The sequence below is a fragment of the Typopeltis vanoorti genome, chromosome 9, assembly GCF_054136105.1.
Source record: "Typopeltis vanoorti isolate ZY-2024b chromosome 9, IOZ_Tvanoo_1.0, whole genome shotgun sequence".
Classification (NCBI taxonomy): Eukaryota; Metazoa; Arthropoda; class Arachnida; order Uropygi; family Thelyphonidae; genus Typopeltis; species Typopeltis vanoorti.
In genome coordinates this window covers 102,853,955-102,926,043 of record NC_143557.1, presented here as the reverse complement: position 1 = coordinate 102,926,043, position 72,089 = coordinate 102,853,955, and the positions used below count along the sequence as shown (strand labels likewise).

General features: G+C 35.5%; 1 protein-coding gene and 1 long non-coding RNA gene across 2 annotated transcripts; one reads left to right on the top strand and one right to left on the bottom strand.

The window, feature by feature from the left end:
- The first annotated feature begins 15,899 nt into the window (after positions 1-15,899).
- LOC150103347 (techylectin-5A-like) lies at positions 15,900-35,303 on the top strand. Its single transcript, XM_090397371.1, has 6 exons — positions 15,900-15,929; positions 17,880-18,021; positions 24,895-25,055; positions 26,304-26,409; positions 27,528-27,692; positions 34,902-35,303. The coding sequence occupies exons 2-6, from the start codon at positions 17,880-17,882 to the stop codon at positions 35,195-35,197; spliced, it is 870 nt and encodes a 289-aa protein (XP_090253497.1). The 5' UTR covers positions 15,900-15,929; the 3' UTR covers positions 35,198-35,303.
- A 17,433-nt stretch (positions 35,304-52,736) lies between these two features.
- On the bottom strand, positions 52,737-66,058 carry LOC150103346 (uncharacterized). The gene is made up of 3 exons (XR_016548768.1): positions 66,000-66,058; positions 65,709-65,889; positions 52,737-52,830 (listed from the first exon to the last, which is right to left on the bottom strand). It is a non-coding gene; the product is annotated as an uncharacterized LOC150103346 (long non-coding RNA).
- Between the last annotated feature and the right edge of the window lie 6,031 nt (positions 66,059-72,089).

Genomic DNA, 72,089 nt, shown 5'->3' with positions numbered 1-72,089 from the left:
TTAAAGGTATCACGTAATAATAATAATAATCATCATCATCTAACGCCTTTTTTATTCCCGTATACGGGGAGTAGGCGAGGCCATTTAGCTCTATCTAACTTTTGGAGACTGAGTGAGCAGTTCAATCTCCACTGGTACCAATCAGAGATAGATGGCTGAAGGCTATCACTAATTAAGCGGTACGCAGTGAAGAGAGACGGCTCAAATGTGCCGCTATCTCGTGGTCCCTAATCCTAACACAATATATTTAATGTCTGAAATAATGTGGGTTCTACGGTCGATTTTCGTGAGTTTACGGGACGAAAAACCCGAGTTTCCAGGAGGAAATACCCGCTTGCCCGTGCAAGAGATCGACTAACTCGGGAACCGGTCGAAAAAAGGCTTAGAAAAATTTCCTCTAGTCGCCGACATGACTCGAAACGAAGTCTTCCTTCGTGCGGCCAAGCGCCGTGGTGTGTAAACGCCACATCCACTGAGCTACACAGGCTCTCCTATTTTCATATTATTATTATAATAAAACTCTCCTATAATAATAATAATAATAATAATAATAATAATAATAATAATAATAATAATAATAATAATAATAATAATAATAATAATAATAATAATAATAATAATAATAATTCTATCTGTTTCTGTATTTCTTAATCTTAGTACAAATCTGTTAAATATTGTTATGTTACTTTGAGCACGAAACATAATTCCTTTTTAGATAATAACCCCATTATTGTTCCTCCAAACATTCTCCCCTCTTTTCATGAATTAGAGACACTTCTATAATTTTTAGGTCATCTCTACTACTTTTTTTAAAGATAGGGATCCCGATTTTTTTTTTTTGCATTCTATTGGTGAGTTAGTAGCTGAATCGTCTTCTTCTGCAGCTTGTCCTATTTAAGTAGGGTCGCTGTTTGTAATGACCCACTCCACATCCTCCTGTCCTGGGCTGTAACCACATCCAAGTTAAGCATTCCGTTGATAGATGAATAGATTTTATTTAAAAATAATTTAAATAAAATCTTTCTTTGTACCTTATCCATGCATGTTTATATAATTATATAATTCTGAGCCTAACTTATCTTCTCCAGATGATTTTCCATTTCTTGATTCTTTCAGGCTGATTTCTAATTCTTCTTTGGTTATTTTGTTTTCATTTTCATTAAATGTTCAGCTGAACCTTCTTTTATTATTCGTGCCCATATCCCCTTACATTCGAATTGCCGAATTCATATTCCATTTAAGCAACTGCTGAATATTTCCTTCTAGTATATACGATCCTAATATTTGTCTCAAATGATATTAATTTCCTGCTTTGAATTAATCATATCACTTTTTATTTTTTTAATTGGAATATCCATGCACTAAGCTTCTTCCCAAGTTATTACAAGATGACTACAATCAAGGAAAATCCTTTGACATCGAATTCGTTCAATGACATACTGCTTAAAGAAGGTGTCACGCAACAGCTCAATAAAATCGGCTTATTCCTTTCCACGAGTTTTCACCGCTACCCCAGTGTCCGAAAATAAACTGATTCAAGTGACACACGAAGTATATTAAATCTATACAATAGCAATTCAGATTATAAAGGGATACAAACGGGAATTCTTACATTTTTATCATTACCGAATATCATTCATTCTTTTTCATACTAATGGACACCTTTTTCATCCGCAACAAGTAACCTAACCAAGGATTCCATAGTTCCTAAGCCGTTTGCAAAACTACAAAAGAATTTCTGCTGGTATAACTTCTCATGAAATATTATAATTTTAATAATTATAATGATATTTTCCGTACTCTAGAAATGTGTCCATCAAGCCTCAGTCCGTACCACATGATCGCGAGGAGGAGTCCCAAAGACACTCGACCGCGTTTACATTTCCAGAAACTTGGATCAACGAATTGTTATGGTAAGGCATTTAATGGTTGTCATTTCAGTTAAAAGAGTCCTCATAAAATATTTCTGTTAACAATTGAATTACCCGAGGTCGTTGATACATCCATAATACCTTGGAAACTTCCCTCTAAGCTTCCAGAAAATGTATAGCGAGGATTAGCAACTGCTATGCGATTTGGCATACATGGTAATACTTCATTGGACAACTCATGCCCTCTTTTGAACATGTGGAGATGATGCATGCCAGATTTGTATATGTAATATGTAAAGCACTAAAAATATTTGTTATAGGTGGGGGTTAGGGTGCTTCAGCTTATCCTAAAGTAACTGTACTGGAAACTCTTCGATTACGTTGGTTTGGAGACACGTTTTGGCTTGGAGATGCTTTTTACGAATATCAGAACAGCTGGGGACAAACTTGTCATTGGAATTTGGCTGCGAGAATTGCTTATGCACTCCCAGTAAAATTGGTGTAATCGCAATGGAAGTCCTTACCTTGTGATCCATTTTTTGTCAATTATATCACAGTAGTGAAATGGCAGGGGACCTCTTGTCCCAGGGCCCACCAATTCAGTGCATTTGGAGAAGGCTGCCTGAAGTGCTCAGGATCCCGTTGCTCTATTTTCTCTGAGGTGGTACAATTGCAGTTACACCCACCGGTGAGAGAAAACAAAAAATACCTAATTTTTCTCATCAGTGTTCTAAAGTAAAGCATAAGAAAAACACGTCGAAACAGCTCCTCACTGAGAATGACAATCCATCACCGATTTTGGAATTGCTTCTCTGCCTATCTCCCTCGATTCCAACATCGAGGCGGTCCTGAGTCGTTTTTGGACGGTATCTCCAGAGCCAGGCCTCCCCAATTTGTTCACTTGTCTTTATTGTTTTTATCCATTTGTTAGGTTTACAGGCTTTTATACATCGTATACTGGTTTTTATAGTATTTTTAATATTCTTTTATCTGATTACGCTTGTTAGGTTTTAGGTTTTTTCAGTCTGTATTTTTTTCATTTTTCGGGACGTTTCCTTTCATGAGTGAAAGGTCAAACGATCGTTTTAGAAGTACTCATTGGGTCAACAGTTAAAACTATTTTCCTACTCTATCACTATTTCACTCTATATTTTTATCTTCATCTCTCTCTCTCTCTCTTTCTTTTTTTTTCTCTCTCTCCCTCTCTCTTTCGTTCTCTCTCTCTGCTGAATCTCAGCGTCACTTTTATAAGGCCAGATTTGATCTGGCCTTATGATGAGAGATTTGATCTAAAAAAAAAAATCTAGTCTTTCTTTAGTTGATCGGAAGAGACTGATCAACTAAAGGGAAAAAATAAGAAAGAAACACTAAAGTAATATAAAGAGAAGGAAATTACTCAACCGGTAGAAAACTCAGCCTTTGAGGAAGAAAACGGTAAAAATGGAAGTAGCTCTATAATATGACCATTTTAAAATCTGGTACTGAAGGAGGGGACCCTTGATTTTGGGAAATCAGAAAATATCTCTGTACGACAATACCGTGGGTGAGAAAACAGACGAGATATGTTGGGAATTTAGGAGTAAACCCTCACCCAGACATGAGAGAGACAGTAAGAAATTCCACGAAAATGATGTGGATAACAATACAGAACACAGAAAACCAACCGTAAAAATTCTATCAACCCTAAGTGCATAGCAGTTAGGGTTGATGGAATTTTTGATACACGAGTTTAAAGATTCAATTCTTTAGAATCGTATTTATCTCAAAGAAACATCTTCACTTTAAATCATGGAATCAGAAATTTAAGCAAAGCAAAACCAAACTGAAATGGAAGGGGATGACAGGATTTGATTATTTAGGTAAATTCCCAATACAACAGGTTTTTTATTTGTCTACCTTAGGTAGAAAATGCCCAATAATTTCACAATATTTTGTTTATGTGTGTGATTGACAGAAATAAAAAAAAACAACCTGGGATCTTCAAGTGAACATGTTATATCTCTATTTCGTTTGTATTCTCTACCATATTTTCCGGTGTAAAATCCACAGCTTCACAGATAAAAGTCTTTATCACGTTAAGACAGGTCTTGTCGTGAGTCAAAACCAATGTTAACGAAGTCGTCTTCGAAACCGTTTCAAATACTCATTACTTTATTAGCTTCATCAAATTCCAATTAATCTCTCCGCGGTTTCAGGTAAAGATAGACATAACATAGGAAAGTTTCCATATTGCAATAAATTCATGTTCGAAACTTCAGATTTCAATACACATGTAATGGAAAAAACCTTATTTTTTATTTTTTCTTAACGATATATTTATTATTAAAAACTAAACAAAAATCCTCGTTTTTTTTATTTTATTAAAATTAATACAAATTGAAAGTGAAGACTCATTCGACATAGTAGTAAAGGCATACACACGATGTATTGAAGTTTCTAAAAATAATTTAAAAAAGTGTTGATGCCCATATTGCAATAGAAACACGAAATGTCAAGGTTGTTTATCCAATTTTCTAAACGAGTAAGCACTGAGTTATTCCATCCCTTACTCAGCTTATTGGGGGACTTGAAAAAGACAGATGTTCTTCACATCTCCTGAATTCCGTACTACAATATTTAATATTATGTAAGGATGCAATAGTAAAAAGTAAGTTACATCACAAATAATGTAAAATAACTTATAAAATTTATATAAAATATTTAGAAAAGGTTTATATAACATTTATTAAAATATTAAATTATTATTTATTTCTTTCTAATAGGTTTAAATTTTGAAATAACTTAAATATTTCATACATATTTTAATACACCAATTATTCAAATCTGTGATCTTACTTCTTAATGTTAAAAGAGAGCGCTGTTTTGACAGTGTGAATCAATCGACCGTGAGATGCGGTGATTGATTCATTCAATCCAATACCCTTGGAGGGTAATGGATAGCAATGCTGCAGCTAATGAAGCTCTAACTGAGGCTCGGCTATTGCTGTTACCCTCCTGCCATGATCAGAGCTTTAATAATAGCTCAATAACCTTATCCCTACACTGTCCGCTACAGATAACGGGGAATATGAAAAGCATTCTTGCTTCGCCCCTTTAAGCCAGTCCTTATAAGGACTGTTTTGACAGTTATGAGATTATCTCGATGTGGATAGACGTGTTTTATTTATTGTGCTTACAAACCGCATTCTTGTAGGCTGTACTACACAATTTACGGAGGTATTCCGTGAATCTTGCATTTCACTGGTTCTAACTCTGCCCGGATTCCTGTTATATCCCCCCCCCCCCGTATACGAAATGTGTATGAGGTTCAATGGCAGCGTAGGCCCCACCTGCAATTGATGACCAGTTGTGGATGTATGGTTTTAGGGAGGTAGGAAATCCGATTTGAGCCAAGCAGCCACAACAGAACACCGCTTCTCGATCTTCGCTAGTTGACTGTCCCAGTCAACAGGATTGTGCTGACAGGTCTCAGGCCTGCGGGAATGTAATTGTAGGCTCATCGTCCTACTTTATTAACAAGTCTTGCGCAGCCCTCAAATAACTCCAGGAGACGCCCTATTTGCATGGAGAGCATCAAGGAACAGATCCGGACTCTAATCAAGGAGGAGACAGTAGGTGGGCGAAAGTTCATCATGACACAGTTTGAGACTGACTGGTTGGGTTAATTAAGCCTGTACGCTCAAACAAACGATCCAGAAGGAGAGGATGAAGAATCTCAAGGGGAAATTAATTACTGTTCAGGCACCTAACTCCCCCTTTCCTGGGCCATAACAATTCACAAGGGATAATTCAAACCAACGGCGAAGAATAACAGAAGATGTTATGGAGGAGGACTCAACCACACAGGACGTTCCGAAAAATTCAGAGATGATTCCCCGCAGTCATATTATGCGATAAGGAGAAATGGAATTCTCTCGCATCAGCCCTCAAGGAGCACAACATCACATACTCGTGGAAAAAACATTCAGATGTGGGAGTCAAAATCAAGCCAGCTACTGTCACTCACTACAGGTAGATGACAAGGCTAATGGACAAAAAAATCTTCCCTACCGTACCTTCGCTTTACCAAGCGAAAAGACGCTAAAGGTGGTGATATGCGGTGTCACAGAATGAATCACCCCGCAAAAATTTCCGCTGATCTAAGCAACCAAACCTTGACCCCTTTAGTACTTTTAGAGATTGATAACACTCAGAAGATATATGAATTAACTACTATTTGTGGCCTCAAAATTACCACTGAATCTCTAAGAAAGATAGAGTCAGCAGGACCGTGACACAGATGGCAGCGGTTTGGGCATGCCCATAAACTATGCCGGGACAACTTCCGGTGCTTAAAATGCGGCGAAGGCCATCAGACAATCATATACACCAAACTAAGATTTATTATCCTGATATTGGTTTGCTACGGAGGTCGCATCCCGCCAACAATAAAGGGAGCAGGACATCCAAAGAACCATTTCTCAGCAAAACCCTCCCATCCACCACCAGGCTGTGACTGTCTGGGCAACCGTGCAGATCGCCATCCAGTCCAAACAACCTCCACTTAGACAACTCAGGAAGGAAACCGACCTGAAACTAGGAACAAAACATACGTTGAGGCTACACGAGCTAAGGATATTTTTTCCAACGAACTCACAAGCACTAACCTGATATCAGTAATAACTGCCTCACTAGCAATCATGCTTCAGGTATTCAACAAAACAAATCCTACGCCTTCCTGCACGAAAAAATTCATGCAAGGTCCCATTCAATTCTGACAGCCCTCAATCATGAATAAAAGGAAATATAAGCCCTACTCCCTCATCATCATTGCGTGGAACACAAATGGACTCAGAAACAGAAGCTTGGAACTGCGCGTTCACTCACAGATACAATTCTGATATAACCTTAGTAAATGGAGCACATCTCAGGCCAGCTAATAATCCTAAATTACAGAGCTACATGTTGTACAAAACAGACAGACTTACCACCAGTGGAGGAGGTACAGCCATATACATTAAAAACTATCTAAGCCACAATGTCCTGACCAACCTGTAAACCAAGAAACTAGAGATAACAGATTTCGAAGTTCATACAAACAATGCTGGCAGTATCAAAATCTATGCTAGATACAATCCATCCAGCAATCCATTACTGGTATTTGACTTGGACCCCGTTCTTGGCTCCACAGACTCCATCATGGCTGGAGACTTTAATGCTAAGCATACAGCTTGGTTCAGTTCCACAATCAATGACAAAGGTCGTATTCTGAACCATTACTCAACGTGAAATTCTATTTTCATAGCCAGCCCCACAGAATCCATCTATCACAGCCCAAACCCGAAGCTCAGATGTACTCGACATCGCCATTCTTAGAAACATCGGATACAAATGTCAACTGAAAACGTTAAACGAGTTATCTTCTGATCACAACCCCATTCTGTTTAAGCTCGCTACACAAGAGTAATTCTGTACTCTGCACTCCTTTATATCTTGGGACAAGCTATCAGAACTCTCTCAGATCATAGACCTATTATCTATTATCCACAATAAAGACGAAATAGATATAGCCGTAATCAACCTAACCAACCAAATCAAAAAAGCAATAACATCAGTTACCCAAACCACAGTCTTTCATCCTAGCGGTCGGATCCCTGAGGAAATCATGGACCTAATCAGATTAAAAAACAACTCTGAATAATTTAAAAGACAAGTCCGTGAAGCTCTGCAAAAACATCGAAACCGAGATTGGGAAACCAAACTGACTAATATAAACCCAGAGGACAACTCCATGTGGAAATTATTGAGAACCCCTCAGCACTAAAAGCCAACCAATACCCCGATACTAACCAAGAAAGAAACTGCTCACACAGATACAAGCTGAAGCTCTAGTTGACAGCTTGTAAATTAAATGTAACCCCCGCTTACGAAAATTCGAACATCAGTTTTTTCTACAAGATTCACCGCGGAGCCAATCAGGTCTTTAGACAAAAGGATTACTCGGGACCTATCACTCTCACTTCTCCAGCAGAAGTTACAATATAAAATATAACTCATCTGAACAACAAGGCTCCAGATCCAGACGGAATCACAAATAGAATAATCAAACTACTTCACAGAAAAGCCATTCTATGAAGTATCATTGTGCATCTAGTCAACATAATCACTGCCATCCTCAGATTCATGCAGTTTCCCCTAACTTGGAAGACGGCGTATATCACGCCAATCAAAAAGATTGAAAGAACTCTCAACTCCCCTAAAGCTACATACATATCAGTCTTCTATACAGCGTTGCAAAGGTAGCGGAAAAAGTCATCCTTACAAGGCATCAGTTAGCAACGGATAAGTTAGGAATTATTCCTGACGAGTAGTTCGGATTCAAAAAAACCCATAGCCCTGTACAACAAATACACCGACTGGTGGAATATATCACAAAAGGTTTCAACTGCGATCTCCACACAGCTGCGGTCTTTATAGATGCTGCTAAGGCTTTTGATAAGGTGTGACATCAGGGTCTTCTCTACAAACTCATTAAATTCAATACACCAATTAATCTAATAAAAATAATTGACACATACCTTAAAGATAGATACATGCAGGTCAAAATAAATGAAACTGTATCAACCTGACACAAGGTCCTAGCAGGTGTGTGTCTTACTTCTGCCCTCTGACTTCTGCCCCTCCCCCTGCTATTTTCTGTCACCATAGCTGATATCCCTCAAAACCCAAATTCAACAATCACTGCACTATATGCAGATAATAGTGCATTATTAGCAAGATCTCACAGCCCCAAACTGGCTATCAGAAGACCCCCAAAGTAGTGTTCATACACAGGAGAAGTGGCTGATGGAATGGCGGATTCAAGCAATTCCCCCCCCCCCCCCCAGAAGAGTTCAGCATACTGTTCTCCAGAAAGGAGGTCCAGACAAAGGGGGTCATACACTAGTAGGAGTCAAGTTTCCATGACAGACTAAAGTCAAATATCTCGGCATGAAGCTTGACAAAAAAACTTGAATTCACCAGTCATATAAAACATATAAGCTCCAAGACATCCAAAGTAATCGCCCAACTATACGCCATGATGAATAGAAGACTCAAACTGGATACTTGGAACAAACTATCATATACAGGATGGTAATACGTCAAGTCGTCATTTATTCATCTCCTTCATGGAGCCACACCTCGAATACAAATAGTCAAAAGCTGCCGAGAATACAGAACACATGCCGGAGGATGATTATGGATGTTCCATGGTTTATTAGAAACTTCCTGATTCACAGAGAAGTCAACATTCCATATATCACATTCCTTTTTTACGATCTATAAGAAAAGTTCTTCACCAACACAAACAAACAATCATCCAAACCCGCTGATCAAGCAAGCTTCAGACTACAAGAAACAGAATTCTACAAATACAAAAGACCGAAGTCAATTCTATGCTCAGCTGAACACAATTAATCTCACTGCCATTCCAGGGTGAGCTTAATGCTCAATAACTCTCCACTCATATATGAAAAGCATTTATGCTTCACCCATCAAATCATGGAATAAGTGGAAGCATTTTGTTTCTAAACCATGATTATACATAAGTCGTCCTCATATTATCTAAGTGCTGAATATGTATTTTATGAAATACAGGGTGTTCGGGATAAATTTGACAGTTTCGTAAGGAAAAAGAAAATCTTCTTTGTATCTATTAAATTTAATGAATTGACAAAAAAACATTACAGGCAGAGTTAATTACAATACTATCAACAAGATTTACTCAAAATAACCACCATTAGCATCGATCACAGCTTCAATTCTGCTTCGGAACCTCGAACAAGCTGATGCTACAGTCTCCCTGGGAAGGGCCGCAAAAACTGTTTTAATTTTATCCATTAACTGGGCTTTTGTATTACTGGAAGTGCGATTGGTGTCTTTTTCAACTGCGCCCCATACAAAATAATCCATGGGGTTAAGGTCTGGGGAGTTTGGAGGCCAAACATTTGGACTGGTGAAGTCGTAGAAATTTTCAGACAACCATTTTTGACTTTTCCCAGAGGTGTGGCAAGGGGCCGAATCCTGCTGCCATACATACGGCCTACCATTGGCTACCCTTGTTATCCAGGGCTTGACTACAGTTAGCAACTCCACGAACAAAGCCCGAATTCCAATGCCAGGGTTCTTCAACACCTGTTCCTGCAGGTTTGCGAGGAATTCTGCTGTACGAACGCAATCAGATCGTCTGCTAGGGATCTTTCTTCTTGCTACATCCTCGTAGTCACCATTGCAAGTCTCTAGTTCATGCCTGATTGTTTTTACTGTATTCAGGGAGCATTGGGCAGCAGTCGTAATATCCTTATTTTGATGGCGGGCACGAATCATCATGATACAAGTTATTCTCTTCCATGATTCAGGTGGGTTCCAGCTATCCATCCTTTCTGACATCTTGTATATGAATGAAGAAGGGTCCAAACTTTTAAATGAAGAGAAGTGTGTGTTAATACATGTAACTTACGGAAAAATATAATTAATTATAAATATGTCAAATTTATCCCGAACACCCTGTATATGTAGTATATGAAATTTATACTTGGGTGGTTGTTAGTTCCACTGAGAATGAACGCTGAGCAGTCTGTGTTTCTGTTATTACAGCCTTAATGGTGAAAACGGATGAATTAGCATTTGACACCAAAGAAAAGAATGAAGTACTATATACGTTGGCCCTTACAAACATACCAAACATGCAATTCAACAATTATGTTCGTAGATTTTGTAGAGGCTAATGAAACGATACATATCCAGTTCAATTTAATAGAATCCAAAGTCTCATCTTAAACTACTATTGGTTTCATATACATCAAAATCTACAATTACTTACTACTTCATATACATCATATACATACACTAAAAACTACTTCATATTCATAAACTACTTCATATACATCAAATACTACTATACATCAAAAACTCATATATTGTTGAATGACGCATGAGAGGTCACACAGCACATCGCAACACTGAGCCATTCGTCTGATTTCTCGAGATTATATTCAAAAGACGATTTATGTTTGTTCGATGTACGACAGTTAGTGTTTTAGAAATCTCTCTGTTGATACGTATTTTCTATTTTTATTTAATAAAATAAAACTCTGGTGATGGCGTTTGAACTGGATCCACCAACACGGTTTCACCGACATCATCATATTGGAGTTCAGCACGGGATGTTCTACGACAAACCTGTAGAACTGTTGATCCCATGATTACGTTTGAAAGAAACCCCAAACAACTCTCGTGCAAACACGAGGAACGTTTTCACACTGTGGCATACTTGGCAATTGCAAATTTCTGTCGCGGCTCGCCTGCGGTCTTAATGCTGAAATATCATTCTAATTACCAATAAATTAACAGTAAATAATTTAATTCAAAAGACGCAGTTTTTTTATTAACATAAGATCAATAACTAAATAAAATACAAATATATTTGTCTTTAATAAAACATTATATATTTAAAAGAGATAAAAATATTATATTTATCTCTTTATATTATAAAACTAAATTTTTAAGTATTTCTTTGCGAATTTAGAAAGCGTCTAATATTATTATTATTTTACACTTCATTATATTCATTGATATCCCACCTTCCAGACAGAAATTATCTTTAAGCCTTCCCTCCATGAATTGACATTTTGGTGAATTATAATTGGTTATGTACTTATCATTATTATTCTTTATGTTGCTCCCCGAATCCACGAAAGGTTATTTATTTGCAGACCTGAAGCAAATTTGTGAGTTAGGTCTGCAAATTGTATTTTTATTTATTTTCCCATAGTCCGCAATCCCTGCACTGAGTTTTTATGTGACTTGATCTCTCCAATTAGCGGGACGGAGTTCTCACACCGGGCGATAAAGTTCATCTCTCTCTCACCTAAAGACAATCAAACATCGATACCTGCGTGATTGATGAATGAATATATTGGCACTCCATCTTCTTATTCATAAAGGGAAAAACGTATGTGATGGTACCACTAAAAGAAATGATTTTCATTAACTGAAAATCGGTGCTTTTCTTTAATTGAAAAAAAAAAATCACGCTAGTCTGGTTGGCCGAGTGGTCAGCGTATCCGTCTTCCAGCGAAAAGGTTCGAATCTCGCCGTGGGCATGGATCTTCGTAATTATCGGTGAAAATATTAGTGATGATGGGCGGTAGATGGCGTTGGTGTAGATGATGGTGGTAGTTACAGTTCGTTGTAGTTGGTGAAGATACAGTTGTAGAGTAGGTGCCCTTCCTCGATGGGTCTTTGGACTCCCTGGAGGTGTTACGTAATAATAATAATATAAGAAATGTTTATTTATTATTAATTTATCAATATTTGTTTTCCAATTGTATCGTTACAGTATAAATATAAATATATAAATAATCTCAGGTCCATTAATATTACTATTCTAAGCTTATTTTTCTGTCCATTCCACAGATCGGCGATCTCTGGCAAATGATTTTTTATTTTTGTTTTTCAATAAGAAGCTCAGAGTTTGATCAATTACATATTAAACCCTGTTATTCAGCACATTTTAGATGAATATTCCACCTCTACAAGTAAAGACAGCTGCTTCCGTTTTGAAAAAAATAACAAAACAAAACATAAAATTCTTTTTCTGAAACATTTAATATGGCGTAAGTATCCATAAAAGGGATTTTATTAATTTATTAATGAAATATTAATAAGGTATTTTATTAATTACACGTATTTCAAAACTTTTCTGTAATGAATCAGTTTTCACATATTTCTGTCATCACACAAGGCCTCAATAATATTAAACATAACAAGAACTCAGAAAGATATACCTAAGTCTTATAGTCCTAAGTCTTAATTTATAGAATCACCACGAGATGGCGTTTGTAACAATAGCATACATGACAGGAAGCTAAACAGAGAAACTAGAATTTCAATCTGTTCTATTAACCTCGACGAATAATTATTGCGATCGAAGACCATGCAAACTCTGTGTTCCTATATTACGAAGATATATCAGAAATGGCGAAGAGTTTATTCTGATTAAAATACTGGAGTGATAAACATACGTCGAAAGCATGTTTTAAAATTTAAGACGTAAAAAGTGACAGGCAAACTGTTCTTATTCTTCTTAAGCTTCACGAACCGTTAAGGTTCTTAACTGCAAGCACCACAGTTCTCCATCCATAAACTCCTTCCAGTTTCTCAGATTTATGTCCATTTCGATGTTATCCATCTTCTGCGGTATCTTCCTCTAGGAGTCTTCCTTTTGGGTGATGTAAAAAGTTCTCCTCACGAGCCTGTTATCCTTCATTCTTTCCAGGTGACCTAACCATCTGATGCGACTAGCTCTGATTTCGTTTATCGTTAGTGGCTTCTTATAAAGTACATAGAGTTCTTTATTTGTTCGCTTTCTCCATTCATCCTGTACAGGATCTTTGATTGGGCCAAATATTTTTCTTAGGAATTTTTTTTTTTCGAAGCGTTGTAATTGATCTTCATCAGCTTTTGTTACGTTCCCTGCCTCTTCACCATAGAATATTACTGGTCTAATTAGCAATCTGTAAATATTTATTTTAGATTCACATGAGAGATTTCTAGATGAGAGCAGATGAAGTGAAAACTATGATTTATTGCCTGCTTGGATTCTCATCTTTATTTTTGTTTGGATCTTATTATCTTTAGTTATTATAAATGCTAGATAATTAAATTGTATTTCGGTTTTGAATATCATAGAATACTTTATAGCAGGTTGGACAAACACCAACAAAACTAGTTCACAAATCGAATAACTTCATTGAAGCCATATATAAATAAAAGTTATTTTTATAATGTCCTTGGTAATCTTTCGTATTATATTCAGAGAAACGATGTGCGTTCTTTAATAGAAAACTTATTACTCGGTTCCATTATTTAGACGTGATTAACAAGATCGCCTTCATTAGCAAAGTACTAAGTATATTGCGACCTTGCCATTTTGTTAAACAGTATGTCTTATTAAAAATGCACAGCTGGCTAAGCGTGGCTTCAAATGACTAATAACGACCTTGCATTTTAATTTAAAATATAATCAGTCGGGATTTTTTGTATTAATAAAGAGTTATATATAACCTTAAAATCTGAAATGCTGAAATATTGGTCGACTTTTTATAAATTCAAACCAGGAATCTATTTAGCATGACAAACTAACAATATCATAAGCTCGATCTTTCCCTTAGATTCATCATTCCTTTAGTATTATTATATTATTTCGCAATTAGCATATCGTTTTCAAGAGAATTAAATTTTTCCGCATAAACATTCGATCTCTCTCTCCCTCTTTCTCTCACTCACTCACTCACTCTCACTTCCTAGTTTATTAAGTTTATATTTATTTTTTAATATTCACACTTCTCCCCATCTTTCAAATCCGATATCTGTTCTTGTATTTTATTTCTCTTATATGAGGCTGGAATGAATAAACTGGCGATGACTGGGTCATGTTTTTGTTTATTGGAATCAACAAGTACAAGGAAAAGAAACAACTACCTTTTATTTTAAAAATATGAAGCCAGTTGTATTCCTTTTACACTAAGGCATCCTCATAGTAATATATGTTTGTTTTTAGTTTATTGAATTTATCAAGTATTAATAGTATTTATTCATGATTATATCATGATGTTGATTTTAATGATGATTTAGTGATGATATTTATTGAAGATAAATCATCAATAAAAATATTTACTGAGTGAAAATATTATGACCACATACCTCGATTCGTGCTGAGCTTTCTTTGACCGCTTGCGCACATTTTGCTTTTGACCCCACTATACCACAGACTAGAACAGAATAACGTCCTAGAGGTCATCGAGCAAGCATTTCACTCGAATAGATTGGTTGATGTTTCATAAGGAGAAATGAGTGTATTAAAGAAATGCTTGTCATAAACGGATTTAAACTCAAATTGCATTAACTCTATTCATGGTGAGTATGTTCAAGTATTTCTCAGTTTGCCACACTGTCTAAAATATTGGCAGCATTATATAAAAACAACCTATTGGACTAAACACAGCAAAACCTCATCTGGAAGTGAATCAAAAACAGAAGAACGAAGGGCAAAAAAATAAATAAATAAACGGTAAAAAAGAAATCATATTCATACAGGGTTATACATTGCATCCCCAAAATGATTCGGTTACTCATATATTCTTGAATACTGCACCTTCGTAATAACAATATTAATTACATGAAAACTTGAAATGGGTCATACTTCTGAGCTGATCTTCTTCCGGTGGATTTTTATCATAAGCTGGCTTCTTAGGCGTCAGTGAGTGTTTACGTAAAGCATAACTGCAGCATCCAACCTGAAATTAAAAATGACCGGCGTATGTCTGAAGTCGGATGTAGAAAAACCTTCAAAAATATAATAATAATAAATAACATCTAATATTATATAAAATTATAGGCGAGTGCTGTAAAACTGCTTCTTTAATCAATCCTGGTGCATTAGTGACTTCCCTAAATCAGAATTTCACAATGCCAACGTATGTAAATGTTCGTCACAGAACATAACTTTCTGAACATAACGTGAACATAAGTGTACAATTTCAGTTAGCATGTAAAGGTTGTAACATAGAAGTCAAGCATCACCCTACATAGGTTGTATTCGAAGCTTCATTTAATATAAACATGACAATATTCCTTCTCATAACTCGTAAATATGATAGCAAACTTCTCTCAGGCATCAGATAAATTTTACTGAAAGAAAGACGTAATGAGTCCATCATTTTTACAACGTGATCAGACAATATATTTACTTTCGGAATAATACGTTGTTGACTTATCAAATAGAAATATACCAAATAGCCTAGCATTGCAATTGCTTTCAAAACATACTGCAATGAATAGACAAGAATAATTATCAACACGGAAGAAAGTAACTCATATTTCCTGGAAGGAAATACGACGTACACAGGAAGTACGTATTTATTTATATCTTTATCTTCCAATATATATATATATATATATATAAGCCCTTGCGCGTTTTATAAATGACTATAAAAAATTCTTTCTGAAGCAGTTCGTGATTCTTCTACATTAAAGGTAAGTATATGTTTATTTGAGGACCTTTTCTGTTCTTTATGAATATTGATTTAATCGGGTAATGTTGTAATAATTAACTCGATGTCAAAGAGTGGTACATTTGATGATAGCGTTAAAGGGTGTTTCAGTTAAACCCGCAACAGTTCTGCCTCCGGTTGGTGACAGTAAACATACAGTATCCACTTGGGAGGTGGTTACGTTTATGAACGTTCCATTCAGAAAAGGTTACATGTTCAACTAGAAAGCAGGAAATTATGACCACCTAGGAGTATGCTGGGTTCAGCAGAATGGTATCGTTGCTAGATGGGAAGAATATCAACAGTGCATGGGAAGCATTTGTTGCATCATTTAAATACTTAAATGATGCAATATCTGAATATGTGCGAGAGGTCGCAGAATAAATATAGTAGGAGACAAATCGATGTCTTATCTTATTAAGAAAGAGATTCATAAAAAAAGATGATGCCGAAGGAATACTGTGTGCATAAGGATGATGTGGTTACAAAAATGATAAGCAGCAGGGCCCGAAAAGACATAACTGTTGTATGGAAAGCTAAGTCCGAAGATGAAAAGAAAGTGTTTCTGAAAGCTAAAGACAGTCCACAAGGAATTCTTTCGTTATGCTGCAAGTAAAAGAAAGCATGGGTATGAAAGTACCTCTACTGAATGCAAATAGTGTGAGGATGAAAGATTCAGAAAAGGTTGTTCAAGTCATGAGATCCCATTTTGCTAAAAGCTATTAACCTGTTGTACGCAACATTGAACTCACTGCTACCTCTTCACTGGATCTAAAAACACAGGTGTATGAAGGAGGTATTGGAGCTGTTGCACAAAGTGAATAAGACTTCAACAATGGGGAGTAATGGGATATCAGCACGGGTGCGAAAAGACTATTCTGCTGAACTGGCTTTGCTTTAAACAGGCTGTATAATTTGAGTCTCGGAACAGAGAAGATTTCGCAAGAGTGGAAATAATGTATGGTAATCCCATTGCACAAGGGTGTATCCATAAAGGCTGGTGTATCCAACTATCGACCAATGAATATCTCGGGACAGGTGTCGAAGATCTTGGAAAAATTTTTAGGATTCGCATTCAGAAATGGATTGACAGAAATCTATACTTTGGTATGAATAGCATGGGTTTACTAAGGGAAGATCACGTTTTAGCAAATTTAGTAAAGTGTATCATAATGTTACTATTCAGCTAGACAAGGCGGGGGGGGGATGGATACATTATGACCCTTTTGGATTTTGCTGAGGCTTTTGAGGGAATACAGCATGAACGACTGTTGCATAAACTTTAGAATATGTGATTGGATTATACGATATTAGCGTGGATAAGAGGATATCTGACTAACAGGTACCAATGTGTGGTATATGGAGGAAGGGAATCAGCATGTTGTATGATAACCAGAGGTTTATCACAAAGATCAGTCCTTGGTCCACTGTTATTCAGTCTGTATATTACTAACATTGAGAATGAGTTGACAGGCGACATGCAGCTATTTGTTGATGATGTAAAGATAGGTACGGTAATCATGAATACGGCTGAATATGTAGTACTTGCAGAATGATTTGAATAGGTTAGAATTGTGGATTTGGAAAATGGATGTCAGTAAATGTAAAGCCAGGCAATAAATTAAGCGTGATTAGATATCCAATGTCATATTATATTCATGAGATTATGCTAAAAGAAACTAATCAAACTAAGGATATTGGAGGATTAGAAGATATCAAGTTGAAGTTCAGGGGTGATGTAGCAAAGTTTGCAAATTCAATTCAAACGACAATTGCCATGCTTAAATGAACTTTCTCGTGTAAAGATGTCATTTGCATAAATAATATCTTTTAAGATGAAATAATATTACAAAGATTTCTAAAGCATTCAATTATGTCCAGTTCATTTTAATTCTATTTACAAATAAATATATAACTTTCTCGTTTTTCATAGATGGTCTTAAAACAAGAAACTTTCATCATTTCGGCTCTTTTCCTTATATGCCAAGCAGTAGCCGATTTTAAATGTGATGCTACTCGGTCAAGAGAGAAATTCGAAGAAGGTTTCTCTATACTGAAAGATATTTTGTCGAAAGGTAACTAGCATTTCGCATTCCATTTATTTTTCTTTAATAGGGAAGTTAATTATTCATTATAAAAACAATTTTCGCTGTTGCTTTTAGACTAGATTGTGCTAAAGATTAATTTGATATTGAAATCATACAATAATTTAAGAAGTATAAAAATGATAGAAATAGAAATGCTTCCAAAATTTTAAAACATCTGTAGAAACTGAGAACAAGTGCGAAAAATTAGGGAAGAGAAACGACGAAAAAGTTTTGAGAACTTAAAAGGGAATACTTAAATTATCCCTCGTAGAACATCCTGTGTGCTATAATCACATTAAAGGAGGGTATGGTACTGAAACACAGGCCTTAATAAACATTAAAGAATGAAAAATACATAAAATACATTAAGAAATGAAGACTACATAAAATACATTAAGAAATGAAGACTACATACTTAAATCCTGCTATAATTATATTCTATCTGAAATTCCTAGCTCTTCACACAAAGAGACGAAAAGTAACTCTTAAATAGAAAAATAAACTGAACAGAAATCAAGGAAAGAATATATATTTGATATCCTAATTCGTGAGCCTTCGTACCTCTCTTGGAATTGAGAATGCACTTTGTTTGAAAAGATCTGACTTCGACTCCCGTCTAGGACAAAAACGAATCTTGATAACGGGTTTTCAGATTAATGTGAGATAGCCTCTGGCTCATGCGGAGATGGCCCGTAGATTTTTCATGAAAACTTACAAGACAGCCAGATAGTTCCATGCTGTTTGCTGACATAATGAAAAATTCAGAGCCTTTGTTGAGCAGTAATTTCAAACAACACTTGTAGTCAAGATAGTCAAGTCAACCTATAATAAGACGAGTTTGTTCTGAAACGTTCTCAGCCTGGACCATAGATAGCAACACTATCGGCAAGATTGTTTCTCTAAGTTTTAACATCTGTCGTGAGCATCGATGTGAAATTGCAAGTCATTCCATGAAGAAGTTTGTTTCATACAGCTGTCTGAACAAAGGTGTTGCCTGTGGGATACAGGTAACACTTTTGAGATGGATAAAATTGAGTATCGTGCGGTTAAAAAGGCTTTGTAAAATAAGGTTTAACGCCAAAGGAAATTTATTCGAAGTTAATACACGTTTATGGGCACTCTTCTCATTCGTTTTCGACAATTAAGAAATGCGCTGCCGAGTTTAAACGTGGCCGTACCAGCCTTGAAGATGATCCACCTGAATGATGTCCAAAAAAGTGTAACAACACCAGAAATCATTGATCAAGTGCACGATATAATGGATCGATGACAGGCGAGTCAAAGCGCGAGAAATTGCTGAGACTATAGGCATTTCAAAAGTACGACGTGTAGGATATATTTTGCATGAAGAATTGCAAATGAAAAAGTTTTGCGCAAGATGGGTGCCACGCTTGCTCACAGCAGATCAAAAATGCACTCGCATGAAAATTTCTCAATCGTGCTTGGAGAGTTTAAACAAGAATAGAACTGATTTTGTGCTTCGAGTTATTACTATGGATGAGACTTAGTTCACTACTACTCGCCAGAATCGAAACAGTAATCAAAACAGTGGACTCAAGCTGGTTGTTCAGCACCAAAGAAGACAAAGTCGGTTCCATCAGCAGGAAAAGTCATGACATCGGTATTTTGGGATGCTAAAGGCATTTTATTTATTAATTCTCTTGAAAAGGGTAAAACAATAACCGGAGAATATTATTCCGATCTTTTGACCAGACTAGAAGAAAACATTCGTGAGAAAAGACCCGGTGTGAAGTAGAAAAAAGTCATATTACATCAGGACAATGCACCGACCGACAAAGGTGTTTTGGCAGTGGGAAAGTAAGGGATCTGCACTATGATTTGTTGGAACATCCATCATATTCCCTAGATTTGGCGCCTTCTGACTTCTATCTCTTCCCAAAACTAAAAATCTTCCTGGCTGGTCAGCGTATTTTTTTTTTTTTTTTTTTTTTTCGAATCAACAGGTGATTGCAGCTGTGGAAGGGAACTCTGCAGTTCTTACTGAGAACCACTGTAGGGACGGGATAACGGCGCTGGAGCATTACTGGAATAAATGTATTAGTCTTAAGGACGATTATGATCAGGCTGAGAACGTTTTAGACCACCCTCGTATCAGTTAAGATGTCAATTACATCGATAATTATTTTAATAACAGTAACTGATAATTTCTTTAAAATTAACGCAGTAATAAACTGATAAATTTTTAACATTTATGATGATGAGTTAATTTTTCTTCCTATTCTTTTTTTAACTTGATCACTTTACAATTCGTTGAATTTCAAGTTAGCAAATTCCAAAATATTTCAATATTACCATTGTTGCTGATGTTGTTATGAACACTGCATATAGGAAAATATTTTTCCAAACTGAAAAAAAATGGCAATTTTACATTTTGCCCTCCTAGATTTACTGGGGAGAGCAGTCACTCGTCTCGGCTATACACCGTAATGGAAAGAAGTCACGAACAAAATAGTGTGAGCAACAGACAACCACAGTATCCACGTTAATAAGATGTACGACTTCATTTCGCTGCAATGAACACAGAAATCTTTCTTGGAATGATTTCCAGAAGTGGGATAGCAATCAGTAGGACTTTTGAATCATTTTATCTGTACTGATGTAACAAAGTCCTGGACTCTTATGGGAAGGACGTCTGTTGATCTCACTTGACGTCAGTCGATCCTACAGATGTTCAATCGGTTGAGATCAGGGTTCTTTGGAGACCACTCAAAGGAGGTGACGTTTGTGTTCGCAAACCACCACTTACAGTAGGAGCCTTATAACAGGGTGATTTGCATTGCATTGTCTAATGTTAAGATACCTCTCGGAGTTCAATGCTCGCGGTACCATAAGTCATAGACCAAGGCCAGACTAGCACCATACCAACACTCCGCCACCTCTGAATTTCTTAGTTGTGCATTAAGCACTCTTATAAGAGACTTTCACCTTACATCCTACACAGGCGTCTATATGCTTGGTAGTAGCGTGATTCTTCGCTCCATAATAAAGTTTTTCCAGCTTCCAAATCCCGTTGTACACGCTCTTTACTAAACTGAACAAGACACTACATGTTACATCAAGTAATGTGGGGATTGCATATTGCGTCCCTACCGTGGAAACCTATGTTGTGAGCCTCGGTTGTGACTATGCTTGTGCAGATTCGTTTTCCAATCGATTCCCGGAACTTTGCATTCAACGTATCAGCCGACAAACAGTGAGTATTTTGGGTCCTTCACTGCGGGTACAATTTGCAATGGAAATCATACGCTTCCACCTCAGTATGTTATCATTGCTTATTGACCTGATATGACTCACATTGTTAACTATTTGCCGAACACACACACAGCTCTGCAACATATTATCCTATCTCACAATGCATCTTTCAAACTATGTCAGTTCCCTTCTCTCAGCCATTTCATGCAATGCAGTAGCACTGACTCGGGAGCATCATATTCCTCCAGATTATACCGACTATATATATATATATGACATCTTTCTAATGACTCCATGTACCGCCTCGCAAAATTGGACTCTTTCGATTGCATTGTTAATAACAGTAGCTAATGTTTAAGGATCTCATGCTCGAATTTCTGCACAGATATTCTACTTGAGCTGCTCAAGTGTACGCGATTTGTTCACGTACAGACACTCCTTCAGATATCCCTACAGGAAGTAATCGTGGGGCTGTAAGGTCGGGCGAACATGGGGGCCAATTAATCTGGGAATTTCTTGAAATTTGAAATTATCCGCTCGACGAACAGTTGCTTCAGGAGGTTCGTTGTGGCCCTGGCTGTACGGGGAGTTGCCCCTTCCTGCTGAAACCACATTTCAGGACGATTTTATGCTGCAGAACATAAAAAAGTGTCAATCATATCCCGAAATCTCTCACCAGTAGTTGTCAAATTGCCACCGTCTTCAGATTCGAAGACGTTCAGGCCGATAACTTCCTGTGAGGTTACCCCACACCAGATGGTGCACTTGCCGCTGATGAATTATCCTTGGATTCGCTGTACCCCAGAAACGACAGTTCTGCTTTTTGACCAAGTCATTCAAATGGAAATGAGATTCGTCAGACATGATAAGTTGTTGAATAAATTCATGGTTTCCTCTGGCTAATTCTTGAATCCCATAATTTCGGTGCTAATGGTGATCCACGGGTTTCAGTTGTTCTTGCATCAACCATATTTTATACGGAAACATCTTTAAATCGTTTCTTAAAATTTGCCTTAAGGATGTTCGGGACAACCCTAATTTCCTAGAACGTCTTCTCGTTGATGTTTATGTTTCTGCTTCAATACTGGCTCTAACTCGTTCAATATTTTCTTCATTGCGAGCTGAACGTGGTTCTGTCAGTAGGTGGAAGGTTCGTCACAGAACCCTTTACCTCTAAGCGTTATATTAGTTTCCGAATCATTATCGCTGAGGGTCAATTTCTGACTTGGAAATGACGGTGGTAAGTTCTTTGCATCAAAATAATGGACCTGTTATTTTGAAAATAAAATTGCACTACTTTTAGTTCGTTGTTCTTTAGTGAAATTCCTCATGATCAATCTCCCAAGACTCAGTCATAATATATATTTACAATAAAAGAAATTGAACTATTAATCAAAAAAAAAAAAAAAAATATATATATATATATATATATATATATATATATATATAATCGGAGGAATAGCTCTTCCCCGTTATATTAACGCAATATCTCACCTTGCGTTGAAAAAGCTTTAAAAAACGTCACTTATTAGTCGACATATTAAGCTCAGAACTTTCCAACAAAAGTGCAAAAAACGTTTTCATTATTTTCACAAAGAACTAAATGCACAGAACATCTATTAAAGTTGAGCCAGGGCAGCCGAGAAGGGGGGGGGTGACATCCGATACTTTCGTCACGGGCCCAGCATCGAAAAGGGCCCGACTATTGGGCCCCGACGTGTCACATAACTGTGTTTATAATGCATGGTTTTAATTCTCGTAATAATACTACAATGATAATGGCATATCGAGAAGGATACTGCGTTTTGTTTTAGACAGACGGCTACGGTCTTTAACTCGCCATGATTGTCCGGAAGACACTGATTCTCTCGCCGCGGATCGCTGTAGTTATAGCGGATGATGAGGTCAATAGGCGTTCGTGCAAGGTTGTTGAAGTCGGCTAGCGCTAACACTAGCTAGTAACTTTCAGCAATAAAGAGATTCAGTAGATCATCAATGCTCTAGGAAAGATTAAACGGCCTAGCTTTGCTATCAACAGAACATGATCTGGCAATGATAACTGGTTATAACGCGGTGACTAAAGATTTCGCTAACCATAAAGTGAGGAAGTGGACGAGACAGATGAGGCAATAAAAAATATCTTTTTATTTAATGTTTGTATTTTTTATAGAATGTAATATATCGAATTTTGAATTTGTTGTACACCTTTTTAAATAAATGTTTAATGTTTTATATGACTTTTTTATTAAACAAAAGCGATGCACTTTTTCAGTGGGGCCCTGATCACAGGCTTGTCACGGGTCGGTAAATTTCTCTCGGCTGCCATGAGCTGAGCTATTAACTTTCGTTGGTTATTGCGACCCCTACATACAAGAAACAAGGGTGATATGGTTTTATTTCATTACGATTTTATACTGTGTGATTCGCATTAAGAATGTACAAATATATATATCCAGTTACTTTCAACATCTTCATCTGTTCATTCACGGGCAATTGATAATAAATAGAACGTTAGTAAATTCTTTCCTCTTATTATCATTAGCATTAATATTATTGCTGTATTCGCACAATTGAAACATAATCTAAACAAGAAATCATTCTAGCAACAATTTAACTGATGATATTGTGCTATTCAGATTCTACCCAAGAATCTAAGAATAGTTTGTTAGGTAGCTTCGTAAAATATGCACTGTTCTAACTAATGCCGTATTTTGTAGATCATAAGTGGTCATTTCGTTCATGTTTAGTTCTTGTAAATAGCTGTATAGCGTCTTTGAAATTGCGCCAAGTGCACGGATAACAATAGGGATGACTTTGCTGTATTTCAGCCGCAGCCGGCCAACTTTGATTGCCAGATTTCGATATTTAGTAATTTTTTCCAGTTCTTTGCTGTTAATGTTTTTATCACTGGGTACAGCAATGTCAATAATCCAAACCTGCCAATGTTCAATGATGGTGATGTCAAGTCAATTGTGTTCCAACGGCCGATCAGATTGTATTTTGAATTCTCCGAAAATTTTTCAGTTTCATTTTCGAACATGTCTCTATTTTATGGTGCACTAGTTATAAGAAATAAGAAAACATCTTTTTTTTTGCATAAATGCCGATTCATTCATTTGCCTTTTTGATCAAGGCGATATGTAAGCAATCAATTTTGGCAATCTTACTCAGGCACTAATCAAATGTTTTGCAATCTCATCTTTCTGATGGCAAAATCTTATGTTCTCAATTTTTGCTTGTGCATTAGTTCGTAACATCTGTTGTTAAGGTGTTACAGTGAATATATTTGTTTCTTTTTTTTTAATATAGGGTATTGTAGCTATGGCCAGCATAGCACTCAAAATCCCTGAAGAAGACAAGTCCCCCTCACAGGAACAAGGCCGTGTTGATTGGAGGACGGAGAGAATGTCATTATTATTATTATTATTATTATTATTATTATTATTATTATTATTATTACTATTTAGAATTACAAATGATAAAGTATTTATTTATTATTATTCTTTTAAATATACAATTATAAAATTCATTGATTTAGTTGCAAATATTTATGTATTATATATATATATATATATATATATATATATATATATATATATATATATATATTTTTTTTTTTTTTTTAAATTTAAATTAACTTCTTTACAGTGGACTCTGAATGGTGCAGTTTCAGACCAGTGGACTGTGCCGAGGTTCTTCAGGGTGGATTCAACAAGAGTGGAATTTATAAAATTTGGCCCCGAAGTCGATTACTTAAGGAAAACTTCGAAGTATACTGTGATATGACTACAGATGGCGGTGGATGGACCGTTAGTATTATTACCCTTAATTCATATATAATAGAGATAATTATAAGAACTCGAGTGTCTAATTTTCAATTGTTGGTTTTAACAATAATGTTATATAGGTAGTATTTAAATCATTCGTTTTGTTTAGTAAAGACAAAGCAAAATTTAGTCTTTGTGACCAAATAGCCCTGAAAAGTGTATGTACATTTCTTATCGTAGAGTGAAGGACATACGTTAAGTATGCTATATGCATAGTTATTTGGAATCTTATCAAATCGGCTCTGTAATAATAATCAATAGATATTAACCCCAATCATTAAAATAATAATAAATACTTTGTGTCTCGCTGATAGATCAATGCTTATGCTTTTCACATGGGTTAATTAAAGGTTAGTTCAATTGAAGGAATAACTCAAGAATAATTCAACCACCACTTCATGAGACTTGATAACTAGTGGTATTGTACCAGACGGGATTCGAACTCACGTCTTTCCAAACAAAGGACAAATGTCGTTCGATTCTTGTGATGAATCAACCAAACAAACATGCTTATTGAAGTTATTGCTCTTTCTATAGCGTCTTATAATCGACCTTTCTTGAATTTGAAATGTTTCTTCTATGATGTAGATATTCTCGAATGACAGTTTGTTTACTACATCACTGATGAAATTCTCCAAAAAGCAAAGGAAGTAAAAAGACATTTCAGGCAGCTTGTGTTTAAACAGAAGTAACATTGGTTATTTATTTAGTTCTGTTGCGAATCGATAATACTATCATTAGTATTCACTTTCATGAAAATGTTCAAAAAAACTGGTACGTTTCTGGATTTAACTTACTAGACTCTGACGCTTTCAGAGCAGAAACCTAACGATTGACACTAAAATGGAACCAGATTTTAAATCAGTTATAGGATCATTCTTAGCTAATTTGTTTTAGTTTAAAATTATTTAGCAATGAAAAGTACTGAAATTGAAATGTCTGCATTTTGCTACATTAACTATCTTATTACAATGGCAAGTCTACTGGAATCCATTGATCTTATTAAATGAATTTTATGCATATTCGAAAGTAACTTTAAAAACCTGGCCTTTACACTTAGTGTAATATCTCGTGACAGAGAGACTATAGAGTAAGCTGTCGTATGTTCAGTATTTCAGGAAACTAAATCATGCGCTATTTGTGGTTTCTCCTGCGTTCCAAGTTTGAATGGTTATAAAATATATCTACCGAATGTTTTCAATAGAATTACATAAACTTCTATATTTTCAGGTTATCCAAAGACGAGGAGACTTTGGTAGATCTGTGAGCTTTTTCTACAAAGAGTGGGAAGAATACAAGAATGGTTTTGGCGATAATGAAAAGGAATTCTGGTTAGGTAAAAAATATAATTTATTTATTTCTCATAATTGTTTGTTATTTTTATTAAAATGAAATTTAAACAGCATATTGGATTAAATTCGTATCTATTTAGACCTCAAGATGGCAACTCATTAGCATTTACCAAAGTCTTCATTTAATTTATAGGAACAGAAATGGAAACCAATGCAATGTCAACTGTTCTGTTAATTTTTCCGGTTTAAGTCACACAATTCATTTATGTAAATTATATTCTACCCTAAGCAGAGAGGTCAATGGAACTTTAATTTAAATTACGAAAGCTGTTGGCTGAGCAAAAATGTAGTTGTCATTTTTTGTAATTATTTTTTTATTACAGTGTAGAACATTGCCTTGAATTTCTCTAATAGATTCCAAATTCATTTTCCTTTATTTAGTGAGGCATGGATTCAAACAACGGTCAAATAACTTTAGTAAATTAATAGGTTCTAGTGTAAGTTAATTCGTTACCGACTAGAGGAACTTTTTTTAGTTCCTCGAAGACATTTTAGCTTTTTAACCAGAACATTAACAAAGGTAAGTTGGAAGTTTTCTACAGGAAAAACACAAGTTAGAAAAATCAACCGCAGAATTCACACTGATTGTATTTAGGATAATGAACATGAGATGGTGCAGCTGGTTGTCGTGTTTTGTTAATTTCATCTTTCATCTAGAAAATGACTCATCTTCCGGAAAAGAAGCATCCCCAGCCACAAGACATCCAAGTAAACAATACAACCTGCTGGCTTTGAGATATAAAAATAAAAACTTATTTTATTATTTATTTACATGCAGCAAGTATTTTTTCTATGTTCTTGAAAATTGCTGATAACAAAGGAGGGTATTCTGTTCTCATGGGTGGCGATCACAATTAATATTATAGATAAACTTACAAAAATCCCCAGAAGAAAACAAATTATAACTTTGATTTCGGCGCTCATTAACAGAAACTATTAATAAGGATTTATAGGGGGTTACGGTACCACTGATTCTGGTAATGAATAATGAATAACGATTTTTTTTTTGCAGTTAATAATAATAATAACAATCACAACAAAAATCATATTTATATGTTAATACTCTTAAAATTTAAACATTTCACGTGACTTTTCTTTTCAGGTAACGATAAGATCCATGTGATTTCGCAACTCAGAGAGAATTCCATTCGATTTGATCTTGAAGATCTGGAAGGAAACTCCCGATACGCCTTGTATGATCACTTTTGGATTGAAGGCGAAGAATCGAACTACACTCTACGTGTTAGCGACTACAGTGGAAATGCTGGTAACTGATATCGATTTAATATTTTGATTTTTAGGGTTTATTACGCTCCATTTTATATTTGTTATCTATTTCATCGTCCATTTCGATCATTTTCGTTCTTGATTTTATTATCAATTTCATCATCATCATCATCATGAATATCAAAGATTTAGGCCTAGCATGGCCTGTTCGGGCATTAAAAATCAACGTTGAATTGTTTAAGTGGACGTCCTGGTTTTCTTTTTCTTAATGGCTTGTACTTTAAGGCTTGTTTTGGTAATCTTTCTGTTTTCATTCTTTGAACGTGTTCTATCCATTAATTATTATTATTGTTGTTCCAGGCAACTCCAAGGAGTCGACAGACTCATCGAGGGAGGCCCTAACATCATGTCAAGAACAACTATTCGACATTCACACAGTATCTACCATATCTTGCCTTGAACTGATTCACGGTCATAGCACCCACAGCAGACTCTGGAAGCTTATTCCACTCACTGACTACTCTCCAAGTAAAAAACCTAGCTCTAACACCCTTGTCAACCACGCTCTTGCCCAGCTTCCATTCATGGCCCCTAGTTCTCCCACCACCAATCATATTTTCAAATATATCTTCTGGATCAATCTTATAGAAATCCTTCAGTAATTTGAATGTCTCAATCATATCACCCCTCCTTCGCCTATCGACCAATTTCTGCAACCCACAAATCTTCAACCTATTCTCATAAGGTTCATTCCACAGACCCGCTATCATCTTGGTCACTCGTCTCTGGATCCTCTCCACTTCCTCCCCATCACGAAGAAACCCTGGTGCCCATAACTGGGCACAGTAGTCCAGATGGGGTCTTATCAAGGCTTGATACAGAGGAACAACAACTTGTTTGTCTCTGCATGTTAAAGTATTTTTCAGAAGCCAAGTGATTTGGTGAGCTGTTTTAGTCACTTTTGCAATGTGCCCCCTAAACTTCAATTCCCTATCCACCAACACTCCCAAATCCCTGGCCTCATCAATATCCTGGAGTACAGTTCCACCAATGCGATATACTGCTGCTATTCTTTTCATCCCAAAGTGCATAACCTTACACTTTGGCACATTAAATCGACATCCATTTTTCCTAGCCCAGTCCTCCAAACTATCCAAATCATTCTGTAAAATTTTGACATCTCCTGTACACTCATAATTGCTCTACCCAACTTTGCATCATCAGCAAACAAGTGAACACTTCCTCTCAAATTCTTTCCTATATCATTGATGAACAAATTGAAAAGCAGTGGTCCAAGAACAGAGCCCTATGGCACTCCACTAGTCACAAGCCGTCTTTTAGACTCCACTCCTGAATAAACCACTGTCTGGTATCTCTCCTTCAACCACCCTCCTATCCATCTCACCAACCCTATATCTATCCCCATCTGCTCCAGTTTACTGATTAGGGTTCTATATGGTATCCTATCAAAAGCCTTGGCAAGGTCCAGTAGTATTACTGTAAACCCATCACCCCTATCCAGTTCAGCCGTCACTCTGTTATAAAACGTGAGCAAGTTACTGAGGCATGATCTACCCTTCACAGAACCATGTTGTCCCCCATACAATATCCCATTTTCATCTATCCAATCCTGTATTCTTTTCTTGACTAATTTCTCTAAGACCTTGACAATGATTCCTGATATGCTAATCGGTCGGTAATTTACAACAGCAGTCTTGGAACCACCTTTATGCAGTGGAACTATTTCCCCTCTTTCCACCACCTCGGGACTAACCCAGATCCGAGACTCAAATTAAACAAAATGGTCAAGTGTACTGTCAATTCTTTAGCTGCTTCTCGTACAACACGAGCTGGTATACCATCCAATCCCACAGATGTATTGACATTGAGGTTATGCAATAGACTACTCACCTCCACTTCATTCACCACAATTTCCGTATAATCTACTGGTACATTCGTTTCTGCAATGTCACCACCTGGATGATATATTCTTGCAAAGTGCTCATTCAGTAACTCAACTATATCAACTGATTCAGTTACCTCCCTACCATCGGCATTATTTAAAATCATTCTGCCATGTACATTTTTCCTTTTACTTGCTACATATCTAAAAATCTGTTTAGGATTCTCTTTAGCCTGCATGGCCAATGTTCTTTCGTAATCCTTTTTTTCTTTTCTTGCCACACTCGTTACCCTTCTGGCCTGCGCTTTATACCATTCGTGTGCCTGCCGGTCACCTTTCTCCTTAAATTCTCTCCATAGTTGTTTCTTTTTTTGCAGCTCAAGCTTAATGGTGTTATTCATCCATTTAACCCCTAGTTAATTTATTATTCGGACTCTAGTTATACAGTCAGCCATTGCTTCATGCAAACACTTCTTAACTACCTCCCATGCACTATCGACTTCTAGTCCTTGCAGTTGTACATGCCATGGTACTGAACCAATCAAACTCCTAAGCTTGTCATACTTTCCAGCCCGATAATTCCACACGTACCCTGTCTTAATTGAAAATTCTACACCTTTAGCCACCTCCCAAGTCAAGACCCTATGATCACTCTCACCGATTGGCGGCAATGTGGTCATATTTGTTACAGCCAAATCCTCAGATGTAATTACTAGGTCAAGCACTCTCTGACCCCTAGTATTTTCCATTACATGCTGTCGCAGGTAGTTCTACCTTAATTACCGCATAAAATCCAATTCCTTCCTCCCGTGTGTCCTCTCCTCACTCCAATCAATTCGACCATAGTTGAAATCTCCCATAATAATCACCCTCCTTCCACTCATTTCTTCTATTTGCTTGTGCATACTGTCACCACCATCTTTTCCATCACTTGGTCTATAGCAGCACCCAATTGTATATTTAGTTCTGCTAGCCACAATGTCACACCAAATGGCCTCAAATGTGCTCTTTTCTCTATCCTGCAATTCAACTTCTATTCTCCTTGGTTGCAGCTCATCAGTTATCATCAACAATACCCCTCCCCCATTTTATTCTCCCTGTCATTCCTGAACACACTATACATATCACATTCAATCGCACTAGCTATATCATCTACAGTCAGCCATGTTTCACTAATACCAATAACCTGTGGTCTGGAAGTGCCAACCATGGCCAAAAATTCTTCCTTCTTGTTCCTAATACGCCTAGCATTAGTGTACATGAATTCAAGACCCCCATTAGCCCCCAACTCTACCTTGATGCCTTATATTAACTATCCCACTCTGATTTGTTGTCCTTATTTGCTTGATCATATTATATTCATTCTTACATTCAACTGCCTCCCTAAGGACTGTATATCTACTACCCCCCCTTAATAAATCTAGTTTCCCTGAATTTGCACATCCACCACATTCAGCAACACTTTCTCAAGTCTTCTTACACCGTAACCATTCAAATGCAAGCCATCCATCTTATATAGATCCTTTCGCCCATCGAACTCATTCCACACGTCCACAAATTCCACACCACTCGTCATACATAACCCACGCATAAAGTCATTCGCAATTATGGCCCTCCTTTTAAACATTTCACTGTTATACCGTGGCAAAAGACTAATCATTCTAACTCTCTCACTATGTTTATATATTTTTTAATTTTTTCTATTACTGGTTCTTGGTTTAATTCTTTAATAATTTCTTCGTTTCTTTTGTGATCAAATAGGGTATACTTTGCAGTTTTTCTCATAAACTTCATTTCTGCTGTTGTTAATCTTTGTTTGTCTTTTTGTTTTATTGTCCAGATTTCGCTTCTATACATTACGACTCGTAGGGCTTTCTGTAAGTTATCTTCAGAATTACCAAATAATATCCTAAAAGCTATCATAAGAATATATGAAAATAATCAAATAAAAATAAGATTAAATCACGAGCTATCATATACGAGAGAGATAAACCAAGGGGTTGGACAAGGATGGCTCGATGTCCCCTCTCAGCAACTCTTTTTAATATTTACTTAAATGAATTAATAATAAAATGGAATAAAAATTTACATGAGGGAATTAAACTTTCTCCTACAGTAAACTTAAATACTCACCTCTTTGCCGACGACCAAATAATAATTACAAATTCTGAAGATAAATTACAGAAAGCCCTACCAGTCGTAATGTATGGAAGCGAAATCTGGACAATAAAACAAAAAGACAAACAAAGATTAACAACAGCAGAAATGAAGTTTATGAGAAAAACTGCAAAGTATACCCTATTTGATCACAAAAGAAACGAAGAAATTATGAAAGAATTATCAATTTCCTTATCCAATTTATTATCTCTTACCAGTTTTTAGTTATAGAGTTTGGTTATCGATTTTTTTAGTTATCCATTTTATTGACAATGGTCGCACTGACGTCGACATTGCAATGATCCTTCCCGCTTCTATTCTTCCTCTTCCCAATAAAGTAGCAGTTCTTCATCGATTGGATTACAAGTTTTTTATGTTTATAGCTATACTTTTTTTTGTGAAGTTGCAGAATGATTAAGAGAAATATAACAGATTTTAATATTTCTAATATTCGATTTCGTTAAGCGTTACCTGAGGACTGATGAACAGAACAGAGTTGTGGTCAAAATGCGTTTTAATTACATTTATAATAGTGATGGGGACGACCTTTGGCCTGAATTGCTGATGTTGATGGCGGCCGCTGTGATCTAGCCCGAATTGGGATTTCTAATTCGTCCTTCTTCTTCTTCTCCTTCTTCTTCTTCTTCTTCCCTTCACGTATTAGGCCTAGTGTCCTGTTACGGGGCTATCCGTAGCCCGTCCAAGCCGTCTTCATCCCGAGGATAAGGTGGCTAGCCCTATACCTCCGGGTGTGTCCTATGTTTATAGATGATTGTGTTCACGGGGCCGATCTGCCTGCTTGCGGGAGGAAAAACCCGATAAAAAGGAGAGAAATCCCTGCTGTCCATCCCTAAAACCAGCTAACTTTGCTATATCTGAGAAAGATCCTTAAGCTCCTCACGTCAGCGAGAGAGAATCGAACCCAGGACACTCCTTCCCAAGAAATATGGTTGCGAAGAGCATAGCCAGTCGGCTAACCGCGCGGACTAAATCGTCCTAAAGATGTTAAATGGAGTTGAAGTCTGGACTCTGAGTCGGTCAGTCCAACACTTCTACGTTGTTTTATGGAAACTAGTCTTGGACACGCAGTGAAGTATGGTATAAAACATTGTCGTGCTGAAACATGCAAGGCTCATCACCGCTGAAGTACTTCATCAGCTTCTGAAGCATGACGTTGTCTAGGATGTCCATGTAGTCATCACACATCATCCCCCTGTGCACGTCCACCAGCCCCTTCCAAATGAAACTCCTAATACCATTACCGAGCCTCCACCAAACTTGATATTTGGAATGGTCATGTTTTGATCTGGAGATGACTGGACGAACGGTTATCTCCAGATCAAAACGAGACCAACAGAGGGAAACAGTTGGATGCGCGATTCTTCAAACCCTAGAACCCTGGAACCTGACACACGAGTCCAAACCTTGCTGGGAGTTGAGGGGAAGGTGATGTGTGCCTTTTTCAAAGTAGCTCGTAGCAAACTAGGAAATTCACCTCACTGCGGACAGCTCTAATGCTGACAGATGATCCTGCAGCATTTTCCATGTTGATGCCAAGTTCGCTGCTGACGACATGAAGTATGCTCGACCATTTCGAGACAGAGCTCATCGATCTCGGTCAGTGAGTGTCGTTGTCATCCCAGGGCGTATTCCTGCTCTGGTAGCATCCACTTTCCATGTACGAATGACAACTGAGACGACGTAACATCCAACTGCCATCGCACGTTGTTAGTCTGTCTGTTCAGCTGAACGTGACATCGAATACAGTGCAAAACATGCCGAGCATTCATCCTTTTCTTAAAAGACTTACGCAGATACTCCCTGAATATTTCGATGTGGTACGAATGTGCATGGCACGTAAGGTGTTCAAATACGTTTGTCAACAGAATGTATATTAAAAAAAAAGCTTTTTTTTCCCCTTGCTAAACCAAATAGACGTTTACTGAGGAGATTATTATTAATGGCTTGGTTTGTTTGTACTCACTTCTGAAGTAGTAAGTAGAAAATGTTAAATTGCCGATTATCGTGCTTATAGGAATGAATAAAAAAACAGTTTCTTGAAGGAAAAATCCTCTACCTCCTTATGAGACTGGTTAACTCATCTTCAATTGTGAAGCGCTAAAAAGATTCTTAGAGTCCTATATAGGATTCGATCCCAGGTTGCTTTTAGGATCGTTCCCTAATGCCCACTATAATATGCGAATATTGCCTTCCATTATAATGAATTTAATACAAGTCAATTCGAAGTCATATTTTTTTATTGAATTTCGTCAGTGGAGGATTAATTCTCGAAAATAAAAAGACTTCAAATGAAAGAATTATGATAAACGGAAAAAAAAACACATATATATATATATATGCATTATTTATTCACCGTTGAAAACAGATTGCATCAGAATAATTCCTCACAACTATTTATGAATTGTAACTCCGCATAGTTCACGTTGTTTGCAGAAAAGACAAAATTAGACTCAGTTTAACTAGCATGCTATGATAGTTGTTTAAAAAATAAAAACTTTGAGTAATATTGAATTGTACTTAACTTTGAGGCAGATAGGATTTGGCTTAGTATTTCTTACCATGTGATTTTTTTGGACCATCCACAGTTGTTAATTGTTATCCTCAAAGGCTATATTTGCGTGTGCATATGGACGCTGTTAGGAGTAAAAGCTACATTTTTGAAGTTCAGCAAATTCCTCGATAGTTTGTCCTATGCTGCATAAGAATCTTTTGTAGGAACGACAAATCTAGTTCAATAATTATTCTGAATTACAGGTTTTATTTCTCAAAGCATATATTTTTCTGTTAATGTCAATAGTTAGTCGGCATTATATAGATTATTATTGCTTATACTCAAACTAAATGTTTAATTCTGTCCGTTTGAAACAACAATAAAATCAACGATCATTCAAATATGAGGAACCATTAATTTCCGTTGTTGCATTCAAACTTAAACCATCTTTTCATTATCAACTTGATCTTACAATTGGTGAAAGAAAAAACAAGACGCGAAGTGAGACGAGAGTATTTGGTCACAAGATCACCAAGAGTTACAATCGACTGGATTTTACATAACAACCATAATATTAAAACCATGCTGCTTTTACATTTTTCTTTTACATTTCAACTTTGTTGTTGTAATTTCTTTTATTCTGTGCTTCATTTGCAGTTATAGTTTTGCTTTCGCAGGTGATTCTTTTGCTCTTCGACATCACGGAAGTCAGTTTTCTACCAAAGACAGAGATAACGACAGAGCAACAAAGCGCTGTGCTCAAGAAAACCAAGGTGCTTGGTGGTATTATCACAATTGTCATGATTCCAATCTGAATGGAGTTTATCTGAAGGGAAATTACACGGGGGATCGTCGTGGAATAGACTGGTACACATGGAAAGGACATCTCTATTCTCTTGCTACTACTGAGATGAAGATTCGTCCAGTGCATTTCAGACTATCGCATGATCCAGAAAAAGCAATTCCCCACTAACCAAATACCAAATATCTGGACTCGGTATATTCCCATATTCATCAAAACGTCCAATTTAGCTTGTATAAGAGCGAAGTAATTCCTGAAATAAATAATATTATGTGAATTTTATTGTTATTTATTCATCACATAAATGAAATTATACCTTAGGCAATTGATTGCTTGAATGTAATGTGGACTAATTTAAAACCACTTAAAATCTGATTTTTCATAAAAGGTTTATCTTTATCATTAACTGTAAAATAATAATAAACAACGAGAAAAAAATCATATTTTTTTGCCAAACGTTTCTTAATCGTTCTCTAAAATAAAGATACAATCTCGTGTTGTGACTACATTTGTATCCATGTAAGAAGAGATAAATTAATTCTTTCAGAAGTGAACGAATGAAACTAACATTTTCTTAAACAAAAATTATTTTTTATATCAGGAAAAGCCAATTCAAGGTTTACTCTATAAGAAAAGTATTCAATAATATCATCGCAAAATAGATATCAACATTTATCAGAAATACATTTTGCATTGTATTATACTCTCAAAGCATATACCCTGCTTAGAAAAAAGTTAACGTACACCCCCCAAGGACAAGGTGCATCATGCAATGTAACGAGCCATGTGTTTTTAGCCTATATATATATATATATATATATATATTGGAGGAATATGATGCTCTCAAGTCAGTGCAACTGTGTTGTGTGAGTTGGCTGTGAGTTGGAAACCGACGGAGTTTAAAAGAGACGTTGTGTTAGGATGCCATTTTGCAGAGACCTAACTAATCGGCAAATTGCTTATAAATTGATCCATCGCAGGTCAACAATCACTGTAACCGTACTGAGATGGAAGTGTAGGGAATGAACTGCAAGTGCTACAGGGGTGGACGACCCACCACACTCACCGAGCATGGTAGGGTGCTGAGAAGGATATTATATAATAATTGGCATGCTTTGTGCGACACCTTGAATGCGGAGTTCCGAGATTCGACTGGACAATAATCTGCACAAATATATAACCAGAACAGAGGGAATGTGTGTGTGTGGGGGGGGGACTTCGCAATATGCAAGCAAACATTACCCAAACCAACATATAGCATCGCCTTCAGTGGTGCAAAGAGAGTGTGAGACGTGTTAGCATGGAAAACTGTGTTATGAAGCACGCTACTCTCTATACCGAGCAAATGGATGGGTGTGGTGGATGACGAGTGAAGGTCTTACCAGAGTGCGCAATCCCGATTATGAAATTCGGATGTGGCAGTGTGATGGTATGCTCCTGTTTATCTTCGTTTGGCCTCGGATCCCTGTTCGTGGAGCCATGAACTCCGAAAGGTACTGAACATTCTGGACATTGCAATGGTCCCTGTTTTGTGGCATTTCTACTGAACTGACCCTTGTCTTTTTGAGCAAAACAATGCAACGTGTCATAAGGCTGTTAATAACTTCGTGATTTGTGGACATGAATGGCACCACATTCATGTCACTGGCCTACACATAGCCATCATCTTACCACCCTAATGAGATGAACTGAGTTGTCGGGTGAGGTTCAAGGGATGTCCAAGGAAAGTGATATTTCCTTTAATGCAGTCTTTGTTTGTAAATTACCATTTTATTTTATTCTTTTCAATTTAGTTTATAATCACCAGGTACTCATTTTATCTATTAAACAAATCTATTCGCGTAAAGGTTTCTCTTTGAGAAACATCTTTCCACAAACCCGTAATTTTCAAGAAGTTTTTTGGTCATCATACATTTGAAAAATCTCAGGTAATGTTAAGACATGTTCTCGAAATTTCGTAAATGTAGTTGATGGATTAAATGGTGGAGATGGAGAGATGGAGAGCAGAGTTTGCTCCTTCGATGAGACCTTGGATTCCTTGAAGGTATCACGTAATAGTAATAATAATAATAATTCTATCTGTTTCTGTATTTCTTAATCTTAGTAAGAATCTGTTAAATATTCTCATGTTGCTTTGAGCACGAAACGTAATTCCTTTTTAGATAATAATCCCATTATTATTCCTCTAAATATTCCCCCCTCTTTTCATGAATTAGAGACACTTCTATAATTTTTAGGTCATCTCTACTACCCTTTTTAAAGATAGGGATCGCAATTGTTTTTTTTTTTTTTGCATTCTATTGGTGGGTTAAATAGCTGAATCGTCTTCTGCAGCTTGTCCCATTTGATATCCGGAGAGTTCATCGAAAAGGCAATTCATCGAAAGACAATTCATCGAAAAGGGAATTCATCGAATGAACAATTCATCGAACGACAATTCCTCGTAAATGCAATTCATCGAAAAAACAGTTCACCGAAAATTTTAAATTTTCGAAAATGTTATGAGAAAATTAATCCATTTAGAACAAAAAATGAACCGTGCCGAGTGAGATAGCAATGTTACTTTAATAGGGAAAAATTATAGGACAATATGGCTTCTTATAGTCTTTCTTGTCCGATAACTGTTTCATGTCTGTTCATGGGACTGATTTGCCTGTTTCCGAAAGGAAAGCCCAGCCGTATCTATATTATGGCTGCTAACTTACCTTTAGCAGAATAGAACTGATAAAAATTATGCATAAATGGGATCCAACTACCCAGGTCTTTCTAACTAAACGTCTTCGTTTATACCGACTGAATACGCAGGCTTCATTATTATTATTGTTGCTAGTAGTAATATGCAACTTCAATACAGCAATTATTATGGGATGAATTTTACTCAGATTCGCTATTTGAAACTTTTACAAGAAAATGTCGAACCGTTCCAGTTTTCAGTTCAGCTATATTCGGGGTGACAAAGAAATCACGTGTCCAAATTATTTACTGGATTACAAAAGCTATCTGACTTAAATGACTTGGTAGAAGTTGTTGGTACAAGAAGTAGTCTGCATGGTTCAGTTTTTGTTCTAAATGGATTACTTTTGCCATAACATTATCGAAAATTTAAAATTTTCGGTGAATTTTTTTTCGATGAATTGCATTTTCGACGAATTGTCTTTCGATGAATTGTTCATTCGATGAATTCGCTTTTCGATGAATTTTCCTGTAACCGTCCCATTTAAGTGGGATCGCTGTTTGTAGTGACCCCCCCTCCACATCCTCCTGTCTTGGGCTGTAACCACATCCAAGTTAAGCATTCCGTTGATAGATGAACAGATTTTATTTAAAAATAATAGGGTCTTTCTTTGTACCCTATCCATGCATGTTTATATAATTATATAATTCCAAGCCTAACTTATCTTCTCCAGATGATTTTCCGTTTCTTGTTTCTTTCAGACTGATTTTTCATTCTTCTTTGGTTATTTTGTTTTCATTTCATTTTCGTGCCCATATCCCCTTACATTCGAATTGCCGAATTCATATTCCATTTAAGCAACTGCTCAATATTTCCTTCTCATATATACGATCCTAATATTTGTCTCAACTGACATTAATTTACTGCTCTGAATTAATCATGTGACTTTTTTTTTTAAATTGGAATATCCATGCACTAAGCCACTTCCCAAGTTATTACAATATGATTACAATCAAGGAAAATATTCTTTGACATCGAATTCGTTCAATGACATACTGCTTAAAGAAGTTGTCACGCAACGGCTCAATAAAATCGGCTTATTCCTTTCCACGAGTTTTCACCGCTACCCCAGTGTCCGAAAATAAACTGATTCAAGTGACACACGAAGTATGTTAAATCTATACAATAGCAATTCAGATTATAAAGGGATACAAACGGGAATTCTTACATTTTTATCATTATCGAATATCATTAACCAAATCATTCCTTTTCATACTAATGGATACCTTTTTCATCAGCAACAAGTAACCTAACCAAGGATCCCATAGTTCCTAAGCCATTTACAAAACTACAAAAGAATTTCTGCTGGTATAACGTCTCATAAAATATGATTTAATAATTGTAATGATATTTTACCGTATTCTAGAAATGTGTCCATCAAGCCTCAGTCCGTACCACATGATCGCGAGGAGGAGTCCCAAAGACACTCGACCGCGTTTACATTTCCAGAAACTTGGATCAACGAATTGTTATCGTAAGGCATTTAGTGGTTGTCATTTCAGTTAAAAGAGTCCTCATAAAATATTTCTGTTAACAATTGAATTACCCGAGGTCGTTGATACATCCATAATACCTTGGAAACTTCCCTCTAAGCTTCCATAAAATGTATAGCGAGCATTAGCAACTGCTATGCGATTTGGCATACATGGTAATACTTCATTGGACAATTCCTGCCCTCTTTTGACCATGTGGAGATGATGCATGCCAGATTTGTATATGTAATATGTAAAGCACTAAAAATATTTGTTACAGGTGGGGGTTAGGGTGCTTCAGCTTATCCTAAAGTAACTGTACTGGAAACTCGTCGATTACGTTGGTTTGGAGACACTTTTTGGCTTGGAGATGCTTTTTACGAATATCAGAACAACTGGGGACAAATTTGTCATCGGAATTTGGCTGCCAGAATCGCTTATGCTGACTCCCACTAAAATTGGTGTAATCGCAATGGAAGTCCTTACCTTGTGATCCATTTTTTGTCAATTATATCACAGTAGTACAATAGCAGGGGACCTCTTGTACCAGTGCCCACCAATTCAGTGCATTTGGAGAAGGCTGCCTGAGGTGCTCAGGATCCAGTTGCTCTCTTTTCTCTTAGGTGGTACAATTGCAGTTACACCTAGGAGTGAGAGAAAACAAAAAATACCTAATTTTTCTCATCGGTGTTCTAAACTAAAACATAAGAAAAATACGTAGAAACAGCCTTCTCACTGAGAAAGACAATCCATCATCAAATTAGGAATTGCTTCTCTGCCTATCTCCCTCGATTCCAACATCGAGGCGGTCCTGAGCCGTTTTAGGACGGGATCTCCAGAGCCAGGCCTCCCCAATTTGTTCACTTGACTTTATTGTTTTTATCCATTTGTTAGGTTTACAGGCTTTTATACATCGTATACTGGTTTTTATAGTATTTTTAATATTCTTTTATATGTTTACTCTTGTTAGGTTTTTTCAGTCTGTATTTTTTTCATTTTTCGGGACTTTTCCTTTCATGAATGAAAGGTCAAACGATCGTTTTAGAAGTACTCATTGGGTCAACAGCTAAAACTATTTTCCTACTCTATCACTATTTCACTCTATCTTTTTATCTTCATCTCTCTCTCTCTCTCTCTCTCTCTCTCTCTCTCTCTCTGGTGAATCTCAGCGTCACTTTTATAAGGCCAGATTTGATCTGGCCTTATGATGAGACATTTGATCTGAGAAACAAAACATCTAGTCTTTCTTTAGTTGATCAGAAGAGACTGATCAACTAAAGGGAAAAAATAAGAAAGAAACACTAAAGTAATATAAAGAGAAGGAAATTACTCAACCAGTCAGGACAGAAGAAGACTTTAAAGGAAATAAAATAAATAAAAACAGCAGAACATTCTAGAAAATCGGAAAAAGTAACAGAAAAAAAATTATTTCGCCACTCCCGAAAAGCCACAACTTACACAATTACGGGAACATAAAAGTAGAATCAACAACTGAATCCTCTTCATAAGAAAACGGAAGAGACAAAAACCATTTGATTACACTAGTAGAAAAAGCAGCCTTTGAAGAAGAAAACGGTAAAAATGGAAGTAGCTCTATAATATGACCATTTTAAAATCTGGAAGAAGGGACCCTTGAAATTGGGAAATCAGAAAATATCTCTGTACGACAATACCGTGGGCGAAAAAATAGACGAGCCATGTTGGGCATTTAGGAGTAAACCCTCACCCAGACATGAGAGAGGCAGTAAGAAATTACACGAAAATGATATGAATAACAATACAAAACACAGAAAACCAACCATAAAAATTCTATCAACCCTAACTGCTAAGCAGTTAGGGTTGAATGAATATTTGATACACGAGTTTAAAGATTCAATTCTTTAGAATCGTATTTATCTCAAAGAAACATCTTCACTTTATATAATGGAATCAGAAATTTAAGCAAAGCAAAACAAAACTAAAATGGAAGGGGATGACAGGATTTGATTATTTAAGGAAATTCCCTATATAGCAGGTTTTCTATTTATCTACCTTAGGTAGAAAATGCACAATAATTTCACAATATTTTGTTTATGTGTGTGATTCACAGAATTAAAAAAAACAAACAACCTGGGATCTTCAAGAACGTGTTATGTCTCCATTTCGTTTGTATTATCTACCATATTCTTCCGGAGTAAAAGCCACAGCTTCACAGATAAAAATCTCTACCACGTTAAGATAGGTCTTGTCGTGAGTCAAAACCAATCTTAACGAGGTCGTCTTCGAAACCGTTTCAAATACCCATTACTTTACTAGCTTCATCAAATTCCAATTAATCTCTACGCGATTTCACGTAAAGATAGACATTACATAGGAAAGTTTCCATATCACAACAAATTCATGTTTGAAACTTCAAATTGTAATACATATGTAATGGGAAAAAACTTATTTTTTACATTTTCCTTAACGATATATTTATTATTCAAAACAAAAAAAAATCTTCGTTTTTTTTTAAAATTAATACAAATTGAAAGTGAAGACTCCTTCGACATAGTAGTAAAGGTAGACCCACGATGTATTGAAGTTTCTAAAAATAATAAAAAAAAAAAGTGTTGGTTCCGATATTGCAATTGAAACACGAAATGTCAAAGATGTTCATCCAATTTTCAAAACGAGTAAGCACCTGGATCATTCCATCCCTTACGCAACTTATTGTGAGACTTGAAAAAGACATATGTTATTCTCATCTCGTGGAATCCGTACTACAATATTTAATATTATGTAAGGATGGAAGAGGAAAAAGTAACTTACATCACAAATAGTGTAAAATAACTTAAATAATTTATATAAAATATTTAAAATATGTAGAAAAGGTTTATATAACATTTATTAAATATTAAATTATTATTTAATTTCTTTCTAATAGATTTATTTGAAACAACTTAAATATTTTTCATATATTTTAATACACCAATTATATAAATCTGCGATCTTACTTATTAATGTTAAAAGAGTGCGTGGTTATGAGAGACAGTCTGATATAGACAGAATCGACCGTGAGATGCGGTGATTACCCTTGGAGGGCAATGGATGGCAATGCTGTAGCCAATTAAGTTCTAACTGAGGCTCGGTATTGCTGTTACCCTCCTGCCATGATCAGAGCTTTAATAGCTCAATAACACCTTATCCCTACACTGTCCTCTACAGATAACGGGGAATATGAAAAGCATTCTTGCTTCCCCCCTTTAAGCCAGTCTTTATAAGAACTATTAGGGTTATGACAGATATGAGATTATCTCGATGTGGTTTTGGTTATTGCGCATTCTTTTAGGCTGTACTACACAATTTACGGAGGTATCCTGTGAATCTTACATTTAACTGGTTCTAACTCTGCCCGAATTCCTGCTATCTCCCACCTCCCTGTATACGAAATGTGTATGAGGTTCAATGGCCGCGTAGGCCCCCACCCGAAATTGATGACCAGTGGTGGATGTAGGGTTTGAGGGAGGTAGGAAATCCGTACTGAGCCAAGCAGTTTCACGGTCTCTTCCTACAACACAACAGAAAACACCGCTTCTCGATCTTTGCTAGTTGACTGTTCCAGTGAACAGGATTGTGCTGACAGGTCCTCAGGCCTGCGGGAATATAATTGTAGGCTCATCGTCTTACTTTATTACCAAGTCTTTCACAGCCCTCAAATAACTCCAGAAGATGCCCCATTGGCATGGAGAGCATCCGGACTCCAAACAAGGAGGAGACAGTAGATGTGCTAAAGTTCATCATGGTAAAGTTTAAGACTGACTGGTCGGGTTATTTAAGCCTGAACGCCCAAACAAACGATCCAGAAGGAGAGAATGAGGAATCTCAAGGGAAATTCATTACTGTTCAGGCACCTAACTAACGGCGACGAATAACAGAAGATCTTATAGAGGACTTCTGTCCTCTAAAATGGACTTCTGTCACATCAACCCTCAAGGAACACAGCATCACATACTCGTGGGAGAAAAACTCAGATGCGGGAGTCAAAATCCAGCCAGCTACTGTCACTGACTACAGGCAGATGACAAGGCTAACTGACAACAAAAATCTTCCTTACCATACATTCGCTTTACCAAGCGAAAACACGCTAAAGGTGGTGATACGTGGTGTCACAGAAGGAATCACCCTGCAAAAATTTCCGCTTATTTAAGCAACCAAAGCTTGACCCCAATCCAAATAAGCAGGGTGCTGAGGTCTGACAAATGCCAATGCCCTTAGTACTTGTAGAGATTGATAACACTCAGAAGATATATGAATTGACTGTTATTTGTGGCCTCAGAATTACCACTGAATCTCTAAGAAAGATAGCGTCAGCAGGACAGTGCCACAAATGGCAGCGGTTTGGGTTTGCCCAAAAACTATGGCGGGCCAACTTCAGGTGCTTAAAATGCGGCGAAGGCCAGCAGACCATCATATGCACCAAACCAAGATTTACTAACCTGATCTTGGTTTGCTGCGGAGGTCCCATCCCGCCAGCAATAAAGGGCACATCCAAAGAACCGCTGATCACCAAAAGCCGCCCATCCACCGCCCAACTGTGATTCTCCGGGCAACCGCGCAGATCGCCATCCAGTCCAAACAACCTCCACTCTTAGACAACTCAGGAAGGTAAGCGACCTGAATCCAGGAACAAAACATACGCCGAGGCTACACGAGCCAAGGATATTTCCTCCAATGAACTCACAAGCACTAACCTAACATCAGTACTAACTGCCTCACTAGCTACCATGCTTCAGGAATTCAACAAAACAAATCCTACGCCATCCTCCACGAAGAAATTCCTGCAAGGTACCCATTCAATTCTGACAGTCCTCAATCATGAATAAAAGGAAATATAAGCCTAACTCCCTCATCATCATTGCCTGGAACACAAATGGGATCAGCAACAAAAGCCTAGAACTCCGAGTTCACTCACAGATACAATCCTGTTATAACCTTAATAAATGAAACACATCTCAGGCCAGCTAATAATCCTAAATTACGGAGCTACATGTTGTACAAAACAGACAGACTTACCACCAGTGGAAGAGGTACAGCCGTATACATTAAAACTATCTAAGCCACAATGTCCTGACCAACCTGCAAACCAAGAACCTAGAGATAACAGACTTTGAAGTTCATACAAACAATGCTGGCAGTATTAAAATCTATGATAGATACAATCCATTACTGGTAATTGAATTGCGCTCCACAGACTCCATCATCATGGCTGGAGACTTTAATCCCAAGCATACAGCTTGGTTCAGAAACGACGAAGGTCGTATTCTGAACCATTACTCAACGCGAAACTCTATTGTCATAGCTGGACCCACAGAGCCCATCCATCACATCCCAAGCTGGACGCTCAGAGGTACTTGACATCGCCATTCTCAGAAACATCGGATACAAATATCAACTGAAAACGTCAAACGAGTTATCTTCTGATCACAACCCCATTCTGAATAAGCTCGGTACACAAGAGCATTTCTCTACTCTGCACTCCTTTATATCTTGGGACAAGCTCTCCAGAGCTCTCTCAGATCATCGTCCCAGTACCTATTATCCACAATAAAGGCGAAATAGGTATAGCCCTCATCACCCTAACCAACCAAATCATCAGTTACCCAAACCACAGTCTTTCAACCTAGCGGTCGGATCCCTGAGGAAATCATGGACCTAATCAAAGATTAAGAAACAAAGCCAGAAAGAGATACCATAATACATGAGCCCCACAAGATAAAACAACTCTGAATAATTTAAATAGACAAGTCCGTGAAGCTCTGCAATAAAAATCGAAACCAAGATTGGGAAACCAAACTGACTAATCTAAACCCAGAGGACAACTCCATCTGGAAATTATTGAAAACTCTCGGCACTAAAAGCCAACCTTCCCCCCCCCCCCAAGAAAGAAATTGCTCACACAGAAAAAAGCCGAAGCTCTAATTGACAGCTTGTAAACTCAATGTGACCCCTCTTATGAAATTCCGAACATCAGTCTTATTTACAAGATTCACCACCGAGTCAAGCAGGTCTTTAGACAACAAAAGGATAACTCAGGACCTATCACATCCACTTCTCCAGCAGAAGTTACAGTACAAATATCATAACCCATCTGAATAACGAGGCTCCAGGACCCATACGGAATTACAAACAGAATAATCAAACTAATCCAAAGAAAAGCCATTGTGCATCTAGTCAACGTAATCACTGCCATCCTCAAATTCAAGCAGTTTCCCATAACTTAGAAGATGGCGTATATCATGCCAATAAAAAAGATTGAAAGAACTCTCAACTCCACGAAAGTTACAGCCCTATCAGTCTTCTATCCAGCCTTGGAAAGGTAGCGGTAAAAGTCATCCTTACAAGGCTTCAGTTAACAACGGATAAGTTAGGAATTATTCCGAAAGAGCAGTTCGCATTAAGAAAAACCATAGAACTGTACAACAAATACACCGACTAGTTGAATATATCACAAAAGGTTTCAACTGGAATCTCCACACAGCTGCTGTCGTTATAGATGCTGCGAAGGCTTTTGATAAGGTGTAGCATCAGGGTCTTCTCTACAAACGCACCAAATTCAGTATACCAATTAATCTAATAAAATAATTGACACATACCTCAAAGACAGATTCATGCAGGACAAAATAAATGAAACTGTATCATCCTGACGGAAGATCCTAGCAGGTGTGCCGCAGGACTGACTCCTGCCCCCCCCCTTTGCTTATTTTCTGTCACCATAGCTGAATCCCTGAAAACCTAAATTCAACAATCACTGCATTATATGCAGATGATACTGTTTTATTAGAAAGATCTGTCAGCCCCAAAATGGCTATTAGAAGACTACAAAGCAGTATTCATACACTGGAGAAGTGGCCGATGGAATGGAGAATTCATGCAACCCAGAAGAGTTCAGCCATACTGTTCTCCAGAAAGAAGGTCCAGACGAAGGAGGGCATACACCTACTAGTAGTCAAGATTCCATAACAGACTAAAGTCAAATATTTCGAATTCACCAGTCATAAAACACATACGCTCGAAGACATCCAAAGTAATCACGCAATTATACGCCATGATCAACAGAAGAAGCAAACTGGATACTTGGAACAAACTACTCATATAAAGGATGGTAATACGTCCAGTCGTCACTTACTCATCTCCTGCATGGAGCCATACCTTTCGAATACACATATTCAAAACTGCAGAGAATACAGAATGAGTTTGGATGCCCCATGGTTTATCAGACACCCCCAGATTCACAGAGAAGTCAACATCCCCTACATCACATCCCTCCTCCATGACTTAGCAGAAAAGTTCTTCACCAAGACAAACAATCATCCAAACTCACTGATGAAGCAAGCTTCAGACTACAATGAAATAGAATTCTACAAATACAAAAGACCCAAGTCAATTCTAAGCTCAGCTGAACACAGCTAATCTCGTAGCCCTTCCAGGGCGAGCTTAAAACTCAGTAACTCTCCACTCATATATTAAAAGCATTTATGCTTCACCCATCAAACCCGTAACGTTCTGCGTTATATGATTGTTTCTCACGAAACAAATCATGAAATAAGTGGAAGCATTTTGTCTCTAAACCATGATTATACACAAGTCGTCCTCATATTATCTAAGTGATGAATATGAAATCAAAAACATACAGTTTTTAAAAAAGATGGAACGGTAAACCATTAGTGATATTTGTGTTTCTAAAAGTCCCTGTGTTACATATAGTTAAAATAAAAGAATCAATGACGCCACTTGTGCAGTATTCTCCATAGAAGAGGTTTTATGATCTATAGCCGTTATTCCACGAAACAGAGGTAAATGGAATGAGAGACGTGAAAAATTATACTTGGGTGGGTTAGTGCCACTGAGAATGAACGTTGAGCAGGCAGTCTGTGTTTCTGTTATTACAGCCTTATTGGAGAAAACGGATGGATCAGTATTTGACAGCAAAGAAAAGAAGAATGAAGTACTATATACGTTGACCCTTACAAAAATACCACACATGCAATTGAACAATTATGTTCGTAGATTTTAAAGAGGCTAATGAAACGATACATATACAGTTCAATTTAATAGAATCCAAAGTCTCATCTTAAACTACTTTCGGTCATTATACATCAAAAACTCATATATTGTTGAATGACGCATGAGAGAAGTCACACAGCACATCGCAACAATGAGCCACTCGTCTGATTTCTCGAGATTATATTCAAAATACGATTTATGTTTATTCGATGTATGACAGTTAGTGTTTTAGAAATCTCTCTGTTTATACTTAATTTCTATTTTTATTTACTAAAATAAAACTCTGGGGATGGCGTTTGAACTGGATCCACCAACACCGTTTCACGGACATCATCATATTGGAGTTCAGAACGGGATGTTCTAAGACAAACCTGTAGAACTGTTGATGCAATGATTACATTTGAAAGAAACCACAAATGCACTACACGATAAACCTTTTCAGACTGTGGCATACTTGCCAATTGCAAATTTCTGTCTCGGCTCACCTGCGGTCTTAATGCTGAAATATCGTCTAATTACCAATAAATTAACAGTAAAGAATTTAATCTAAAAGACGCAGTTTTTTTTATTAACATTAGATTAATAACTAAATAAAATATATAATATATTTATTTAATAAAATATTATATATTGAAAAGAGATAAAAATATTATATTTATCTCTTATATTATAAAACTAAATTTTTAAGTATTTCTTTGCGAATTTAGAAAGCGTCTAATATTATTATTATTTTACAATTCATTATGTTTTTAAATTGATATCCCACCTTCCAGAGAGAAAATATCTTTACGCCTGCCCTCCGTGAATTGACATTTTGACGAATTCTAATTGTTTATATACTTATTATTATTGTTTATGTTGCTCCCGATCCACGAAAGGTTATTTATTTGCAGACCTGAAGCACATTTGTGTGTTAGGTCAGCAAATTGTTTTTTTATGTATTTCCCCATAGTCCGCAATCCCTGCACTGACATTTTATGTGACTCGGATCTCTCCAATAAGCGGGACGGAGTTCTCACACCGGGCGATAAAGTTCATCTCTCTCACCTAAAGCCAATCAGACATCGATACCTGCGTGATTGATGAGCGAATATATTGGCACTCCATCTTCTTATTTATAAAGGGAAAAACGTATGTGATGGTACCACTAAAAGAAATGATTTTCATTAACTGAAAATCGGTGCTTTTCTTTAATCGACAAAAAAAAAAAAAATCACGTCAGTCTAGTTCGCCGAGTGGTCAGCGCATCCGCTCTCCAGCGAAAAGGTTCGAATCTCGCCGTGGGCATGGATCTTCGTGATTGTCTGTGAAAATACTAGTGGTGATGGGCGGTAGATGGCGTTGGTGTAGATGATGATGGTAGTTGCAGTTCGTTGTAGTTGGTGGAGACAGAGTTGTAGAGTAGATGCCCTTCCTCGATGAGTCTTTGGACTCCCTGGAGGTGTTACGTAATAATAACAATATAAGAAATATTTATTATTCATTTTTGCAATATTTGTTTTCCAGTTGTATCTTTACAGTATAAATATAAATATATAAATAATCTCAGGATACATTAATATTACTATTCTAAGCTCATTTTTTTGTCCATTCCACAGATCGGCGATCTCTGGAATGGACAGATGATTTTTTATTTTTTTCTGAAACATTTAATATGATGTAAGTATCCATAAAAGGGTTATGTATTTTATTAATTACACATATTTCAAAATTTGTCTGTAATGAATCAGCTTTCACGTATTTCTCTCATCAGAAAAGGCCTCAAAAATATTAAACATAACAAGAACTCTAAAAGATATAGCTAAGTCTAATAGTCCTAAGTTTTAGTTTATAGAATCACTACCAGAGGGCGTTTGTAACAATAACATACATGATAGGAAGCTAAACAGAGAAACTTGAATTTCCATGTTCTAATAACCTCGACGAATAATTATTGCGATTTAAGACCATGCAAGCTCTGGGTTCCTATATTAGGAAGATGTATTAAAAATGGTAAAGAGTTCATTCGGATTAAAATGCTGGAGTGATAAACATACATCGAAAGCATGTTTTAAAATTTAAGGCGTAAAAAGTGACAGGCTAACTGTTCTTATTCTTCTTAAGCTTCACGAACCCTTAAGGTTCTTAACTGCAAGCACCAAAGTTCTCCATCCATAAACTCCTTCCAGTTTCCCTGATGCAAGTCCATTTCGATGTTATCCATCTTCTGCAGAATCTTTCTCTAGGAGTCTTCCTTTTGGGTGATGTAAAAAGGTTCTCCTCACGAGCATGTTATCCTTCATTCTTTCCAGGTAATTCCTAACTATCTGATGCGACTAGCTCTGATTTCGTTTATCATTAGTGGCTTCTTATAAAGTACATAGAGTTCTTTATTTGTTCGCTTTCTCCATTCATCCTGTACAGAATCTTTGATTGGGTCAAATAGTTTTCTTAAGAATTTGTTTTTGAAGCGTTGTAATTAATGTTCATCAGCTTTTGTTACGTTGCCTGTCTCTGCACCATACAATATTACTGGTCTAATTAGCATTCTGTAAATATTCATTTTAGATTCATATGAAGATTTCTAGATGAGAGGAGCTGAAGTGAAAAATATGATTTATTGCCTGCTTGGATTCCCATCTGTATTTCTGTTTGGATCTTATTATCTTTAGTTATTAAAGATGCTAGATATTTAAATTGTATTGAGGTTTTCTGTCAGCAAACTCAATAGTTGATGGTTCTTAGTGAGATCATTATTTCTAGATACTTTTAAATATTCTGTTTTATTTTGTTTAATATTAAGACCTATTTTTTTCATAAAAGGCTTTAAGGTTTATAAAAGTTTCAGTTATATCACCTGCACTTTCTCCTATGATATCAATATGGTCTGTATATCCCAGAAATGATGCCGAGCATGATACATTACTTTTAGGTGATATCACGTCTCTTTGTTTTAAACCTGTGGAGGTGTTGAATGGCTCTGACAATATGTTGCTAGCGAGGATTCTACATTTATTTTCCTGTACACACACAGTTTGATCAATCTGATTAGCTTTTCTGGTTTTCAAATTCCTTTAAGATATTCCATAGAGTTTTACGATGAATACTATCATATGCGTTTTGTAAACCAATGAAGAAATTATGACTTTCATTATTATACCCCAATTTTTCTTTAGAATTTGTCTCAAGGTAAAAAGGTGATCAATGGTTGAATGACTTCTTCTGAATCCTGCTTAATATTCTCCGAGAATCTCTTCTGCATATGATTAATTCTTTTTAGAATAATATCAGACAGGATTTTCTCACTAGAATTTAGAAGTGAGATGCCTCTGTACTTTTCACAGTTTCTTTTATCGCCTTTTTTGTGGATTATCATTGATTCTTAACATTCTTCTGGTAGGTTTTCATTTTTCCATATGAGTCTAATTAGTGTGAACAGTTTGTTAGGTTAATTATTTTATTCTGTATATAATTTGATGAGATTTGATTTTATCAAATCCTGCAGCTTTATTATTTTTAATAGGTTTAATACTTGTTTCTATTTTACTAAATGATGGCTCTTTAACTTCTGGTTCACACGTACAATAAATCCTGGGTAGGAATGTTACTTTGATATCTTGGCAGTTTAGCACTGTCTGCAGTATTCCCTCCACTTTTCAGCCATCTGTTTGTTTGACATTTACAATAATTTGGCCTTTATTATCAATAAGTATTGCAATTCTTGACTGATAGACTCTCTTTAGTTTATTTATACCTTGAAAAAGTTTCTTGCATTTTTAAATGTATTCTCTTTTTCAGTTTTATCAATTAATTCTTTTAGATAGCGTCTTTTTTCTTACCTAATAATTTTGTTTGATTCGCTGCCAGCAAATCTATAGTTTAAAAAGTTACTGCTATCCCGTTTGTTCTGAAGCCATTTAAGATTTTCTTCTTTTGTCATTTCTATTGCTTCTTTGCATCTCTTATTATACCATTTATTATAGTATGAAATATTTTGGAATCCTAAAAGCCATTTCAGATGCTCTGTTTGTACAACACTTTATTCTATTCCATAGAGTATCGATATTTTCAGTTTCTTAATGATATTGAGCTCTGCTTTAATTTCGTTACAGTAATTTAATTGTATGTTATTGTTTTTCAGGTTATCAATATTGAGTTTAGGATGTTTTTGTTTTTATTGAAATCATTTTTGTTAAGTTTTATTTTCATTCCTGACCCTAACAAATAATGATCTGAGTAACAGACAGCACCAATATAACTTCTAACAGTCTCAGGTCGAGTTCCATCTTGTAAGTCCGATATTGAGGCTTATTTGGTTTTCGTTCCTAACTAGTAAGTGTTTTACAAGATGAGGTTCTCGGCCTCATGATCAACACTCAATGTGGAGGATCAGGGAGTCTCTCTTAGTCTGGACCCTCACCTTTGACCAGTCCAGTTTGGGATGCCCTACTGGTAGCATAGTTATCGCCTACCTACTTCTCAGGATCATTTGGACGCGCAAGTACCCCCCCCCCCCTGACCACAACAAGGTGAAGACGATGTTTATGAATCTCTCAGATAATGATGTAAATTTACTTTGGATAAAATTTTAATTACCGACCATTAATTTATCGCCAATTTCATTACTACTATCGAGAGGCGAGAAGGGCGTTCTCGCCTTTCTTGTATCTTATAATATCTTATATAACCACGGTGGCCAAACTGGGGCTCGCGAGCCGCATGAGGCTCTTCTTAAGTTTTATTGCGGCTCAACTAACAAATAAAAAATATTTATAATTTTTCTTAATTTTCTATCAGACATCGGGCAATCACCTAATAAGGTTTTTCCGAATGATGATAATAATTTAAAAATCTCGAGGCAAAGCCAAAAAAAAAAGTAAAAAAAATCGATCTTTTTTTCTAAAAATCATCGATGTTTATTTACCATCCGTAATAAGCTGTATTTTGCTGCTCGATTGGTCAATGTTTTTGAGTGGCTTGATGAAATTTTCTGTTAACATGCTGTTCGGCAATGTAGTTATATTTATATTACCTCTTTAGAAAATTTAAAAAGATACATTACTGAATTTCGTACTTCTTATATTAATAAAAAGGTAATAACTTAAATTCCAAATGATTTAAATATTAATATTTCATTTTTAAAATTTTATTATAGAATATTTTGCAGCATGACTCTTGAAAGTAAACAGAAGCGAAAGTATATCGACGAACATAGAAATTTTAAGGAAGAATGGGAAGAAAACTATGCTTTTATTGAGAAAAACGATAAACGTTTTGCCTCATCTGTAGGTCAACAGTGAGCAATTTCAAAGTAAGAAATTTAAAACATCAATATGAAAAACTGCATCGTCAATTTTCATCTCGATATCCAGAAATATCTGAAATACTAATTAAAAAGATTAAATCGTTGAAATCTTCAGTTAATAACCAAATTAACTTCATGACAAAATTTACTGAAGAATTTAAAACTGTAATAGAGGCTAGTTTTAGACCTTTGGGATGTGGCTCTATGACTGACATAGACCTTTTGGATGAGGCTCTGAACAATTTCTGGTAGGTAACTAGGGCTCTTGCTGCAAAAACTCTGGTCAACCCTGTTATATAATATATAATATCTTATATAATGTATAATATCTTATATATTATATTATATATCTTATGATCAAAACATAATATCTTATATAATATCTTATGATCAAAATATATGTACGTCATTTTTTTTAATTCTTATTATGCGAATAAAAATATGGTTTATTAAATTTCTTTTCATTTTTAAAGCATCATTTTCTTTTCTAATAATTTTAATAAAAGTTTACATAAACGATGAATTGATATATATAGAGGTATATAGAAATCAAAGTAAACATGTGTTTAGTATTCTTTAAAATCAAGAAAAACTTGTAAATATACATAAACATTCTGTTCAATAATAGTTATGGCTGCTGGTACGTGGTTCCATCTATCCTTGACATCATCATCATCATCATCAAATTCCTGCCATGTACCCTCAATGGGGTGTACAGGATATGATAGTACTACATGAAAAAAATTACATCATTACCAACTTCCTATCTACAATTTTCCTCCAAATCAGTCTGTTACTTGTCAAGACTCCAACATTATCAGATCTCATATTTCTATCGTCTAAGGCACTTTGTACCGTATCAATCCACTTATATTTTGGTCTTCCTCTGGGTCTTTTTCCTGTCAATCTGGCAGGGAACACTTGTTTTGCTAATCTTTCTTCGCCCATTCTGCTTAAGTGACCATACCACCTGAGATTAGCTATGCTAACGCATTCCTGGATGCCGACAATGTCAAGTTCTTTCCTAATATCCTCGTTTTTAATATGATATTGCCATTGATGCCATCTATTCACGCCTCTAATCTCAGGACTCTCATATCTGCAGTCTCTAGTCTTTGGTCAAGTGTTTTACTTCTGACCCAGCTCTCAGATCCATAAGTTAAAACTGGTTTGAACACTGTCTTGTATACAGCTAATTTAGTGTTCCGTTAGACTAAATTAGACTAATTTAGTCTAATTTCTCTCTTATTCCATATGAATTTATTCAGTTGACTTCCCATGATACCAGCTTTGTTGATTCTGTTGTCTATTTCCATATTTAATTTACAATCTTCACTAAAAATCGTACCTAAGTAGTTGAAATGTTTTACTTGTTCCACAGATTCTCCATTCAAAACACAATTGACATTTTCAATGATTCTGCCTATTTTCATTGTCTTTGTCTTTTTATTGCTGACCTTCATACCATATCTATTACAACATCAATTGAATTTAGTCAGAGAATCTTGTAGACTTGTAGCGGATTTATTTAGAAGTATAACATCATCCGCATAAACCAAAGAGCTGATCTTAACATCTCCAATTTTGATATCATGTTTAATACCACTTTCTTTCATAATGTGATCCATATAGATAATGAATAACAGAGGGGATAATGTACATCCTTGTCTCACACCAGATTTAACATTAAACCATCTTCCTGTACTTCCTTCAATTCTAACTGCTGACTTACAACTCAAATAAAGACTATGTATTGTTGATATAATGCCCCATTGACACCATATAACTGTAACGTATTGAATAGCTTCTCTCTTGGCACTTTGTCATATGCCTTTTCCAAATCGACAAAACTTAAATACAGATTTTTGTTATATTCCCATGCTTTCTCGACTATTTGTCCGTAAAGTGAAGATCTCATCCTGACAGCCTCTATTTGGCCTGAATCCAGCTTGTTCTTCACCAAGCTTCTCTTACACAATTCTTCTCAACTATACTTGCATAGATCTTGCCAGGAACACTCAGTAGAGAAATACCTCTGTAATTCTCACATTCAGTTTTATTTCCCTATTTATATATGGGTACTATGAGAGCTCTACTCCAGTCATCGGGAATTCGTCCCTCTGTCCAGGCTTTCTGAACTATGCAGTGCAGCCACTGTAAGACGTTTAAACCACCATACTTCAGCATTTCTGGTCGAATATCATCTACTCCTGCTGCCTTTCCACATTTCAAGCCTTTGATGGCTTTTTCTACTTCAAGTATGGATATGTATTCCTGACTGCATGCCTGGTCAGTGTTTTTTACCACTGTGCTGTTATCACTGCTTGTTTCATTTGGCAGTTTTTCAAAGTAATTACTCCATACTTCAAGGATATCTTTTTCTTCCGTTTTCATGTCACCTTTATCATCTCTAATTCCTTTTACAGCACTCTTTCCTCCATTCCTAAGCTTCTTCAACAACCTTCAAAATATTTTGCCATCTTCTTGATATTTATTTTCTATATTCTTGCCAAAGTTCTCCCATGACTTTTGTTTAGCTAGTTTTACACGGTGTTTAGAATTCTTGCATTTGTCTCTATATTCTCTAAGAGCACAAGCTCACTTATCTGCCAGGAACTTTTGATATGCTTTCTTCTTTTCCTTCACTGCCTCATTAACTTCCTGTGTCCACCATGGAGTTCTTATTTTTCTATCCTTGCAGACTTTACCACATGCCTCTCTGGCAGAATCAATCAGGGCTTTTTTCAAAGCTTGCCACTGAATCTCCAAGGTTTGATTCCTGTTCTCAAACTCTTTAATTTTTTCTTCAATAATCTTTGTGTATTTTAGTCTACAGTTCACATCTGAGAGATGCTCAACTTTTATTCTCTTTAAAACTTTCTTACATGTTATTCTTTTCAATATGAAATTCAATTTTATCCTGCTCAAGACTAAATAGTGATCACTTCCAATTTCAAATCCTCTGTACACTCTGCTGTCCTGTACCAGGGAGAAAACATCATTATCAACAATAACATAGTCAATGAGACTTTTCTTATTCCTTGTCTCTTCTCTCCATGTGAATTTGTACACACGATTATGTTGGAACATGGTGTTAGTAATAACCAGTCAGTCCATGTTCTGAGCAGAAATCCAACAGATATTTGTCATTATTATTAGCTTTGCTCTTTTCTCCAAATTTTCCCAAAATATTTATGTATGCCTCACAATCATTTCCTACTCTGCTATTTAGATTCCCAATAAGGACCAACTTTTCCTTTCTCATTGTGTCAGTTGCTTTTTCTAAAGCCTCAAAAAATTCCTCCACTTCTACCTTAGTAGAACCTTCTGTGGGACCATAGAATATGGTCCCACAGAAGGTTTTACTAAGGTAGAAATAAATAAGCACAAATACGTCTCATTGTCCAGTTCCCTGTTCTCATATTTGCTCACATTACTCTACTTGAGACTGACTGCTATTCAAGAAGATTAGCCTCGTATTTTGTGTTGAATACTATGGCTACTCCTTCTTTTCCTTGATTGTCATTGCCTGAATATAACATTTTGTATTTATTGCTCAGAAAGATCTCACCAGTTTTTGTCTTTTTTGTTTCAGTCACCCCTATTATGTCGATCTGGTATTTATCTAATTCCTCAGCGAGCTCCATTTCTTTGCCATTCAGGCTTCTTGTGTTGATAGTACGGATCTTTAACTCTGGTGATGTTGAGTTGGGGTTAATGGCTAAGCTCTTATTCAGAAATACATATATTCTAACTTTAGGAATTTCTGCTAAGATATTAATTCCAAATTATATATATCCTTTACTTATTTATTAACAGATACTGATGACATTTCACAATCTTCAGCACTGCAAATGTAGGCATATGCAGAAGGAATAGATGGTTCAGTTCCTTGTGATAAAAATGTAACCGAAACTTAATAAAATCATAAAGAAAAAGAAAAAACATTTTATAAATGTTCGTAAAATGTTTTAAAACATAGATATAACGGTTAGATAAAATAAAAATATAAATATAATGAAATTTAATCAATTACCAACATAAGTAATTACGTGTTCATCATTTAAATTGCATAGTCGACGACTCGAACTTCTGTCCAGCTCAAAAAAAAAGAAAAAAAGACGCAACTACTGCCAGATAGTAAAGCCTTCTCTCTTCAAGAGGAAGGAGGTTACGTAAACGTTATATATTTTTTTTCCTTATAGTCCTTATAAGGACTGGCTTTAAGGGGCGAAGCAAGAATGCTTTTCATCTTCCCCGTTATCTGTAGAGTACAGTGTACGGATAGGATGTTATTGAGCATTTAAAGCTCAGATCATGGCAGGAGGGTAACAGCAATAGCCGAGCCTCAGTTAGAACTTCATTGGCTACAGCATTGCCATCCATTACCCTCCAAGGATATTGGATTGAATGAATCAATCACCGCATCTCACGGTCGATTGATTCATCATATTTTTTTTTTTTTAGGATTGATATTTCAAAAACATTTTATAAAAAAATAAATGGTGTACAAATATAATCTTAAATATTCAAATAAAAGTTAAGTATATCTATTGATTTTTTATTTCACTGAACTTATAATTAAAGTTTAATGAAATTTGTTAAATTATTTAAAGTGACTTTTTAATAAAAATAGTTTATTATAAGGAAAGTATAGAGATGCAGAAACAAATCGCCACAATTATTGACAATAGATAGCTAACATCATTACAACTATCTCTTAACAAAATTTAATGAAAAATCTTTCCTCATTACATTCAAAGTTAAGGAGTTTCACCAAAAGACTAAACATATATATGGAGACTCGTCGTATTAATGCAAATAATCTGGTGCTCTTTCTAAAGGAAGCTCGTTTATCATGTACAAAGATGCGAAGCCTTTTAAAGTCCTATTCACTCTGAGATTTACAAATCTCAGTAACACTGAAATGTATTGACTTGTAAAAGAAGATTATTAGCTGTTGATTAGAGCAAATTTGCGTCGTTAACTGTTTTCATGAACATGTGCGCAACATGGAGCAACACCTTTCATCCCTTCTATCAATTATCATTAAGAGAGCATCTCTGCATAATGTTCAGATCGCTCTCTTAATGATAATTGATAGAAGGGATGAAAGGTGTACTCTTTTCCACACCACCTCCAGAGGTAGAGTATTAGGCGCGCTTTTTTTACGTGGTATCCCCAGTAGGCCTAATCCACGTTCCAGTGATAAATTCCAGTGATAAATTTAAAATTTTATCACTGGATATATATATATATATATATATATATATATCGATTGATAAGCACATCAATCTTTGCAAGAACCTTCTGCAATGGGATTATTACACATTCTATCACTGCACCATACTTATATAATAGAATTATTATATATTCTTTGAGAATCTCCACATGTGCTTAGACTCAAAGTACACAGCAAAGTAAAAAAAAAAACCTAGTTCGGACGAGAGCCTTATTTCAATTTCTGTCTTCATATCCCTTCAATCCGAATTGCAGAATTCATATTCCATTTAAGCAACTGTTCAATACCTCCCTCTCATATACCTGAGTTACTTCTACTCTAGCGGTAGCTTTGAGGTCAATGTGACATTCACCAGGTTGATTATTTTTATATCAGAATGATGCTCATTTGTTGTGCAATGAGCTTCTTTTTTCCCCAGTAATCTCTTCCTCTATAAGATTTCACATCCATTTCAATCTTGCCCTATTCATTCATCGATCTCTATGGACATATTACAATATTGCATCAGTGACGTGTTTTTAAAAATACTTTCCATACACTGCATTTATCCCTTCTCATCTAGAATACCACAGGTACGAACCTAGTATTTGCCTCAGCTGGCCATAATTTTCTGCATTGAGTTAATGATGTGACCTTTTTTATAATTGGAATATCCATGCAATTAGCTACTTCCCAAGTTATTATACAACACGAGTATAATCAGGTCAAATATTCTTTAACATCGAATTCCTTCAGTCGCATACTCGTACAGCTTAAAGAAGTTATCACGCATCAGCTCAATAAAGTCGTCTTAATTGTTTCCGCGAGATTTCAATTTCTACGTAGTCAATGTTCGAAAATTAAAGAAAATAAAATACTAATTCAGATTATGATGGGATAAAAAACGGAAATTCGTACATTTTTAACATTACAGAATATCATGAAAGAAATTATCCCTTTTCATAGTAATGGATACATTTCTATAGTAACTTATAAAATGATAAGCTGAAATTGGAAAGGGATGTGACGTCAGCTTTGAAACGGATGTAGGCTTTTAAACAATGAAACACCTACATCCTACAAATCAAACAATGAAAATAACAGTACATGTTAGTATTCATTACTGAAATTAGCATAACGCGCATGTCATGACTTGGGGCAGTCATAGGGGGCACAGCTTCCCCCCATGTATATATATCTACTCTCTATATATAAAAAGATAAGCCGAAATTTGAAACGTTTTTTGTCACTTTTTTATGTCACGTTTTTTGTCTTACCAGATTACCGGCTTACCATCCCGGAACTCGTGGGGTTGGGCGCCGTAGGCGCAGGGGGGGGTACCCCCTTTCGAGTCATCAGAATTCAAGGAGAACCGGTCTATTAGTCCGGAACTCAGGAGTTGGGCGCCGTAGGCATCAGGGTGGGGGAGGATCCCCCCTAGTATCATTATAATCATTATGATTATCTTATTTTATAATAAGTTACATCAACAGAAATTCTGGAGTAGTTTTCTAAAAGTTTAGAAACTATGAGATCCTTGTTTAGGATACTTATTGTAGATGATGCTGAAGCTTGAAATTTTTGAAAAATGCAAGATTTCTCTCATCTTTCATCAGTAAAACTGTAGCTGTGTGTGTGTATAGTGTTGGAGGTCATTGAGAAAATGAGAAGAACGGAGGTGAAATAATAGAATCCTAATCAACAATTGCTTTAAGAGGAATCTGAAAAGGGAACGCCTTCCGTCATTATTTGAAGTGAACAGCCTGAGAATTACAAACCGATTTTTCCTTCTTTATTTAATGGAGACCTCCTAAGAATCATCTCCTAAGTCTTACTATCATATATTAATAATTAAGAAATTATTTTCCGATCAGGTCGAATTATTTCTCGCCATATTCCAATGGTGATAAATGTTTAAAGTGGAATTCCCACCAAATTGGGGGGGGGAGAAGAAGCTTTCCACAAGGTTCCTAGAAATTACCTCGGCTCTCTCTCTCGCTCTCATTTGGCTCCTGGTATGTGTGTGTGAATGTTCTGTTTTCAGGATACACACCAGTCTAATACCAAAACGTTTTTTAACAATTTTCGCATTCGTATTAAGGAAATCGTTGAACAACTTTGAATTTTTATTATGGACAATCTATTGATCGAAAGTCTTCTTTTTCAAAATTTTTTTATTTTTTTTATTTTTCAAACTAAAGAAAGAAGGTCTACATATCTGACATGAGGGAGTAGGAAACTTCACGAATATTAATTGTGAGGAAATTGACCGATTCGAATTTTATTCCCGCATTTCGCACAAATACCTGATTTATAAATGAAACAAATGTGATATTTCGAAATTTTTTAAAGATATAATAAAAATCTCATGAATTCATTTATATTATTAAAATGTTGACAATATTTCCTAAATTTATTTAAATTATTTTATAAGAAATAAAATTCAAAAACATACCACTTTTATTTTCGAATATATTTTCTTATAAGAAAACAGGAGAAAGCTGCCGATATAAGAATAGCACCAATGTAGCTAATGCATGTTGTACGAGGCGACTAAAATAATGTGAACTGCTGATTAAAATACACAAGAATTATTCAAGAAAAAAATGAAAGAGTTTGAGAACAGGAACCAAACCTAGATTAGGATGCAAACCCTGAAGAAAACATTGATTGATTCAGTTTGAGAGACATGTGGTGATGTTATCTGCAAAGATAGAAAAATGAGAACTGCTTGGCGAAAACAGGAAGTTAAAGAGACAGTGAAGATAAAGAAGAAAGCATATCAAAAGTTCCTGCTGAATAAGTCAGCTTTTGCTCTTAAAGAATACAGAGACAAATGTAAGAAAGCTAAACACTGTGTGAAAGTATATAAACAAAAGTCATGGGCAGACTTTGGCAAGAACATAAAAAATAAATATCAGCAATGCGGCAAAATATTCTGGAGGCTGTTGAAAAAGCTCAGAAATGGAGGAAAGAGTGCTGTAGAAGGAATTAGAGATGGTAATGGTGACATGAAAAACTAGAGAAAAAGATATCCTTGAAGTATGGAGTAAGTACTTCGAAAGATTGCTAAACGAAATAATCAGTGACAGCACAGTGGTAAAAAAAAAACCCTTCATAAGCATGCAATCAGGAATACATATCCATACTTGGAGTAGAAAAAGCCATCAAAGGAATAAAATGTGGAAAGGCAGCAGGAGTAGACGCTGTTTGACTAGAAATGCTCAGATATGGAGGTATAAAAGTCTTCCAGTGGCTGCAATGCGTAGTTCAGAAGGCATGAACAGAGGGATGACTTCCAGATGATTTAGATAGATCTGTCATCGTAAAAAAAGGAAATAAAACAGAATGTGAGAATTTCAGAGGTATTTCTCTACTGAGTGTTCCTGATAAGATTTATGCAAACATACTTGAGAAACGGTTGAAACGGTTTATGATAGGGAAGCTTTTTGAAGAACAAGCTGGATTCAGGCCAAATAGTGGCTGTCAGGATCAGATTTTCACTTTACAACAAATAATTAAGAAATCAATCATGCGGTATTAAATATCCCCTTAATTTAAATAATTAAGAAATCATAGGAATATAACAAAGATCTGTATTTAAATTTTGTAGATCTGAGAAAGGCAAATGCATATAGCATAAAGGAGAAGCTATTCAAAACGGTACAGGTGTAATGCGCAATGGGGACAATATATTAAGCAATACTTTGTCTTTATTTGAGTTTTAACACAGCACTTAGAATTGAAGAAAGCACTGGAAGAGGGTTTAATGTTAAATATGGAGCCAGAGAGGGAAGTAGATTATCCCCTTTGTTATTCTTTATCTATATGGATCACACTATGAAGGAAAGTGGTATTAAACATGATATCAAAATTGGAGATGTTAATGTCAGCTCTTTGTAGATGATGTTATACTTCTAAATAAATCCGCTACAAGTCTGCAAATTCCCTGACTAAATTGAATAACTGTTTTAATAGATATTTGAAGGTCAGCAATAACAAGAAAAAGACAATCTAAATAGGCAGAAACGTTGAAAATATCAACTTCATTGTTCTATAGGAGAACCTATAGACCAAGTAAAACATTTCAGCTATTTTGGCACAATGTTTAGTGAAGATGGTAAATTAAATATGGAAATAGACAACAGAATCAAGAAAGCTGATATGGTAGGAAGTCAGTTGAATAAATTCATATGGAATAAGACAGAAATTACCCTAAACACTAAATTAGCTGTATTGGTCTTGGGCGTGGACAGCAGGGTTTTTCTTCCTAGTTTATGTGGGGTTTTTCATCCCGCAAACAGGCAAACCGTCTCCATGAACACACAGGGATACAGTCATGAATATCGCCCTTAGGGGATGTAGCAGAGGAGTGGAGAAAACCGCTGCATTAATACGCCAGTAACCCCTCATTTGGAGGGGACTCAACCCGCCCTAGACGGATGAAAAGGATTGGATATACTATTATAAAACCCAAATAAAATTCGGAACCTACCACTTTTATTCAATTTTATTTTCACATATATTTTTTAAATAGCAGAATAACGAGGAATGAATACTTGCTTGTAGACTTAAATGTCTCTAGTTATCTCAGTTCATCTTCAACTTCAATATATATATATATATTTTTTTCAGTTGATTTTCAGTTCTCTTTTTCACTTTTGCTTTCTGATAATCTAATCATCTCACTATCTATCCATCTGCTTTACTGTTTAGTTTGTTTCAAGATTCAAATACTCGTTTTGATATTTCAACATTCAAGTGTCGTCCACAATTTAAGTGTGTGTGTGTGTGTGTGTGTGTGTGTGTGTGTGTGTGTGTGTGTGTGTGTGTGTGTGTGTGTGTGTGTGTGTGTGTGTGTGTGTGTGTGTGTGTGTGTGTGTGTGTGTGTGTGTGTGTGTGTGTGTGTGTGCGTGCAGAGCTCTTTCTCAATAAGCGTTCACCTATTGGCTGCTCGAAGAAAAGCAGATTGGTGAAGAAAGCCTTCACCAATCTGCATCGTTTTGATTTCTTTAGTTCTTGAAATTTCTGTAACTTATCTTTCTTCCATTGGAAAATCAAGAAACCTCGCGTGTGAACTAACCTCTATTGGAGGAAGTCAGTTTTGAAAAGGTATGTTCTTAAAAAATTATAACAAATAAATAAAGTGATTTCATGCACATGGAAGAAATACGACAGGAATCTTAGGTAAAGTATTGATATTTTCAGATTCTTATGAACTACTTAACGAAACCTATTTAAAAAAGAAAGAAAGAAATTGTAATTATACTTATTTCATATACTTCCCAGAATTTCATAAATCTTTTAATCGGAATTTTCACAAGGGCGGCGTGAATATTAAACACTTTTGACCCCCCCTTCCATCTCTCATTTGAGATGACAACCTCTATCATTAATGTGAAATGATATCCATCATCCATCTGCAAAAGAATCAAATGCATGCAAAGCAGAAAAAAAAAGATAAATTAATCACATGCACAAGCACGCACGCACGCCCACTCACAGTCATTCAAAGTGGATAAAATAGAAAGAATAATAAGAGAAAAAAAATTAAAAAGAAACAAATAACGTCGATACAAGGGAAATCGCGCAATATTTATCAAAATATCGCGCGATATAAAATCGTTTATGTAAACGATTTTATCGATATAAAATCTTTTAATAAAATCGCAATGTACTCTATTTATTCTATGGGAATTATAAAGTGATTTTATATATTATAAGTATTTTTAAATTTATATTCAGAAATTAAATACACCTTTTTATTTTATATCGTAACAAAGCCGATATAAATATATAGAACTAAAATCGTATGGAGTGAATTTTCTTTCATAAAGTATAACGTATTTTAAACACATCTTTCAAGGCATGTTAGCTTTTGTAATAATGTTGCAAAAACTGAATTAATACGTTTGGTACATGAAATATCTCATGATCGGGATAATCTCTTTTCTGAGAGATAATTGTGGTGGATGAAGTAATACATGAAATGCACCTAAGATAGTGATTTGTAACTCTTGTTTGCTTTCTAGACTTATCTCCTCGAAGAGAGAATTTCCGACCTTTAAAAAATGAGTAAAATTCTTACCCTTCCAATAATAATCCTAAATGATATACGTAATTGGGTAATCAATGGTTAATTTGAATGCAATTATCACAAAAGTAATCATTTGCATTCGTTTGGATTAATTTCTTAAACTTGAATAGGAAATGCAAGATTGGCAACATCTGATAAACGTTTCTCACGGGATTCGAACCAGGATGTTTACAAACAAAGGGCTCTTCTTCACTAACTGCACTACGAGGGTTCTCTATCGCTCATCCACTTCTATAACATACTTACGTTACTCATCAGAAATGGAAACTTCCATCCTGACTTGGTTAATCCAAAATCCTCTTTATTCCACGATATCTTCCTGTAATCCTATCCAATCCTTGACATCTCGTAGATGGATTTGAACTGGGATTAAATAATAATCATGCTAATTAAACATTTGCATAGTAGATAATATTTTAAACCTTTGCAAACGGTATGCGACATTTTAAAAAAAATATACTTCACCAAACATGTTACAGCCGAAGAAGTAACAATTAGAAAGATGTGAACAATGAAAGAGAATTCTGCTATTGGAACAATTCTTTTTGTCGTCTGAGATGTTTAGCATTCAACAATATGTCAGTATGACTTGTTTAATATATGTGCATTCTGGAACCAGGGACTATGTGAACCGTTATTTAATATTAAGTTAGGTTCAACTGGAAACGAGATTTTTTTTCCTCTTCTTTAAACTTCTCGATTCTTATATGAATTATTTTGACTGACAAAATAGCATTGCCAGATTTGCTGATCATGGGAGAGTAAGAAGATTAACGGTCTCTATGAACCAAATAGGGGAGAATAAATCTGAGAACAAACAGTGTTGTTCATGCTAAAAATCAGTATAGAGGAGAACTCGCAGTCGTTTTTTCATTAAAATTGAATTGGTTTTCCCTTCATATTTGGAGATACCGCAGCTGCATAAATTGATAATCTCTCTCTCTCTCTCTCTCTCTCTCTCTCTCTCTCTCTCTCTCTCTCTCTCTCTCTCTCTCTCTCTCTCTATCATATCCTAAATTTAATGATGATGAAGAACATCATCTTTGATTACATCCTGTGGCAAATGTATAGGTTTTGTAAGAGATAAAAGTATTCAATTAGGGAGGACAGAGATGAAGATTGAGGACGGCATGTCTGGGTAAATGAGAGGACAGAAATATTTCTAAAAGGATAGAATAAAAGAAACAAATTTATTAGGATTACCGCTTAAGGAAAGTGTAGTCTGAATTAATAACACACGATAAAGATTTTCCTGGACTTCCTGGAATATCTCTTTAAAGTATCAAAGCATTGCGCTACCTGTTTCGGTTGCCAAATAATACGCGCAGGACATCAAACAGCATTACAGGAACTGAAGTAGAAAGAGAAAATGAAAGAAGAATAAAATCGCATTTTCGATGGTATCTAGAAATGGAACGCAATTGGTCAGCTTAATCGGAGAACAGCGAAAGAATTCGGTATGAAAATGAGCAATCTAAAAGGATTGTTCGAAAAATTATTTTTAATATTTAAATTTACAATCAGAGTTTGGCAAACATACCTTAATAAGAAGAGCCACATAAAGGATACAAAAAAAACGTTATTTCATGATAACTAAAATACAGTTTTCAAAATACAATAACACGACGTCATGCACGAAATATAAAATACTAAAGTTCATTAAAAGGAATTTTCCAGAAATTTTCAAGGAAAAAAATCACGTGAGTTACATAAAAGTCTCTCTCTCTCTCTCTCTCTGTATGTGTGTGAATTGCTATTAAACAAATAAATTTAAATTCACCGTATTTCAGCTCTACATATTAAAATATTCTAAATTTTTAAAATCTTCAACTCTTATTAATTTGGTTACCTGCTTTGAAGAACACGTGCATGTCGAATGCACTTCAGAAGATGTCTGTATAGTTGGTTTCTATTCCTAATTCTCTGCTGAGGCTATCCTTCTAGAACAGGTTAACGTCATCGGCTTTGTGTTCATTAAATTGAACAGCAATATTGAGTTTTATTTAAAGCAGGATACTCCATCTCGAGCCCTTCAGTAAACACACAAAAAAATTCAAAAATATTTCGCCGAGAGATAAATAAGAATAAAACTTCGAATAGCGTTTGAAACATTTTGGAAGATCTCTGCTCGTATACTTACGGTCCCTGGTCTTCTCTTTTTGTTTATCATTCAGGTAACGATAAGGATGTTGATTCATTTGTTCTTTTCTCTCCTTTTCTTATATCGAGACTTAATAAATCTTGGATTGCAATTTTGTTATTAATTATGACTGTCTTCGAAATGATTGCAATGAAAAGGTTCAGGGTCGCGTGTTTTCAGGTTCATGCAAACGAGGCTGTTATATGCGGCCTTAGGCGCGGGTATAAAGGTAAGAAAAATATCTCTAAAGTAATGAAAATCAATTTAGTTTCTTCACGTAACATATTTTGTAATCCTGTTAAATTATAGAAATTATTTTAACCCAGAAAAATTATGTAATAATTAAAAAGTGGAAAATATTTACGCATATCACACCCCCATTCCTACTGTTTATCTAAGAGGCAACAAGAATTCAAATTCGATGAGTTTGCTAAATTTCAAATTATAAATATCAATTATTAATGGGAACATTTAAATAATGCAAAGCATAGCCGAAAGTTTACATTCTTGGTTCGCGTTATACTTTTCTAGAATTTTAAAGTAATAAACGACACTGCAAACTATTTACTTACTGCGATGTCTTTTCAGAGATAGAATTAATCGTTGCAGAGATAAACGGTCGACACAATTAGAAATTTTCTGTTCATCTAAAATAAGCGGATTCGCTTGATAGAAATATTCTTGCATGTAAATATTTGCAACGTGTAAACGACCATTTTTGTGTCTGATTGTTTGTTAGTCGGTAACAATTACCAATCAGTTAGTTTTACTCTTGCTTAACATTTGTTGTGGATATATTGTTGCAGAACGTTTTTGTCTAAAACGTCATTTCTGTTTATATATTTCTTTATGGTATCCTGACGACTTTTTTCTGTCATGTTCTAATTTACCATCTAGTCTTAAGTCACTTTTATAAATAAAATAACTAATTACGAAGTGATCACCGATCCAAAAGTAGGGAAATTTATATTTATACTGCGCCACCCTATTCTTAGATTAGTCTATGTAAATAGTAGGATCAATTCTAAATTAGTTTAGCAGTCTTCTCATTAGGCCGAATTATTTATTATCATTTTTACTTGGGGTTCCCGCAAGATTCGAATATTTATGAACGGTGCAATAAAAAGGAATTCAGGCAAACACAATATTTAGATCAACAAAATAAAACATTTAATATATGATATGGTTAACAAATACAAGAACTCTATTTTAAAATGGAACTATACAAATAACTTAATACATTTTCTTAGGTCACTCGTGCCAAATCTATGTTCTATATTCCATATACAATTCACAGTCTCAAAAACACAAATCTTCTTATCTCAAGTTAATATAACAACTTCACAATTAATCAGTCTTCACAAATCTATTAGCTCAATGTTTATATTCACAGCAGGCAATAAACCAAGTAAGCAATATTCCAAGCAATTATATTCCGGACCTTGAGCATCAGAGAAATATCACAGTTAATGCTAAAATAGACAAACTTATACAACTACTCTTACCAGACAAATTCTTCAATACATCAAATTATTGAGAGAGCACTTATGAATTAACTTAATTAACGTTAGCGGAACACACATAACAAATATTCTCCATAGTTTAAACTGTATTACTGTAAGTCGCACTTCACTATTCCAAATAACAGTAATTAGGTACTAATATCTTTTCCAGTTCACTTTCCTCCAAGTAATCAATATAACGTTTTCCTAGGGCAACATAGAGTTTAATCGTAATCCAGATTAACTGGAAATAATCAGAATTTTCACATTGACTGTCCAGTTTCCTTTTATCTGATTACGGTATCAACCTTTCTTCATAACAACAGCAGATTTCGCTTATAACATTAAACTTTATGTTTCACTACTTATAGGTTCACTTCCCAACACTATACTCATAAATTTCTGCCCTGAGGATTTTATAATCTTGGTTCCGCAAAACTCTCTCCTCACTCCTTAATAATAATTCTTCTCTTCCTCTCTATCTTATCTATGACCTTCCTTCTTCTTTACCCTTTTTCTCTATATTCTATATGACCTTCACTCCCACCTTACGTTCGAACGCCACGCTCTCTTCACTCGTGGTTGTTTACGCGTGCGTCTCCATGACAACAGACTAAACGTAAACATTTCGCTAATGTAATGTATGCTCTGTTACTACTACATTTGTGATTACATAACATTAAATATTTTACAAATAAGAACAACATAATATTTAAGCTACTTCTTTAACTTTTTGATTACGTATACAGTTAAATATAAATTAACATTTTACGTTACACCACATATATTTAGTTATACAAAATTCTAAACATATTATTATTTTATAAACTAATAATAGGTCAAGTTTTGAGTAAATATTTAATTAGTAATTCTTAATTAAGGGATAATAAACAATTTTATATAAACCATGATTGATTAATATTTAATAAGCAATGTTAAATGTGAATGAAAAATAATAAATTACATAACATAGCTTCATTCACAATTTAACATAGGCTCACCCTTTCTTTGAAAAATTTTTATTATAAGAAAAATTTTTCTTTTTACACTAGGCTCCTTTAAAAAAAAACTGGATTACATATTTCCTTTTCGATTTCTCAAGTAATACCAAGTTTTACTGAATCTTGGTTCCTTATTATGTTTTGTGCCTTTATTCTCTTCCACATCATCATCAATTCTCTTATTACTATTATCATCAATTTCTGCATGTCTTCTAAGTTTGTAGTATAGGATTCTCTTCTTTGAAATAAATTCACGTTTTCCATTATTAGAATTAAGTTTTTGTTGTCTCACATCTTGGTGGTTTGTTCTACAATATAGATTAGACATTTTACCAAAATTGACTTCAACCTTTAGTTTGCTATTAGTGATAACTTCTGATTTGGGCTTTGTCACTACCACTTTTGGTTCATCAGTAAGAAGAGGAGTATCAGATTGAATGTGTACATGAGAGTCATCACCACTATCTCTATTAGATGATTGATTCACAGCTGATTTTTCTTCAGTGGATGGTCCTGATTCAAGTGGCAATCTAAATTGTTTTGTTTGATACCTAGTCTTATCACAATCATGAATTTCATTTCTTCTGATATATCTCCTTTTGTTCATCAGGGTTATTTCCTTCTTAGAAAAGTCACAAGAAAATTGACATCTTGCTAGGAAGTTTGTTCCCAAGATAATGTGAGAATCTAGATTGGAAGTGGTGGGGACAACAAGTAGGTCTTGCCACACGTACAGTCCAAATTCTGGTAGGTATATTCTTGCTCGAAGCTTTTCATATGCCACAAAGTTTGAGTCTGAGAGAGAAGTAATCTTTACAGGTTGTCTCAGCTTGGTAGTGCTCTTCCACAGTTTGTTCTTCAATGTTAGGAAATAATCCATCCTGATGGTAGAGGCATTGCATCCTGTATCCAATAAGATGTCACATTTGGAGCCCAGGATATCACCTCTAATTCTCATCATTCTCTCATTAGATGTTCGATAATTCTGAATTTTCTTATTTCTCCTGTGGTTCACATATCCACATTTTGAGTTCCATCTGTTGTTGTAGTAGTTTTCCTTGTTATGGAAACAGTTCCTAGCATAATGTCCAACTTTGTTGCAATTATAACACCTAAGAGGATTTCCTTGCTTTATCTCTGTCTTGGATTGAGGAATAGCAGACATTTGTTGTCTGACATCATTTAATCCTCGCATCACTTTATCTAAAGTACTTAAAATAGGTTGACTTTGTTTTTCAAATTCATGTTTGACCATCTCATTAATTTTATTTGTAGTGGGGTCTTGATTTTCTTGAGATCTCAAAGTAATAGCTGATAACTGTCTCACAACTTCATTAAGACTATCCATTATTGGTTGATTTAACTTATTCACCTCCTGGTGAATTAGGGATTTCACTTCTGTCATCAGTTTCATGTCCAATTGCTCTTTACCTTCAGTCATGTAGTTTACACTACTTGAATTTTCGCCAGTATTCTTTGCTTCTCCTTTTTCAACTTTACTTCTCTTTTCTATTTCTGATTGGTTGGAGGAACTATCAGTCTTATTCACAAGACTTACATTGGTTGAGGGATAAAGGTCTCCTAATATTTGTTCTTTTTCCTTAACACTTTTGAGACACTCTTCTAAAGTAGAAATTTTCTTCTTGTAGGCTGTTTCTCTTAATTCTTGCCTAACACCTTGTCTAAATTGTTGGAACACAGCCCAATCTAAGTGAGGTTTATCTTCACCAGTAACATTCAAACTGTTGGCCAAAGTTAATAATCGATTGTAAAAATCAGTAACAGTCTCTTTATCCTTTTGAACAATTTTCTGCAATTTCCATAAGTTAGGACCTACACTTCTAAGTTTACAAAATTGAGACAACAAAGTTTCTTTAAATTTAGAATACTCAAAGGTTTCTCGAAGTATTGGAGAAGAATGCAAAAATGTTTTTGCTTTACCTACTAATTTGCTTCTAATCAAAACTAGCAATTGAAAATCAGTCCAACCTGCAATTTCTCTAAGTTTCTCAACATAGGTAAAGAAAAATAGTACATCATCTGATTCTTCACCTGAATATTGGGGAAAAACCTGTTGCGGGTTTACCGTACGAAAGAATTCACTGTCATTCATTTCAGAGCTTGATGTGACAGCCATAGTGATTAATAAATTACTATCTCAATTAATTCAATCTTTTTACTTTAAAATTAACTTTTATCTTTGCCTGAGTCCAAATTATAACCAGTTCACTGTGATTTAATTATTTCACTATCTAAAATTTCAGGGATTAATTCTACAATTATTATCACTAAACTTAAATTCAATTTCTTATCTTATAGTTGTTAAATTTAATTCCTACCTATTAAATCACGTCCTGCCGACTGCGCCATTTGTCGTGACGACTTTTTTCTGTCATGTTCTAATTTACCATCTAGTCTTAAGTCACTTTTATAAATAAAATAACTAATTACGAAGTGATCACCGATCCAAAAGTAGGGAAATTTATATTTATACTGCGCCACCCTATTCTTAGATTAGTCTATGTAAATAGTAGGATCAATTCTAAATTAGTTTAGCAGTCTTCTCATTAGGCCGAATTATTTATTATCATTTTTACTTGGGGTTCCCGCAAGATTCGAATATTTATGAACGGTGCAATAAAAAGGAATTCAGGCAAACACAATATTTAGATCAACAAAATAAAACATTTAATATATGATATGGTTAACAAATACAAGAACTCTATTTTAAAATGGAACTATACAAATAACTTAATACATTTTCTTAGGTCACTCGTGCCAAATCTATGTTCTATATTCCATATACAATTCACAGTCTCAAAAACACAAATCTTCTTATCTCAAGTTAATATAACAACTTCACAATTAATCAGTCTTCACAAATCTATTAGCTCAATGTTTATATTCACAGCAGGCAATAAACCACGTAAGCAATATTCCAAGCAATTATATTCCGGACCTTGAGCATCAGAGAAATATCACAGTTAATGCTAAAATAGACAAACTTATACAACTACTCTTACCAGACAAATTCTTCAATACATCAAATTATTGAGAGAGCACTTATGAATTAACTTAATTAACGTTAGCGGAACACACATAACAAATATTCTCCATAGTTTAAACTGTATTACTGTAAGTCGCACTTCACTATTCCAAATAACAGTAATTAGGTACTAATATCTTTTCCAGTTCACTTTCCTCCAAGTAATCAATATAACGTTTTCCTAGGGCAACATAGAGTTTAATCGTAATCCAGATTAACTGGAAATAATCAGAATTTTCACATTGACTGTCCAGTTTCCTTTTATCTGATTACGGTATCAACCTTTCTTCATAACAACAGCAGATTTCGCTTATAACATTAAACTTTATGTTTCACTACTTATAGGTTCACTTCCCAACACTATACTCATAAATTTCTGCCCTGAGGATTTTATAATCTTGGTTCCGCAAAACTCTCTCCTCACTCCTTAATAATAATTCTTCTCTTCTTCTCTATCTTATCTATGACCTTCCTTCTTCTTTACCCTTTTTCTCTATATTCTATATGACCTTCACTCCCACCTTACGTTCGAACGCCACGC

Excerpts from the sequence above, each read along its gene's own strand:
- LOC150103347 (XM_090397371.1), top strand. The coding sequence starts at position 17,880 with ATGGTCTTAAAACAAGAAACTTTCATCATTTCGGCTCTTTTCCTTATA. Across the intron at positions 26,410-27,527 it reads TGAAAAGGAATTCTGGTTAG|GTAACGATAAGATCCATGTG; the intron begins GTAAAAAATATA and ends TTTTCTTTTCAG. Across the intron at positions 27,693-34,901 it reads CGACTACAGTGGAAATGCTG|GTGATTCTTTTGCTCTTCGA; the intron begins GTAACTGATATC and ends TTGCTTTCGCAG.